Source organism: Lagenorhynchus albirostris, chromosome 15 (assembly GCF_949774975.1).
Source record: "Lagenorhynchus albirostris chromosome 15, mLagAlb1.1, whole genome shotgun sequence".
Lineage (NCBI taxonomy): Eukaryota > Metazoa > Chordata > Mammalia > Artiodactyla > Delphinidae > Lagenorhynchus > Lagenorhynchus albirostris.
In genome coordinates, this window is record NC_083109.1 from 4,514,602 (window position 1) to 4,585,048 (window position 70,447).

The 70,447-nt window shown below is 49.1% G+C and overlaps 2 protein-coding genes across 13 annotated transcripts in view; both read right to left on the reverse strand.

Moving 5' to 3' along the window:
• Positions 1–3,990: 3,990 nt before the first annotated feature.
• On the reverse strand, positions 3,991–58,205 carry GNAS (GNAS complex locus). 12 transcript variants are annotated; one of them, XM_060124407.1, is made up of 14 exons: positions 56,324–58,205; positions 18,559–18,631; positions 15,561–15,605; positions 12,418–12,420; positions 11,350–11,404; positions 11,144–11,263; positions 9,326–9,423; positions 6,024–6,078; positions 5,813–5,886; positions 5,612–5,670; positions 5,383–5,503; positions 5,086–5,216; positions 4,793–4,860; positions 3,991–4,515 (listed from the first exon to the last, which is right to left on the reverse strand). In XM_060124407.1, exons 1-14 carry the CDS (start codon positions 58,203–58,205, stop codon positions 4,369–4,371), a joined length of 2,931 nt encoding a protein of 976 aa, XP_059980390.1. In that variant the 3' UTR covers positions 3,991–4,368. The 12 variants fall into 12 exon arrangements, with proteins under 12 accessions (XP_059980390.1, XP_059980388.1, XP_059980389.1 ...); XM_060124405.1 differs by lacking the exon at positions 12,418–12,420 and adding an exon at positions 55,983–56,102; XM_060124406.1 differs by lacking the exon at positions 12,418–12,420.
• A 12,188-nt stretch (positions 58,206–70,393) lies between these two features.
• The window catches only part of LOC132505630 (neuroendocrine secretory protein 55-like), a 1,149-nt gene continuing 1,095 nt past the window's right edge, over positions 70,394–70,447 (reverse strand). Inside the window, exon 1 of the mRNA XM_060123791.1 lies at positions 70,394–70,447. This exon is cut by the window's right edge and continues 1,095 nt beyond it. Coding sequence (XP_059979774.1) covers positions 70,432–70,447 — 16 coding nt within the window. The 3' untranslated portion in view covers positions 70,394–70,431.

A 70,447-nucleotide genomic window follows, 5' to 3' on the forward strand; every position in this document is an offset into this window, starting at 1 on the left:
ATATCCTCCTAGGGTTTCAAAATGATTAAATGAGATAACCCATATAAAGGGCCTAGGACAGTGCCTGGCACATGGTAAAGTGCTCCATAAATGTTAATTATAATGTTTTAATAAGGAATATTGATTAAAGAATAGTGATGTTTGCTACTCATACTTAGATGACTAGCTCCTTGTCATCCTTTGCATTCCCATAAGATAAGTCACCTCCTCTGAGAGGCTCTCCCTGGCTATTCTATCTCAAGTGGAATCCCTCCCCAAATAGCTCCCATTCCCCATCACCACCATCCTGTTTATTAGCCCAGAGACCTTTTCATCATTTGTAATTCTTTTAGTTATTTATTTGGTAAATGCATGTCTCCCCTGATAGAACTTACCCATGAGAGCAGAACTCCCAGTGGCTGGCATAGGTTCTGTACTCTCTATATATTTGTTGAGTAAAAAGATCACCAAAAACGTCCAAGAAACCATTATCATAAGAGAATACCATTTGACATAGAAAGGCTGTTCTGAGGTGGTCATTTCTTTGGGGATAATTTTGCCTACATTTAAATAAAAGTGAAGGTGGGTAAAATTTCTGCCCAATTCTAGACCCTCCTCAAACTAAATAAGCCCTCAGGGGGCTTAGTGGTTTATTATTATTATTATTTTTAATCTCAAAAAGATCAGAGAATAGTTATTTTTAATATTTGGCCTCTACAGCTTTATAAAGTGGAGCACAAATTGTTACTTTTAGAAAAATATGTTGTTTTGCATTTGAGTAGGGATTAAGATTAAGTAAGATTCAGCTAACAATTAAAAAACTAATGGTTTATTGTCATCAAATATTTAGATGAAATTCTTCATGATGTTTTGGAATTCTGAAGATCCTAGAATTTAGATTTTAAAATAGCCCTATAAGAGTTACGGTTTGGTACCAAGTCAAAGGGAAAACGAAAATGAAATTGTTTTAGTAGAAGGGATAAATCCCAAGGAGGAGAAGGGACCCTGAAACACATCTGAGTGACTGGAGGTGGCCCCATGGCAAACCTCTGAACTGGGGGTAAGGCAGGAGTGTGTCCAGTGCCATTCTCTGAGGGATGAGGATGTCCCTCTCCCCTCCCCGACCTGCTCACGACCCCCCACCCCACCCCACCATCACCACTGGATATGGAATCAATGGAGACATGCAGGATTTCCCCTTGGGGTCATGGGTCCTGGGCTCCTGGCAGCTGGCATCCAGGAGAGAAGAGCAGCAGACCTTCTCTTTTTTTCTATATCTTTTAGAACTACAGGATATTGTAGTAGCCAATGGGCTTTGGCTACCTGAGTTGGAAGCCCATTTTCCCTGCTTAACTCTTGGGGCAAGTTACTTTGGCCTCTCTAGGCCTCGTAAAATGGCAGTAATAGCTGAACGGGTCTCATTGGGCAGTGATTTAATTGGCACATAGTAGGTGGTGGATAACCGTGACTTTTATTACCCTCTTTCTGGACGTCATCACAAAGTCTCTGCCAGTTTTGACCAGCAAGGGCTGGGGGTTCTGGGATATCGTTTTCTATGTATAAATGTTCTATAGCCTGAGAATTTGCTTCCTAAATGTGATGGCTATGTGGCTAGCACTATGACAATCTTACGTGAATTATTCAGAGAAGGCTCTAGAATTTCTGTGTGGGCGGGGCATACAGGCGGCCATATTGGAAGAGGGGCTTTGGGACTTTATTCTCCGCCAGCACTTTACTTGGATGGGTGTTTGTATGGTGGGCTGGTCTTGTACTTGTTGCCTAGGGTTTAGTTAATTGTGTTTATTTGGAGTACTTTGGACGATTATGGGAATTTGGGGACTGGTCTTCTGGCTATATTTGCATAGCAAGCACTCGTGTAGATTATATGTTAATTTGGGGGGGCGGTTTGAGGGTCATTTTGTAACGAAATCTACCTAGTAAGCCAACAATTTTTACGTGAATGAATGTTACATAGGAAGCTTTGGGAAGGTTTATGGACATGGGGTATTCGCTACTTTTTCTGCCCCCGTGGGGCATGCTTTGCTCACCTCTGGTATACTCTGCTTGAGGATTAATTGGCTGGGATTAATTTGACCTAGAAAATGGAACAGGAAGTAGGTTTTTGGCCTGAATTACAGAATCAACTTGATTAATGTCCCATTTGGCCAGTTTCAGAGGGTGCAATGATTGATGCTGGGGGCAAACTGGTCTCTCCCTCCCACCCCTCCAGGAAGCCACACCATGGGTGACCGTGAACTTAAGGGATGAGCCTGGGGGGGTGAAGGACTAGGGAGCCCAAGTGGACCTCAGGTCCAAGCCATAACCCACCAAGGATTCAGAGTTTGATGTGGGGCCATGAGTGCTGGCGGCCACCCCCTCCCCCAACAGTGGTGGAATATTGTTTTATTTGTATTTCACTTCATTATGAGTGAGGTTGCATGGTTTCCCCAATGTTAATTAGTTATTTGTACCTTTTTAAAAAAGTAAAATTGCTTGTTCATGTACCTTGCCCATTTTTGCGAGAGGTGCTTGCTTATTAATTCTTCAGAGCTCTTTGCTTATTAGGGAAACTAACCCTTTGTTACAGATTTTTACCCAGTCTCCACCCCCCACCCCATTCATATTTGATATTAAGTTTTGTATGGTCATCCCCCACCCCTTTATGTTTTTTTATAGCCTCAGGTCATGCTTAGAGATGCTTCTATAAACCAAGATTTTAATTATAAAAATTGCCATTTTTAAAGTAACTTTTTGTACTTAAACATATGTGTTTGACCCACGTTGAGTTCATTCGTGTATGGAACAAGGTAGGGATAATTAGTTATTTGTACCTTTTTAAAGAGTAAAATTGCTTGTTCATGTACCTTGCCCATTTTTGCGAGAGGTGCTTGCTTATTAATTCTTCAGAGCTCTTTGCGTATTAGGGAAATTAACCCTTTGTTACAGGTTTTTACCCAGTCTCCACTCCCACCCCCATTCATATTTGATTTTAATTTTCGTATGGTCCTCCCCCACCCCAGCGCCTTGTTTTTTAAATCTTAGGTCATGCTTAGAGAGGCCTTCTATAAACCAAGATTTTAATTGTAAAAATTGCCTTTTAAAAAAATTAATTATTATTACTATTTTTTTGCGGTACACGGGCCTCTCATTGTTGGGGCCCCTCCCGTTGTGGAGCACAGGCTCTGGACGCGCAGGCTCAGCGGCCATGGCTCACGGGCCCAGCCGCTCCACGGCATGTGGGATCCTCCCGGACCGGGGCACGAACCCGCGTCCCCTGCATCGGCAGGCGGACTCTCAACCACTGCGCCACCAGCGAAGCCCTAAAAATGACCTTTTTAAAAGTAACTTGTTGTATTTCAACATATGTGTTTGACCCACACTGAGTTCATTTGTGTATGGAATGAGGTAGGGATCGAGTTTTTTTCCCCAAGTCGCTATACCATTTCTTTCTCAACCCCCACCTCCCGCCTTTACTGAGATACAACTGACAAAATTTTAAGATATTTAAGGTGTAAAACGTGATGATTTAATATACGTTGTACACCATTCCTTGAATAACTCTTTTCCTGATTGTAAACTGCATTCCTAAATTCCTCCCACCCAGCTGAGTCGCTGTCTTAATGCAGGACAGACAGCTGAAATTCAAACACCTCTTTGGGGAGACCAGATAAGCAGGCACACTGTGAGACAATACGTAAGGGTATAAGTCGATAGACTCTTTGGATAGGGCAGCAGTGATCAAAGCATAGAACTTTTTTGATGGGGCTTAGTGGTTTTCTATGGGGCATGGGTTCGAGAGGAGGACAAAGTGGACATTTTGTATCGTCTGCAAATTGTTTTCAGAAACCCAAGGTTCGGTCAACAAAAACATAGAGTGGCGATATTTTATACCCACTTATAACCTTGGGGCCTTGTCACCTCACCACGGGGGCCTCCCAACTTCTGATGCGGTCAAAACCCTGGACAATGGGTGTCTGCTCGAAACCACAAATAATTCACGGGAGTCACATCCTTTGCTCACATTTAATTTTTATTTTGATTTTTTTAATGCTGCACAACACAATATTTATTTCATTTGTTTCATTTATGTCATTTATTCTTTTATTTCTTTATTTCTGTTTGCTGCTGTTATTTTACTTACTTAAAGAGAGAGGGAACGTTTGTGGCCTTTTTTTCTTTTATCTTTTTCTGTAGGCCGCCTTAAGCTTTCTAAATTTGGAATATTTAAGCAAGCTGAAGGGTAAAGGGGGTTTCGCAAAATCACTTGAGGGAAAGGAAAGGTTGCTTTGTTAATCATGCCCTATGGTGGGTGATCAACTGCGTGTACAATTACGTTTCACTTTTAATTAATTGTGCTTAAGGCCTTAATTAAATTTGGAAGTTCCCTTCTTAGAGCAGCTCATACTGACGGAGGTGCATGCGCTGGATGATGTCACGGCAGTCATTGAACACACGGCGAATGTTCTCTGTGTCCACAGCGCAGGTGAAGTGAGGGTAGCAGTAGTGGCGCCCGTCTCCACTAGCAGTGCTGATTCTCTGTGGGCAAAGAAGGAAACTCGGTCAGTGCCGCCTCTCCAGTAAGTCCCCCTGTCGGCAGTGGGGTCACCTACCAAGGACTGCCCACCAGTCATTGATGTTATGTTAAAACAAACCCAAGTTGAGGGGCACAAAGGCTAAATTCATACTGACGATTGGTGAAATAACACTGAGGAACTGGATGGTTTGATCCCCAAATTTAGAAGTAAGGAAATTTATGCCCCTAAGAAATAAGAGAACAAGCAGAGAGAGGGAACCAAAGACAGTCTCTACTCACCAGAAATTCATCTCGAATGAAGTACTTGGCCCGGGTCACGCGTGGGTCCTCTCCGGGCTCGGGAGTCGCTGCAAAGAATATAAATATTTTGTTACTTAAGTGATTAAAATAAGGTTCTTTGGCTCCCCCCTACAGATCCCTTATAGTGTGGTGGTGGTTGAGGGAGCGGGGGGGGGGGGGTTCCATTCTTAGAGGATGTTCATTTTAAAAATCCAGAACAGAAATTTTTAACATACGCAAGACACCCCGTAGGACCAAGGGGGCACTAATCAACTGCAGAAGGCCACACTTACCATCCTCAGGAGTCGTGTAGCGAGCAAATTCTGGAAAGTAGTCCTCAATCTTCGATTTTCCAGCAAGGACTTTCTCAGCGAGCAGATCTTGCTTGTTGAGGAACAGAATCACAGAGATGGTGCGCAGCCATCTAAGAAAGAGAGGCACAGGTCTAATGCTCAGGAAAAGAAAGGATTCTTTCTGCAAGGGGTTTGAGATGCTTGCCCAAGAACTCGCACAAGATTCTTTTCTACCAGCCATGCAAATACAGGGCCTTGAGATCAGTGGGGAGGAGACCAGGGGGTCACCGCCCAAACCTGTTGTTCCAGATGCTCTTGAAGAGGTTCAGCGCCTCCTGCAGGCGGTTGGTCTGGTTGTCCTCCCGGATGACCATGTTGTAGCTGCTGCTGGCAACCACGAAGATGATGGCAGTCACATCTTCGGCACAAGAAAGCAAAAGCAGTGCATGTTAGAAGAGAAAATGATCCTTGACGATGAAAAGACCAAAATGTCCTTAAAGAGCAGAGAAGCCCATGGCTTCCGTACCATTGAAGCACTGGATCCATTTGCGGCGTTCATCACGCTGGCCGCCCACGTCGAACATGCTGCAGGAGAGAAATGACACCTGGTCACCCCAAGGGCCAACACTGGTCCACCATTCTCCCTGCCAGAGGGAACGTCAAGAAATCTCTCTCTCTCTTTCTTTCTCTTTTTTTTTTTTTTTTTTAAAGGGAGCCATTTACTTACTGGAAGTTGACTTTATCCACCTGGAACTTGGTCTCAAAGATTCCAGAGGTCAGGACGCGGCAGCGCAGCAGGTCCTAAAACAAAATCTTAGGTCAAGGGATCTCACCCAAACCAACCAAAACATTATTAATAATTGACAGTCTGGAGCAAAAGTCTTGACTCGTTGGGAAAGAGGGCTCTGCGTCTTCTGCTTGTGAGACCGTGTGCATACCTGGTCGCTGGGCACATAGTCAGCCTGCTTGATGACGTCAATCTTGTCCAGGAAGCTGGGAGGGAAAGAAGAATGCACAGGGGTGAGCACACACTCACGCCACTTCGCCCACTATTCCTGCCTCTCTGCCAAGTCCAGCTAAATGGAAATGATCACCCCCCAGTTACCTGGCATTAAGTCAATGCGGAGTTTGCTTGTGTTCATTATGAGTCCAAGCTTATGCCTTAGAAAAGGTTAGAGCAAACAGAATTTAAGATAAATGTACCTGGCTGACCAGTAGGTCTAGGAACCAGGAACTAGGGGTGGGCTCTCAGGACCCCTGGCCTACAGGTACAGCACAGGCCAGTGCAGAGCTCTGGTCTTGCTTTAATTTTAAAAGGCTGGTTCTGTGCATGTCAATTAGCTGAAGGCCCAAAATCAGGTCTGATTTTGTGCCATTTGATAAAGACTGAGTAAAATATTCAGATTTTCAAATTGTTTGCCTTTGACTAAAATGGCGAGTAGTTTGAAAACTGTACCCTTCCACGTCACAATTTTTTTTTTTAAATGAAAAAGATGGCATACTTTAAAGAAACAAGGATTCCCCCCGCCCCCCCTCCCCAGCGAGGGACTAATGAAAATAAGATTGAGTTACTCAGAAAGGGTATCCCTTCCTTCTACTTTTAAGAAGGGGCCCTTTTGGCCCTTACCACAGTGAACAGGAAACAGACACAAAGTTCCCTTCCGTTCCACTTGGTCCATGAAATAGGACAGTCCAGATATTAAACTTTGAGTTTTCAAAAAACCTCACGGCCATCCAGGTTAGGGACCCTTATCTGGGCAGGGAGCAAGTACAGTGGAGGGGCGGGGGCGGTCTCAGGGGCCATCATTAGTGATGCAAAAGCTTTAGGGGGAAAAGCAGTGTTTTCTATCTCCCGCTCCACAGCCATAACTGTTCCCAAAGTAAAAAGTATCTTGCTTGTGTTGCCTGACTAGATAACACTGTTAGGAAAAATAACTTCTAAAAGACTGGACTAATTTAATTACTGTGAAAAGTTAATATTAAAACCAGCTTTTTGGGGGGCAGGGGTCTGGACTGTTGTAAAGTGGGCTAATCAGGAAAAAATCACAAAGAGAGAAAAGTCTATTTAAAGAAATTCTATAAGTCCCCCCCCCCCCCCCCCCCCCCCCCGCCCCTTCCTTTTTACCAGTTTAAAGTTAGTCTGGCTTAGAGGATATACCGACTTGCCCAATCAGTCTTACATTACAGCACCGGGCCAGAAATAGCTCCCCAGCCGCCCTGGCCTGCAGCACGTTGCCATGGCAACAGAACCACAGTTCTATAAATAGATCATCAGCACCAAATCTTGTGAGAGAGACATCTGGAGTAAGGCCAGCCAAACCCCAGCTCAACAAATAAAAATAGGCACCTTAAGGAACGGGCAAGGTACCAGGAGCTCAACTTTAACATAAAGGCCGTTAAACCAGAAACACGTTGGTCACTGCAAAGGCAGGGCTACTTTAATCATCGGGCTGGGGAAGACATTTTCTAAGATTCAAGCTATGTTCCCTTTTTCCCTGGAGTTCCCTTGAAACTTTCCATAAATTGTGCAAATGTTGCCATTTTCAGATAAAGTTGCAGGAGTAACTGAATTTTGCCTTAAAAAAACAACTTTCAAATGGTGTGAGATTCAAAAAAAAAAAAAACTGGCTAACTGTTCATCAATGAAGTTGTTACACCCTCCCCACTTCCAGAGCGCTCAAAACTGGGACGGTTAAACCCTCCTAATCTTGTACCTGTACTTCTGACTTGGATCCAAAATACAAAAGGCAAACAATTCCAGGATTTCCATTTGTTTTGCGTTACTATAATTAGCACTTCCAGCTTTAAGCTCAAACTTTTGAGAAAATCAGGGGCTTTGTTGAAGAACGGGTGGGGGTGGGAGGGCCACAGGGACCGGCCCAGATGGACTGTTTTTCTGCTCCTTGAAAAAATATACAGATTTGCTTGTATATTAAAAAAAAAAAAAAAAAAAAAAAAAATCACAAAATAGCTACAGGTGTGACAACTGAAAAGAATCAAATGCATTTTCGATGGGAAAGCAGGGCCAAGGAAAGCTAAATTGATAGGTTTCACAGCCCCTAACATCAGCTTGTGTGATGTGTCTCTAACAGGATTCTGGGGAGCTTGCTTTGCGTTTGCTGTTTGAGCGCTGTCACCTCTTCCTCCCTCCCGTTTATTCGAGTGGTTTTCACAATAAGGTCCTCCGGCGTGGGGCTCCTACGTCATGTATATGTTTTCACAATAAGGTCCTCCGGCGTGGGGCTCCTACGTCATGCGATTTTAGCTTGTTCTGAGCCAGCCGGGGTACCTTGGTCCTGGTTACTTAATATTTTCAATAGCAAAATTGTTTGTGAGTTTCAGTTACTTACATGAGAGAGGCTAAAACATCACAAATCTCTCTTGCCCTTCCCCCGGTCATAAAAGACAATCCAACTTGAGAAAATGATAACTGAGCCCACTTAGTACATTTGTGCAACGTCAGCAAACAAACGACACCTTTAAAATATTTTTGATGGCTCTGAACCTCACATATTTGCTATGTTATGTACAGGATAAGGAGGGTCATAAACTATTTAAAAGGCAACTTTCCAGCTGTGTTATCACATCCACTGGAAGGCAGCCCATGAAAGGACAGAGCAAGGACCCCATGGGGGGAGCATCCTTGAATTAAGGCCCAGTGTGAATGAATAAATAAGGATAGGAAATGGAATTCAACACAGTCCCCGACTCTAGATGAACCAGAAACATGGCACTCTGGCAGCTACTGTAGTCACCTACCTGATAGCAGAAATAGCAAAGCAACTTATCAGTCACCCAGGAGGAGGAGGCATATTTTTGTCCTCACTGTTCCTCTTTGTCAGGTTTTTACATTACAGCAATAAAATAGAATATTTCTACCTGATGCAAAGTGTGAGCGCTGCCCTATCTCCCTGAACGCTTGGAGGTCAATTCAATTAATTACTTCAAGCTCATTAATTATGAATGTCACTTTATTGCAGGTAATTATCATTTTGCTCTAACAGGCATTAATTGTTTGTATAAAAATAATGTCACCGCACTAAAAAGTGCAATTAAGGGCTTTAAAAACAAATGAATCAGACTAGAACTTTCTAACCGCAGGTGGGAATAACTGGCTGGCTTCTATGAAAAGAACTCATTTACAAGTAACTTGAAAAGTGGGAGTCGAGGTTTGTAAGGTTCTCTCCGTGCGCCCGTGTGTGCCTATCTCGCATGCGGATGTGGAGACGGGGTTACTCACTACTGGGCGCAGTCGATGAGCTGGTACTCGTTGGAGCGCTCGTAGCAGGCACGCACCCCCTCGTCCTCCCACAGAGCCTTGGCGTGCTCGTAGAATTCCTGAAAGTGAACACGAGAGGGAAGGTTTAGACGCGGGAGCTGCTCCAAGTCAATGAGACCGGAGTTCACTCTGCCACCAACCCTGGGCGTGATAATTCCCAATTTCGGGGCGAACGAAGGAATGGGCGTTCATAAAGACCTTCAGTGTGCTAAACGTATTCAGAAATTGAATCCAGCTGTCCTCTTATTGCGAATTACTGTTCTCGGGTAGTTTTCAGCCTATATTTTTTGGAGTGGGGGGCGGGGCCAGAGTAGACTACTGAATAAGTCTGTTCACCCAACGGCTCATCTAGGAGAACTAAAAACTCATTAGGAGGCGCCGCCAATGTATGATTCCATGTCGTGGAAACAAGACGTTTTCATTTGTGAAGATGTGGTGGGATCGAAATTTTCCTTCCAGGAAAATTTGAATTTTAGAAAAAAAATATTATGGTTGGGACTTGCTGGCAAATCCGACCTTGTCCATCAATGCCTGTCGATCAAACGAGCAAGTGACCTCGGCGTGGTTTTAAACTGCAGCAGGTCATGATTCACATTTCATTTGAACAGAATAACATTTTTAATTGTATCGGGGCAATTCGTCCCTTACAAGGAAAGAGGAGGTTCTTCTGCAATGTGAATGCAGCAAGAAAAGGGTCAAAAGTAGGCAGGAACGTGAAGTTCAGCTAACAGAAGACCCTCTTAGGAGGTCACCGTCCTGGTGTATTTTTAACGGGCTGCCTTTTTTCTCCTATTAGAAACACAGAATCACGTCTCATGAAAGAGTCTGTGTCTGGCATTATGTGTGCTGTGTTTACTGCTCGACTTCTTTTCCATTTAAAAGAATTTACCTAGCCGTACTTACTAATACTGCTTCCTTGCTAGGAGAAGTTTGCAGCCAAACCCATTTAAAATACACAAACACAAATTCCCACGAAAGCCTGACAAAAGGCAACAATAAGTCATTGTTTTTGCTGTAGACAAGTCTTTTCCTTCTGGGCCTTATAAACTTGCCCATCTTTCCATCTTGTTTCCTGTTCCCCTCTTATAAACTATTCTTCCCCCACAAAGGGGTCAAAACATATATGCTCGGGCCACAGGCAATCTTGTGTTCCCTAAAAATAGTTCTTTATGGAGCAGACAAATCTTTGTAAGCAGTGTCCACGCCAGCCAGGGTGCATAGAGGACAGTGCCTGGGTTATGATTTATCTAGGTGAAGGTCTTTTCTTTCCTTTTTCTGAATAATGAGAAAAGACTTCATTTGCCCCAAGACAAGGACTGACTTTAGAAAAACCTTAATAAAGGTTAAATGGCAAATTGTTTCAAATGAGAAGACCTTCCGTTCATAAAACTCAGAGCTGGCTCCTCATTTCTGCATTCCTTGTATCTTAGGATATCTTCGATTAGCCAGACAATTAGCATTTGTGTGTCATACGTAACAGTTTGTCACAAGATGTGTATAAGGGAATAATTAAGGCTGCCACAACTCAGGACTTTTTCTCGTAAAGATTTACAATCTAATACAGCGAGAGCTGTAGTACTGAACTGTGATGTTTACTTGTGGGGACGGGCGAGCCAAGACTCACGAGGGGCGACAGAAAGTCGCTCATCCATCTTGACCAAAGCTCTAACGATGATGTTTCCTGTCAATATCACAGAAATGGGTTTTGCTGGCAGCGTGTCTGTGCGGGGGACAGCCCAGGGGGTGTGCGGGGTGGGAAGGGGCACGGGCTCAGCTTACGGGAGGGAAGTCAAAGTCCGGCACGTTCATCACGCTCAGAATGTAGTCCACTCTGAACTGGTTCTCGGGGTTGGCCAGCTCCACAGGGGGCACCAGGTTGCTCATGGCGGCCACGATGGTCTGAAAATGACGGAGCAAAGCGGTCAGGGGAACAGCGCTGTGTGACAGGGAGGCTAAAAGAATGACAAAAAGGACCAGGCACGTACTTCAATGGCCTCTTTCAGGTTGTTTTTGATGTCCTGCACTTTGGTTGCCTTCTCACTACAGTGGGATTGAAAAGGAAAAAAAAAATCATATTGCATCACGCTGACTCACAGTGTCGCTTCAATCACGATTTTCCAACCAAAATAGTATTCTGTTCTTGAAGGAGTGGTGGTTTAGATCGGTGCAGAGGTTGGAGAATAAAGGTGGTTTTAAATGATAACCTCCCAGACTGTGTCCTGAGGACACGCCCAATTGGGGCAGATTACCAAGTCGGCATCTAGATAAGGATCAAGGCTACTGTACCAGAAGTGGGGGCTGGCTCCTCACTATTCAGGGGTGCTTCCATTTTCTTGAGGCCCACACCGCACACCAGCACTTCCGAAAAGGTTCCTACTGGCCCTTGCTAGCATCCCTGCTTTGGGGGTGGGGTTGGGAGGGGGAAAAGTTCAAGGTGTGCCTTGGGGCTTCCTCAGTCACTGGATTAGCACACGGGCAACCAGTGGATGAAATGCAGGTGGTGGTGTTAATTACAGATTTGAGGGCTTTGGGGCCCTATTTATTTTTGTTTATTTCAATAGTCACTGCAGCCAGCAGCAGTGGATGACATTCCTAGTTGATGATGTTAATATAGATCGATCCCTCGATGTGAATAAGGTAAAATAACATTCTGCCCCCGGAAGGCTTTATGATCTGGGGTTTATTGGGGGGAGGGGAGGGAGGCGGTGTGGCTCTTGTCCCTCCGTTAAGTAGAGGTTAGCGTTTGTTGCTTATTAACTTGGGCACCTGGGACGGCCTGTGTGTAGATGTGGAACCATCTACGTTCAGGGTCCCTGGGACCACAGATAAAGGCCACGCCCTTTGGCTCTGTGGTCCCCTGACGTTGTTTGTCCCCCTGTGTCTTTCAGACACTGTCCTTCATCACAGGCACAGCCAGGGAACATTCTCGGATTTGTGTTTTTAGGGGTTAAGGACCTCTTGCTCAGGGTGTAAATCTTGCCACTCTACTGCCCAGGCGTCACCTCTTGGTTTGGGGGGTGGGATGGGGTACTGAACCCACAGCCATGACACACCTACTGCGTATTGGGCCCTGGGACGTGACAGCACCGTCACGAGGACCTAAGGTGCTGTCCTCACAGAGGAGGGAACTGAGGCTGAGGGAGGGAGGGTCTGAGTGACAGAGGCAGGACGACAGAGGGGGAGACAGAGTTTACGTTCTTCTTGCCGGGATTTTTAAAGAAATGTCTTTAAAGAGAGTCCCCATTTTTGACGTATTCACGGGGTTAATTGCCCAAGAGTCGTGGGATGGAGGTAGAAATTAAACACGTAGCCCCTCAAGGCAGAACACGACAGGACATTAATGCGGAGGACACGCGGGGTGGGGGGGGGGCAGTGGGGGCGGGTAACAGCAAAGTGCAGCCCAGGGGGGAGGTCAGCATGTGACGTGGGGAGGCGGCTCTCGGGTCGGGGGACCACAGCGGTGGGGGATGGGGGATGTCACGTGCTCTCCTGCAAGAGCCCCGCCCCCTCGAGAACCTGGCCTTTCCTTGCATATTCGTTTGAGGGGTGGGCCCTCGTTTTCTGAATGATCTCATCGCATTTCATCCCTACCCCAGGGGCAAACTAGCCTTTGAGACCCCGCCCCTCTCACACCGGAATCAGGAGCTGGTTTAGAGGTGCTGTGCTCATCAGGGGCTGAGGGTGTGGGGCGACAGATGGTACCAGGAACCCCCTCATGGTCGGGAGAACTCCAGGCACGGATATGAAAGCTGTGCTGCCAACCAGGAGAGTGGGATCCGTGCCCCAAGCCCCCAGACTCTTAACGCAACGACCCTAGGCTTAAAGGGCGAGTGTCCCGACCCCTCTCTGTGGGGCTATTCTGCTTCGTACGTTTCTGAAAATTACTAATCGTGTCCAGACTTGGTGCTACAGTCTGAATCAGGTATTTAAGACGTTGGAGTTTTAAAAGGACACGTGTTTGTCCCTAACGTTCACCCAGGAATTCAAAGTCAAAACCCCATAGGACAAATCCATTCCCATTCATTAGATACAAGCTCCACTTTCATGGTACTGAGAGCCTTTAACCTGTTTTTATGGTCCCACCAGAGTTAAAATTAGATATGTCCGGGTATTTAATACCCAAATGAACAAAGAGCAAGAGCAAAGTTATTTCCAGAAACCTGATTCTTTCATTCAGTTTGATATTTTGGTCTAAGTAGTAGTATGATAATTGGAAAACTTCCAGTCTTAAATACGGATATTCTGAGAACGTGTTCAGTATTCATCTACGTATGTGAATAGGTGTGGGAGTATATCAAGTATAAAACAGCTAAAATAGAAATCTAAAATCTAATTCGGGCGTGTAATACTAAAACATAAAAATTCCTCCATTGAAGCAGTTACTCTGTAGATGGAGCTATGATTCTGGGGGCTGGTAGGTTTATCATAATTTTTACTATCGCTTAATGAACTTAATGTTGATTGTGACATTCGGAGAAAATTCCTCAGATGTCTCTAAGCTACTTAACAAAGCCAAATTGTATATCAATTGCTAGAATTCTGATGGACTGAAAAATGGGGGCTGGAAGTACTTATAGGATATTGTAGCTTCTCCCCGCCGCCCCCCCCCCACGTATAAAGCAGATCAGGGCTGCTTTCTATGCTAGGTTTGAATTCTAAGAGCTGCCCACCCCGCTCCCCCCTTCAGCTAAGTATTAGGGGAAGGCTATGTCGTACTAAGTTCTATACCATTTTTATCTTTATGCCTTTCTTTTTTCCCTTTGGTGGGAAAAGACAGAAGACAGACGCAAGATACAGGGATTGCTGAGACATGCAGATAATTTTTATTTATCACATATGTTAATACTTATTTCTACTTGTAGAACAGAGTCACAGATAGACGAGCAGGCTGTTAGTAGGTATTAGAAGGGTTCAGGGGTCTAGCATAGCATCTAGTACACAGTAGGTGGCTCAGTAAAGATGTGTCGTAGCTCTCAAATGCCAACTTTTGGTACAGTAAACTGTCAATCACTTTTTATGTAGATGCCTTGGATAGTTGATACACTACATTTTTGTCAATTAGGGATTCTTTTTTTTTTTTTTGGTTTTTTTTTTGTTGTTATCTTTAGAGGTTAGGTGGTAGGGCCCCCTCCCCCCTCCCCAACAGAATAGTATTCTTATTAGAAGTTCCTAAGACGGGCAATTCCAGCATGCAAAGTGTGATAGGACATAGCCGGGAAGATGAGACACTGAAGCCATCATCTAGGGGTAATGTTGTCTAAAAAAAACAGATGAACAAACATGTGTCAGTTACTTGGTCCCGACCCCCCCCCCCCCCCCGTATCCTTTGCCCCTCCCCTCCCAGGCCACAGAAGTTATTTCTTTGAGATGCCCTAGGCTAGGTCAGTCGGCTCTGCATGTTCTCAGGAGAAATAGCTGCTCCCCCACTGCAAGCTGAATAAGCAAAGCAGTGCTCAGAGGGTTACCTGGCATGCGTGTGTGTGCGCGGGCGCACGGGCGTGATGGGCATTGCGGATGCAGGAAGTGAAGAAAAAAAATAATTTGATAATGAATGGAAAAAGATGGAGGCCATCATTAATTTCCTGTCCACTAGCTAGCATAAAGTGCCTTGGGTTAAAATAAAGTTGACAATTTTAAAAAGACCAGAGGCTTTTCGAGATCATTCTCAACAATGACCTCCCCTCCTCCTCGGCATTTTGTTTTCCCAAAATTAAGGACAGTGTGGCACCACGTATTTTAATAGAGGTTAAACCCCCCCCCAGAGGTCTGAAATTTTAAAATCAGACCAACCACTGGGCAGATGGAATTTAGTAGTTTTAAAAACAAGTAGCCAGTTTTAAAAGCAAGTAGCCAATTCAAATGGTGAGCTGGGGGTTTGGGGGGAGGATAGAAACCATATGGAAAAACATCAATTGCAGAGAAACCCTAAACTGGTCGTCTAAAGTTGAAATCTATAGCCTCCCCCCAGCTGGATCTAATTATACTTTAAGGTTGGCCAAAAAAAATTGTTTTGCACTTCACTTGCTCTGAAATGTTAAGAAATGATGCTGTTTGCAGACATACACCAAGATGGCTGATGGCCCTTAAATGATTTTGGTTTTCTTCCCGGGTCTCTGTGCCCTCAGTTTCCCAGTATGACCCTCGTGTGCGTCAAATGTGCGTGTGAAGAAGTTTCTCTGGTTTTGAATGTGCCTACCCATCGCTGTTGCTCCTTGCGGCCTGCGGGTCCTCTTCGCCGCCCCTTTTAAAGAGAGATTGAAAGCTCACCTAATCTGCAAGGCACCGCAATTTCACAAAAACCCCACACAGCCTCTCTACATTCCTAAACAAATGGCCACCATCCTCCCGTTAATTCTTAGGTCGCCTTTCTGGCTAAATTGGAATGTCTACTGAGACTGCAGGCCGTAGAGGGAAGAATTCCACACCTTCGCTGCAGTATTAGCAGAGTCCTCTGGGGACTCCCGTCGGGTACAGAAGAGACGGATAATTATTTTCTTGTGCTTTCACTAAACGTACGTGCATCAGGGAGCTAAAGCAGTGATTTATCTCACAATTCTTTGGAGAATACAGCAGCGCATACGGCCCCTGATTGTCCCAGACCTCAATCTTCACCATGTTGCATCTGAACACAGACATGGGTGCTTTTGGCCCATGATTTCCTGGTGCCAATATTAATTTCCTCCCTTTTTGTAGTCGGGAAACTACCTATGTGATTTCTATATAATTGCTCCCCATAAACTGTCATCAATTAAAAGTGTGTCTGGACCATAAGGCAACGAAAAATAAAAAGAATAAAACCCACCCGCTACCACCAACCCTCCCCACCCCCCAAAACCCAATCTTCATGAATGGTAGGAAATCCTCCTCGAAGGTGGGACGGGCAAGATGGCTTAAGCTGTCTACGTAGGTTTGTACTTGATTAGCTTATTAGCTCAACCAGTGTTAACGGCACTTTTTTTTTTTAATGTAAGATAGAGAGTTAGCGTTGAGTTAGGAAAATCCGCATTTGACCTCTGTATTTCTGAAGGTCAGATTAATGACATGTTACTCTGCAGATGTACTTGGCACAGCAGTCTGCGGACAGTTAAGGCAAATGTAATAGCTCAGCCCAGCCCTGACAAAGCGCACATTTATGGAGGAAGGAGGGAGAGACCCTGCACCACACAAAACACCCTTTCGTGGACGGATGTCCCCACTTCACAGGGAACTCCTAGTGGAGAAGGAAACCGCTTTTGTTGCAATACCACAGCGAGGAAAAAGAAAAAAGGAGGCTCAGTTGGACAAGATAAAAATAAGGTTTCTAAACTCACGTAAAGAATTCCCCTGTATGTCACTTTCACGGGCTAAATTTACCATCCTCGGAGATTACCTATGGCTTCCTCTACAAAGCAGGCAAACTGGGAATGGCGCTTCCTCTTTTGAAAAAATAGAAAAGAGAAGTTCTGGTTTAAATGCCTCGTCTGCATTACAAACGGGCTCACTTAGGGAGGAGAATCCTTTCCCTAAAAATTAAAAAATTTTAGGGCAACCTGCAGAGTAATAAAACTTTAAGTGAATTATGTCAAGGATGTCCTATCTTCTATTGGACTCGAGCTAAGGTAAACAGTGGCTGCTGCCTTTTAAAAAATTCGAGCCATGTCCAGTTTTAATCAAAATATTTATCTAGAGGGTACATGGTCAAATTATTTTTGCTTAACTAGCCTCATGAAGAAGCTCTCCCCAGCAAGTTGCAGGGGGGAAAATTATGCAAGATTTTTCTTTAGATTACAAACTCATAGCAAGGAGCCTATTTCAGGTTTTTTGTTTTAATTGATGGATGGCAACTCTGGTGGCAAGGCTTTAGAAATTAAGAATTTCAGAACTGGTTTGTGACAAGTCAACTGACTAATTAACAGCATGTATGTGCGTATCGGTAACTCATCAGGAGCCATTCATAAAATTAATAGTCCATCCCTCTGAATTTTAAAGCTTAAAGCATCCTAAACTAAAATGTCCATTTGTATGGGTGATGTCATCCTTTTCTCCACCCCCCCTTATTTGGTCTAAGAAATTCTAGAATTTTCCATAAAGAGCCTGTTTTCCATAAACTGCCTTCAGCTCAGCTCTTTTACCTCTGAAAGGTGATAAAATTCATCTTTGTCATGTCCCCCCCCCCCCCCGCCCCGCCCTTAGTAGGCGACAGTAACTTTTTTTTTAAACTGGTTTGTTCTGGATGCACAACTGAATTAAACTATGCCCCTTTGACTCAATCTTCCCTTTTGAAACCAAGGGGGAAGGCAACTTTCAACTGAATCCAGGTTTAAGAAAGGGAATAGGATTGCTAACCAACTACTAACTGCAGACTAGTGGCTTCAGGTGTTTGTAATCTAGTGAGGTTAACTGCTCTCACCCCCGTGAAAACAGAGGCTGGGTCTGGGGAGACTTGTGCCCCTTATTTGCATCCTTCCTGGCAAGTAGAACGCCATGCCCGTCTTTTACATCCCTGATATAGGCACTCTCTCGTTTCATCTTTATTCTCACTGCGGTATTGTCACATTGTCCTATAGCAAAATGCCCTGAAGGACTTTTCAAAGGCAAAAGTACCTCTTGGTCTGGCCGGAAGTGCCCAACTCCCAGCCTTTCCATCATTTAAACGTCTCCTTTTTCTTTTCTTTAGGCAAGACCATCGATTTTTAAAAAGGGAAACAATGATCTACCCATGATAATTCCAAAGGGGGTGAGGGGTGGGGAATGAGGAATTATGAACAAGGGCTGACTCTTCCAACTTAGTTCTATGTGAGAATATTATTGAAACCATGTTTCCCTAGTAGTTTACAACATCCTGCACTGGTGCATTGCGCTGAAATGTGCCTGGGGGCGGGGGGCGTCTCTGCAGTGGTCAGCGTCACCAGGCAAAAGGGTGGCCACGGCCAGAGTCAGCTATGTCTGAGACCCACTGCACCAAAATCTGCCGCAGACCCGTCACAGGGCCAACACTGGGGCTTTATTATTATTACTGTCTCGTTGCTGCACCAAAGAGTAAAAGGAGGGAGAGGAGAACAACCCCTAAAGAGCTCTTCCCTGGATTTTCTAACATGTAGGCTGAAAAAATTCAAGCGGACGTTGCCCAGCCCCCAAAAGCTACCTGAAGTTCCTAAAGGTTAGCATCCAATGTGCTACTCTGCCTGTGCCCTTGCCACAGATTTGACACTTACTCTCCATTAAACCCATTAACATGCAGGATCCTCATTTGCTTCACGATGGTGCTTTTACCAGATTCTCCAGCACCTAGAAAATGAAAGTAAGTCTCAGGTTAAGAGGGAGGCATTTTACACACTTTGGGCAGGGAGGAGAGAGAAAGAGGACTGCCGTTTTCTCCATAGAAGCAACACACAAAAAACAAACAAGAGACTTGCAATTTTCCTTGACATTTCGACGCAGAGAAAATGAAATAAACATCCAACTTTGTGTGTACCTGCAGTATTCCACCGTCAGAACAACAAACAAGAATGAAAGGTTTTGGTTTGTTTAGGTGTTTTGTTTTCTTCTTTTTATTTTTCCTTTTGGTTGCCTTAAAATTTGTGGGGTGGGCAAAGGGGCAAAGAAAGAATGACGCAATTCTGTCATGGGAGGGGGGGGGTCAAGAAAATTGCTGTTAAAGCCATGAAACTGGATGTTTGAACTATGAGTGTTCACTGGTAAAAATGTACACATTAATGTATACGGCCACATAGTTCACGGCTCGTCAGATGTTTCATGGTTAAAATACCCCAGTATTCACAAAACAATGCCCCGGCCCTGCAGGCGCCCCCAGATCACGTACTGACGCAGCGACTGCCTCTTCAACATTTTCTCAAGGCTGCTGCCTTCTCTGCAGGGTTCTCGCCCCCCGGGCTACTTAAAAATCAACCCCTAAGCCCCATACTATTACATTTTATCCACTTCTCCACACCCCTCCCCCTTTTCCTGCTAACTTTGTTTTTCTAAAGATAAACTCTGGATACAACAACCATGGTGGGGGGGACACCATTGATTTGCTGTCACCTTCTCGAAAAACACATTTAAATATTAAATACAGGGCTTGAGAACTACCCTATTAGCATGTTAAAAGGGCAGGACTTTAATCAGAAGGGAAAATATTCCTGGGAACCACTGAGTTTTCAAAGATTCCAAGCCCTTCCCAACGAACAGAGCTTAGAAGGGGCACATGCCCCCATTTTAAACCACCTTTCATTTGTAAAAACATATATTTTATGGAAAAAACACAGTTCCACCAAGCTAGAAGGAGGATTGCTAGTTTCTCATTTTCTGTTTTTGCAAATGGATACTCTCTCCAGCAACTAACCCTGAGGGGACAATTTCTGTCCTCCTCAAGCACAAACCTGTTTGGTTTTTTAGTCCTCTTTTTCACTTTTAATTTTATTAATTGTTTTGTTTTACTGCCCAGAGAGCAAAGCATTCCTCCTTCTCTTGCCTTCTCACAAGGCTGTAATCAATATCTGTAAAAAGTTAAAATCAGTTTCCATAGAAACATTGATTTCAAAGCAAACATTCTATCTTAATGAGCCTAACTCTCATAAATTAAAATATTAAAGGTACGATTAAGAGATTCCATGAAGAGAATACATAGTCTTAATCAGAATCTCCAACACTCTCGTGTTAAAGTGTGTATCACCTCTCTTTAGGGCACAAACAGGTCCGTGCCTCAGTTTCCACATTTAGGAAATTAGAGAATCGGACTGAAAAATTACTGCCAGATCTTTTGTGATACTGTAATTCACTCAGATTTCATATCATTAAATTAAAAAAGAGGATTCTGGGCATCACTACTTTTCCTCTTTTGCGTGGGGGGGCATCATTTGGTGAGAATCACGATTTAAAGATGCAAAATGTGTGGCACTGCCTTGGGCTGCAGACCCCCATATGCCAGAGCCTTCAATAAGTTATGGTAATAGGGCTAAGACACCTGGGAAAGGTTAGCCTAGTGATGCCAGGTGTGTTCAGAGCAACAGTCTCAAGTGAAGACTTTGTGATGTCCGTGCAAGGCTGTTAGAAATTTAAGGTACCATTAACATCACACTTGTTTTAAATTAGTATTCAGATAGCAGGAGTGTTCCTAGGAAAGATTCTAGACTTTTCTAGGCTTATACTTTGAAATCAAATTACATGGCACATTAATATTCACATAGCATAGTTCCACCTTTGTAAGTTTTTGACGACACCTCAACATACGTACCATTTAATTACTGTAATTGCAAATGCATAAACACACACCAAAGGGACTTATTTTCACTTAATAATTTTCTGCTTTACCATAAATCTGGACCCAGGAGAACAAAGACGTGACCCATCCAAAAAAAAAAAGCAAAGCAGACGCCACCACAAAGAAAAAACAGCCCTTTACATTTTATTCTTCATAATCAAGCTGTTCTGTTGATATGTGACCATGAACTAGGTCTTAACCTAGCAAATTCACAAATTAACTCAGATAGCCAAATTACTAAGGAAGTGGAAAACTTCCATACTAATTAATGCTTGTGTAATTCTTCTGGTTATTTCAACAATTTCTTTTATGCTTTTGTTTATTTTCCCAAAGCAGCACCTTTAAGACAAAAGGGGAAAAGGCCATCTCCTTAGAGTTCACACACACCCCCACCCGCGTTTTTTTTTTTTTTGGCCAAAGAGGAAAAACCGCAATCAAAAGAGAAAACCCCAAACCAAACAACCAAATGTCACTTGACAAACAACTAACGTAGTCTCATCTCCTTCCACCTGGAAAAAAAGTGTTTTCCTTAAAGCATTCTCAAACCCCCTCCCACCTTGAAAAGGACAAAAAAAACCACGCCATTTCCAGACCAAGAAGCCATTTACAGACAAATGTCATTTTCCAGTTCTGATCTGTGCATGTCTTTTTTTTTTTTTTTCCATTTTTTTCACAAAGCACTCTCAATGTGGCCGACTAACAGGAAAGTGTGTGTGTGTGTGTTAATGGTTTGGGGGGGCGGCAGCTGCTACAGTTAATTCTCTTCTTTGCTTTTCAAAGAGCCTGCATATCTGGAAGGGGAAAAAAGGTCATACTGTAAAATGACGTGTCATTTGGCTTCACTGGGCACTTAGAGTACTAACTCCATTTTTTTTTTTCCGGCCTTATTTTATTCGATTCTCCTTCTCTTCCTTCCACGGCCCGGCCCGGCCCGGGACACGTCTGCTCCGCGCACACAGTGTGTCCTGCCCGCAACGCACCAAGTCGCGCCCAGCGGCCGCCGCGCTCCCTCCTCCGCCCGCCCCCCCACTCCGGCGCCACGACTCGCCCGCGCCCCCTCCCCCTCGCTGCACCACCTTTACCACTCCGAGCCCTTCCGAGGGGCTGATGTCACCCGCCCCCACTCTCCTCAGCCACTTCTCCCGCCGAACCTCTCCCCTCGACGAGGCCCCCTCCGCCACCGCGGCGCCCCCCCCCGCGTCACCCCCTTCTCCGCCGGCCCCTCTCGCTTTCTCCCCTTCCCTCTCCCAACAAATCACACACCCAACGGAGGCGGGTCCCCCTCCCTCGGCCCGCCACCCCATTTCCTGTCCCCGAAACCCTCTTTTTGTCGCAGTCTCCCGAGCCCTGTGGGACTCCCCCTCCCCCTCCCCAACACGCACCCGAACCCCTGGCGTCGTGTAGGCCTCGCGGAAAAAGAGAGAAAGAAGAGCGAGGGGGAGGGCGAGAGAGAGCGGCCAGGGGAGGGGGACCCGCGCCCGCGTCGCCACGGCCCCCGGACCCATTTTGGGCCCCCGCCCGGCCGAATGGCGCCCCGGGGTCCCCCTTCCGGCCTCGCCCCCGAGAGACTGAGCCCGCGGGCGGGCGGCGGGCTCGGGAGCGCGCGCCCGGGGCGGGGGGCGGGCTCGGCGCGCGCGGCCTGCGGGGCGCCCCGAGGGGCCCCCGGGCCGGGCCGGGGCCGGCGCCCCCCGCCCCGCCCTTACCCAGCAGCAGCAGGCGGTGCGTGGCCCGGTAGACCTGCTTGTCCTTCTGCAGCTGCTTCTCGATCTTTTTGTTGGCCTCGCGCTGCGCCTTCTCCTCGTTGCGCTGGTCCTCGGTCTTACTGTTTCCGAGGCAGCCCATGGCGGCGGCGGCGGCGGGGCGCGGGGCGCGGCCGGGCTGCGGCGGCGGCGGCGGCGGCGGGGCCGGGCGCGGGCGGCCTCACGCGGGCGGAGAGGGCCGGGGCAGCCGGGCGGGCGGGCCGGGCGCGGGCTCGGCTCCTCGGGGAGGAGCGCGCGGGGCGGACTGCGGACCGCGCGGGGAGGGTGGTGTCGGTCTGACCGAGCCGAGCGCGCGGCTCCCGGCCCCTCGAGCCGAAGCCGAGGGGTCTGATGGCCGCCGCGGACCGAGGCGGACCAGAGCAGGAGCTGCGGGAGCTGCTGCCGCCGCTGCCGCCGCCGCCGCTCTTATTGCCTCGGCCGGGGCCCCGCCGCCGCCCCGACCCAAAGCTCCGCGGCGGGCGGGGGGAGGCGGGGGGAGGAGGAGGCGGCGGCGGCGAGGGGGGTGGAAGGAGGAGGAGGAGGAGGAGGGATGAGGAGCGGCCGCGGCGGCGGGGAGGGCGGGAGCTGGTGGAGGGAGGCGCCCCCCCCACGGGTACCCGGGGAGGGGGTCCCTCTGCCCGCGCCCGGGACGGGACGGGCCTGGGAGACGCCCCCTCGCCCCCCTGGCTCGGGCCCCAAGCGGGGCCGGCCACGGGGGGAGAGGGGGCGTCTCCGAGCCGGTGACGACCCCTCGCACGACGCCAACGCTCCACCCCCCGGGCCGCGTCGCCCAGCGGCCCCCGAGGCCGAGCCCCCTCCCCCCTCCCGCGGGCGCCGCCGAGGGGCCGGGGTGGGCGGAAGGGGAGGGAGCGCGAGCCAGAGCCCGGACTTAGGAAATTTTTCGAAAAGAAGAGAGAGACAGAGCGAGCTAGAGAGCAGGGAGTGTGGAAGAAGCGAGGCGAGCACGAACCAAAGGACAGAGCAACCGAAAAGGAAAATGTGTCCAAACACACACACACAAATACTCAATAAAACTCCACACTACACAACGATGGTGGTGTCTGGTGGCGGGGAGGGGGCGGGGGTCTGACTAGATGAGCCGCTCCTCGCGCCCCTGGCGCTGGGCGCCATGGCCCGAGCCGAAGGCACCCGAGGTCCCGGGGCGCCCATGGCCTCTGCGCTTGGCCCGGCCGCCCACGAAGGAGAAGAAGGCGCAGCCCAGGAACATTCGGAAGCAGCAGATCGCCCCGAAAAAGAAGCCGCAGCCGCGGCCCTGCTCCGGGCGCTTCTGCAGCAGGAAATCGAGCACCCACGCGGGGCTGCGCACGGAGAGAACCGGGAAGGTCAGGAGCGGCAGGTGGGCGCTCAGCGCGCTGATCTTCAGCAGCCCGGACCCCCACACGGCGCCCCTGAAGCCCCGCAAGGCGTCGAACAGGTCGTCCTCGTCGCTCGAGTCCGTGTCCCACTCGATCCAGATCCTACTCGTGGCCCCGGCGCCGGCGCCCACGCCGCCCCCGTCGGCGCCCTCCGCGGCGCCCTCGTCTGCGCCGCCGGCGGCGGTAGCGGCGGCGACCTCCAGGCCTCGGGCCTCCTCCTGGGCTTCTGGCACCTTCTTCTTCTTCTTCTTCTTCTCCTTCTTCTTCTTCTTCTTCTGCATCTTCTCCAACTTCTTCCTCTCCTTCTCCTTCTTCTTCTCCTCGTCTCTTCTCTGCTCCAGTAGCTTCCTCTCGATCTTCCGCCGCTCCTTTTCGGTCAGCAACTTCTCGGAGGACGCCTCTTGCTCTGGCTTCTTGGGGGGCTTCTCGGTGTCCCCTTTCTTCCGCGGTGCGCGCGGCTCGGCCAGCGCTGCAGCCACCGCCGCAGCTTCGGCAGCCACCTCGGCCGCAGCCAACGCTGTCTTCCTCTCGCTCTCCACCGCCCAAGCTTTGATCTTCATGGCCATCTTCAGCATGGTGGCTCGGCCACCTCGGGGTGCCTGGCTCTCGCCTGGCCCGGGCGCCCTGCTTGCCCCCGGCCTCGGGCTGGCCGGACCCCGTGCGCCCCGTGTCGGGGGAATCGGCTGCGATCCCCGCTGCGCTGCCCCGGGGCCGCGGAGCGCGGCTGCCGGGCTTCGTTCGGGCTGCTGGGCTGGCTGCCTAAGAGTTAGCGCCAAAAAAGGGTGAGCAAACGAAAAAGGGGCGAGAACAAACCAAAAAGCACCCAACAACACGAGAAATCAAAAAGCAACAAGAAACGTCAAACAACTCAAAAAAGAAAAGTGCAGAGGCGCGATGGCACGAGGTTGCTGTTACCCTCAGGCGCTCCTTGGTTAGGCTCTTGGGTACGCCAATGGAGAAGAGAAAAGAGAAGAGAGAGAGAATTGGAGGGTGCCCGGGAGGCGCGGGCAGGGCGGCAGTGCTGGGGCGCCCCTGCCCCGTCCCGGCCCCGGTGGCTATTTCCCCGCGCCGGGCGACTCGCACTTCCGCGGGAGGCCACGGTGCCCCCGGACTTACATGTGAGTGAGGTGCACTCACACGCAAGGCAGTGCCTGCCTGCCTGCCTGCCGGCCGCCCGCCGCCGCCCCGCGCTGGGACAGGAGTTCGCTCCAGCCGCGGCGCCGCAGCCCGGAGCCAGAGAGCCTGCGAGCCAGCGAGCGAGCCGCGCCGGGCCGGCCACCTGACGCAGCCCGCTCCGCGGTGCCGACGCAACTGAGTGTCCCCGCCGGAGAGCAGCGCTCCTAAGCAGCCCGATGACGCCCCAGCCTCTTCAGAGGACGGACCCACCGTGGCGGCCCCTATAAACCGAAGGGGAAGCCGAAAAATCGGCCCGCCGGGGACGCGCCCAAACGGGCCGCCGCGCACCCCGGAGGTGCAGGCCGGTGCGGGGGCCACGCGGGAGTGGGCGCGGGGCGCGGGGGACGCGGTGGCGGGGGCCGAGGGGGCGCCCAAGGCGGTGGGCGCCGGACCCCGCCTCCCAGACCTGCCTCCCAATTTTCGGTGAGTGGTGTAGCCCTGGGCGGCGTGCAAAGTGTGCGACGGCGGCGCTTACCCCTGCTGCGCGCCTCCTTACCTCCAGCTTCCCGGTTAGCGCGCGCGGAGACCGCCACCCACCCCTCCCTCCCGGCGGCGCGTGCCCGGCGGCGGGTCGTCCGATGAGAGGTGTTATGTGAGCGCGAAAAACGAGCATCGCAAGAGCAAGCAGGCGCCGGCGACTCGAGAGCCGAGCGGTGGTGGCCGGGGCCGCGAGGTCTGCGCCCCCGGAGTCCTCCTGGGCGGGACAGGTGGCGGGCCAGGGCGTCCCAGTTATACGAGGCCGGGCCGGGGTGCCGCGGGGGGATGCTCTGGAACAGACGGAAAAGTAGTTTATTGAACACGAATTTGTTTGAGAATTGTTTAAAGACTTTCAAGTGTCCCACCCCAGCCCTGTCCCATATGAGGATGCGGTACAGCGTGGTGGGTGAAGAGCAGTCACACCAAGTTCTCAACGACTCGGCCGCGGCTCACTTTTCCTGGGACCTTGGTTGAGTCTCCTGGTTGAGCCCTGCGCGTGTCTGCTTGGGTACAATTCATTCATTCAGTCAATAAAAGTTTGGTCCGTGCGGCCCACCTTGGGCCCGGTGAGTCAAGAGTAGCCCAGCCGTCAGTCTAAGACTTGGCAACTGCCTTTGGTGGGTCGCGGCTGCCTGCCGGTCAACCCCAATCCATAAAGTAGTCGTGAACTCTCTCCCGCCTTTAACTTTCTTTCACTTCGAAACAGTAAAACTTTGGATGTTTGGGGGGATAGAAAGAAAGGAAGAGGCAGCCTACTTGTAAATGGAAACACAGCTAACATACCTAGGGGGTGGGGTGATTGTTCGGTTTGGTCAGAGGCCTTGAGTAAACTGTCCAAAGAGTGTTGTTTTCTTTGAAAATAGACACTGTTAACCATTCAACGGGACTGCTGCAATCCCCCGCTTCTCCTCAGTTTGCTCAACTCCAAGTAAGAAAAGTTGTGTCAGATGAAGATGTCCGCTATTACTGTTCTTGGCCCCATCCAGTACACCTCTACCCCCCTTCTACAAGGCCTCACTTTATGGACCTGAAAGACAGCGGAGGGCAATTCAAAGCCAGCAGAGAACACTTGGAATTAAGAACAGGAAGCGAAATCTTCACGCCAGACCCTCATGATCTACATCTGCTACCTCGCCTGACTGCGGGTCTCAGACTCTCTCGAACTCTGCAGAAAAGTTGCTGTGCTTGCCCTTTCCTCCTCACATCCAAGTAAGTGAGGTCTTGATCACACTCTGGATATGGTCTCTCCTTCTTACACAAAAATACACCTTCTTTCGACAAAAACTCAAAGGAACTACCGTTCGTCTAAACAAAAGCCGATAAAAATATTTACCCTATAGACGGGAATGTTCTCCTAAGCAAATTCGACAGTAAGGCTGTTTGCAAAGATCATGACACAATCATTCACCAACTAGATTAGAAACTACCTAAAGACGGGGCCCAAGTTTTATACCTTTATATCTTAAATAAAAACCTGTTGGTTGAATTTGATTCATCAACTGATTGTCATTTTTAAAAATTGGTGAAGACTTATAAGGAGGAGGAATAGGCCAGACATTTTCTGCTCCATTTGTTCCAAAGCATCTTTCCTTCCTGCTTCTAATGTGGCAAAGCGCAAATACATCGTATTTAAGAGCAAGAAGGAAAATAGTAACCAATACAACCTCGATACTTATGCCAGTCGCTACACGTTACTACAATGAATATAATGAAGGCTCCTTATTTGGAAATCCCTGAGTTGGGTTACCATCTCCCCCCTTTTAGATAAATATCACACCTGAACTTTGAAAGGAGTGAAGCTGTCCCATGTCATATACTGACATATATTCCAGGCAAGGCACAATCGGGACTACTGTCCTAGAATGAATAAAGCAAGGTCTGGCTTCAGTCATTTCAACTTCTAACCTGGCAGGCCATCCTTGAAAAAAAAAAATTGTGTTAAGTGTAGGTTTCAGCTATATTTTATTATGACCAACCACTGATGGACAAATAAAGCATTTACTTTGTAAATAAATGACAGCAGGTGGAATCAAGGGTTTACAGGTAAGCAAAGGCCACTGAGAGCTCTGAAACACAAGCTCGTTTGTGGTCTGTTCAGCTTTCTGTTTTCACCCGACACAAAGTGAAAGATGAGATTTTTACTTAATTGGCGTGGTGAGCTGATACCGTCTACAGTTTTCAGTCTAGCATTTGACCTACCTGGGCCTTAAACATTTTAATAAAAATTAAAAAAAAAAAGGCTTTCAGGTTTGGAGGCCACCATGCGTGACCTTTTCATATGAATTAGTAATTTATTTTAATAGGTTGTTACCATTTTAAGCGCCTGGTTTATGCTTTGCGAGTGAGCAATCCATTAGCATAATTCTTGGAACAGTCCAGACTCTAGAGTTTTCCAGTGGAAGGGGCCTCTTTTTTGGCTCAGGGAGAGATGGAAGTTGTGGAAATTTTAAGCTCCAGAGAGGGGCAAAGGGCCAGAATGTCCTGGGTGTAAAATGCCTGGTTCAGGTGACTTGCTTCATGCCAAAGCCGGCAAGTTGGGATAATAACACAACCGTAACCTAAAGCACTAGGTCACCTCACGATACAACTTGGTAAAACAGATGGGCGTCCCACCGCTATACACAGGGCCGGCCTAGCAAAAGCTCTTTCCAGCAATGCAGACTTTACAACAATGGATGGATTCGCATGTCATGCCGGGGTTTGAATTTTGTGGTCTTGTAAGCTTTGTATTTATGGGTGGATGTGTTCCCTGGCTCTTTTGCACCTTCCTGTCTGAGAAAGAATGCCTCGTCTGCTCTTAAAAGAAACAGACTCGCTATAGCTTAGTATCTTGAAAACATTTTTACACTTAATGATGTAATTCAGTTTTTGGACAAGGGTGTTCTTTTTGGCCTTTCATTAGATGGGGTCACTGTAAGATCCCAGAGAAAACAGAATTATAATATTATTTTAATAGCCTAGGGAACAATAAATAGGTTTCCACTGAAACAGAAACCTTAGCTGTAAGGTTTTAATAATAGCGCTTAGCACTTCAATGGTGCTTTCTGTCTTTAAAGCACATTTCGCACTTTAACTAGAATTACTGAAATTGTTGCAAATGAATGTGACTTGAAGCCTGCACGATACCGATGAGGAAGCAGGTATTGTAAAAAGCGTTTTCCTAGTTCCAGTTAATCCCCCGTAAGAAGGTTCTATTACTTAGGACCATAAAGTTCTTAAAAATCTAATGTCGTGATTACCTAGGGCATTTTTTTTCCCTTGTCATATTCACTAGTTAATAATGGCAACCACAAAGTAATCCAAAACTGGCATTCAGAACTAAACATGGTGCTCAAGTTAGTAAAACTTCATTTCAAAAGCCCTGACATTAAGGGACTAACTAACTATAAGGCCATATGAAATCTCCCGATTTAATTTCTATCAACTAATTTTAAAAATAATTTGTTTTTAATTTAGAACATACTCGAATCCAAACAAAATATAGGGGCACATTGGCCAATGTGTTTGGACCCAATGGCTTTGAGATACCAATCAAACGTCTACTTAAAACCACAGTTCACAAAACGAGGGCAGTTGGGACTTCTGTGCCTTTATGGATCTTCCTTGACTTTGATGTGTGGACACCATCGAAGAGAGAAACTTCCTGGTCTCCATGGATGCCCAGTTCCCAGGACGATTAGTGCCCTTCTCACAACATCCCCAGGAGCCCCAGAGTAAGTGGGAGTGGACTTTTACCAAAGCCAGCATCTACTTTAAAAGGGGGAAACAATAAAGTAGAGACTACGTGCATTACAATGTTCCTTTTAAAAACTTAAACCTAAATAATATGATACATACGGTAGCCTTGAAAAGATTCTAGATGGATAACTCGGATTAGGGGCTTACTGATATCAACCACAGACCGATGGACCCGCTTACTGGAGATCTTGGGGCGGGGACAAAAAGATGTAAATTTGTTACCACTCTATAGCAGGAAAGTTAATTTTCCTAAACTAAAATACCTTTAGCCTCCCTTGGGGGCGGGATTTCACGAGGACTAAGGTGATGGGAAAGCCTGTTGCTTAGAACTTTTAATTTGGCCTTGAGGATGGGAACTCATCCAGGATGGGGAATAATGCAGGGAGGACTAGTTAAAAACAGGTGCAGGTCAGCTAACTTTTGTTTTTATTTACAAGATGCCTTATTTAAATGACATTTTGATCCAACATCTTACTTAACAAGTACCAACAGGAAAAAATAAAACAAAAAGCAAGTTGGCGCGATCAAGAGAGTCTCAAAGTCCTAAGAAGATCTCTGTAGATAAAAGAAGCTCTTTAATTGCTCTGATTTTAAAGATTTTCCTGTTTTTTTTTCCTTTTCTTTTCATTGCATTCAATTCTTCAAACTTAGCCCCATATGATTAAGAGTTCAGAGCGTTAAACACTCTGGATGAATCAGGTAATACATTTCCTTTCATTAAATGCTGCTTTGTGTATACATATATACGTAGGAAACAACTGCTAAATACAACTTTTACATCTTGGGGTTTTACTTTATTTACCTACCAACCAAGCATGGGTGGCCGTTTTCAAACAGGCTTGCACTTAGTTACTAGCCTCAGTTTGGGACAAGTGAGATTCTGACAGGGCTGTAGGTGTCACCTGCCCTCGTAGCTGAACCCTCCTCTCTAAACCCACTTCCGCCTGCTGTTGGTAAACCCGGAATTAAGCAATTAATGGGACATAATTAGTCACACGTTTAATTTATCTAAAAATGTAGGTACCTTTTCATCTGTGTTTACCCACACACGTTGAAATTGAAAAACGTGTAATTATAGTTTAGCTCCTCCTCTTTCCCCGGGTCTTTATTTTGAGGGGGCACAAATGCTTGGCTCCCAGAGGATGAAGGGCAGCCTCCTCCTTTGCACGTGGCTACACGTAAGTCCCAGCCAGAGGCTGTGCCCGCCACTCCCTCCCTCACTCAGCACTTTATGGAGGGCTTCGCAGCCCTCACGGCCCCCTCCCCGACAAGTCAGGAGCCCACTCGACTCAGCGGAGCCCAGAGGGCACTGTGGCTTCCTAAGGTCTTTGCCGACCTCTGGAAGTTAGGAGGAGGAGAAGACTATCCAGCCAAAGCATCAGGCATTTGCAATCAGTCTGGGGATCAGATGAAAAGGAGATGTTTTTATGAGCTACAGACCTCAGCTTTACCCACACCCACGTCCCGGGGTCTCTGCCCGCCGCCCAGAAAGGGGAAAGAGGCCTCTGCCCGCTTTCTCCAACATTCCTGTCTCTCGGTCGCTTAAGTCTCTACTACCTTCTCAGATTACGGCTCCTTTTGTGCTAATTACACTGAAAAAATTGAAAGAATGTCGCTGACTTTACAAAGAACACAAAGCAAGGCTTGCTTTAAAAACTAAATATAGCCAATTTCTTTCAGAAGGCAGACAACTCAGCTTTCAAATGATTTGTACTATGTGGATGAACTGCAGATGGACAGTTACGAAGACCCAGGTAACAGAAGGGAGGATACGTCTAACATGTGTGTTGCTCCGGGGGGGCCATTTACATCAAATCCCAAATCTGGTTAATGATCAACTTTCCCCATCCCACCCACCAGCACTTCATTGTAAATTAAGACTTGCCACAGGGACTTCCCTGGTGGCCCAGTGGTTAGGGTTCAGCGCTTCCACTGCAGGGGGCGAGGGTTCGATCCCTGGTTGGGGAACTAAGATCCCACATGCTGTTCAGTGTGGCCAAAACTTAAAAAAGGAAAAGATTTGTCAATGATGGCAGACTAATATAAGCTACCATGAAAAAGGAAAGGGATGGAATGCCAATGTGTAGAAAGCTATGTATTACGCAGGTAAAAATATAAATGAAAGGAAAAGAAAGTCTAACTTCTCACTCTGGTAGGCTGTGGCTGCCAGAGAATGAGAGGATGCTGTTTCTGCAGCTCCTGTTCGCCATCATATAAGAAATGGTCTTTTAAAAGGAGAACTGGGAAGTGTCTGTTACTGGCCAAGAAAACTATGGATGACACCCCCGCCCTCCCTCTATGAAATCCTCTAAGGGTTAATAGGTGAACAGTAGCAGCTTGGAATGATTTATTTTTCTAAGGAACATTAAATACTGAATTGCTCATGCTGAAATAATGCCACAGCTGTGACCCTTAGGGCTGAATTTTGGACATGGGCACAAGTGACAGGTGTGCTCGATGTATGCCCAGCTTGGCTGAAGCGATGCCTAACTCAAGTCACCCCCCCGCTCACCCCACCCCCCCGATTAATTGGTGGGGACTCTGGAGCCAGCCAGGAAAGGGCCTTTTGCCACGGAAGACCATGTGTGCTCAGCCGTCAACAAAAATGCCAGCCTTTGAGGGGGATGGAGGCCCTGCTCCCTGAATAGAAAACAAGAAAATCAAGACAGACCTCAGAAGACAGGGGAAAGAGGAAGTGGGAGCCGAGAGGTCTGATCAAGATCAGACCCTTCTAGGTTTTAAAGCAAACAGATCTGTCCTATAATTGGCTCTTGAAGGATTTTAGCAAACGAAGCAAGCCCAGGATTCTAGGAAATGTGTCACCAAAATTGGTATTATTAGAGGAAGTGGCACAAAGCTAGAAATACAGAGTCTAATCTGTAACATACTAATTACACCTATTTTTATCCCAGGGTTGCAGTGACCTAACACCAAGAAATGAAAACTCTAGAAAACTAGCCCTTCACGTATACAAGACATGAACACCCTGAGGGCAGGGGCCACAGGGCAAAGGTTTCACTGAGTCCTTTAATCTGACCTGAGGTTAGAAATCAGCAGTCACGAAGGTAGCCAACTTTCGAGGGAACTTGGCAACAGTGGAGGAGGGCCCGTGAGGCTCCAGCCCAAACCTTGGGAGCTCCGGCATGAAGTCAGCATGCTGGTAAGAGGACAACTCTGGAATGTCAAAGTCCGGCCTGAGCAAAATGCCTACGGGGTGTCCTGGTCTGCAGAGGGCAGAAAGAAAGCTCTGCTGAGCCGAAAAGGAGCCTAGAGGAAAAAGCTTTCGTTGGTCCATCTCACCAGCCACACAAAGGCCCTGGGTCCCTATCCTCCAGCAAGATGATGCCAGATGGCTGACGGACAGAGAACCACCTCCAAAAGTTGACAAATCTCCCACTTTGGGGACTGGTTCCAATAAGGATGCTTCTCACTGTGATGGTTGAAGGCATCAACCAGCTTAAAGCAGCATTAGGTTTTTTGCCTCCTTATCCTGAAAAGACAAATCTCTACCTTCTGAGTACCAGGATATTTTCATAATTGTACTCTCCGCTTCAAAAAGCCTAGCTGTGAAAGAATCCTTCAAAGGAAGTTGATATAAAACTTAGTTGGGACCCAGAGACATCTAGTCTGCAAGTTAAATGGATATTCCATGCATTCATAACCATTCAAAGCATCCTAATGTCTAGAGAAACCTAACTGACCCCATCCTATCATGATGTTATTATTAACCCGGGCCTCAGGGGGGCGCCCTAGAGCAGGGGAACTTAAAGTCATTCTCAGCCTTAAAAGTGAATTTCTTAAACGGTTTTCTATTAGTTAAATCAGTAATTAGTCTAAATACATCATTTCAGTAATCTGCCATGAGTCAGTTGAATGCAAAATGGGGGGAAAAACTGTGGGCTAACTAGGGTGATCCCCAAGGACACAATGTTTTAATCTTAGATATAAAATAACTTTATATTTCATTTGCCTTGCACATTCTTAAATGTGTTAAATAGATGTGTATTCCTCAACCTGGCATAACTACATATCCTCTAGATTTACTGAGCGTACAGAAGGCAGACAGGGCAACTTTGTGGAAAAAAAAAAAAAAGAAGAAAGAAGAAAACTAAAGAATAGAACTCTACAACAAAAATGTAGTTTCTAAAATGGATGCCAAAGTAGAAAAGATATTGAGAGAAAAATATATGTGTATTTCAGCAAAACTACAAACACACCAAAACAGGTACCAGCAGCATGAAAACCCCAGGGGAACAAACCCAAAAAATCACTCTAATTTATAGTAACTGAACCCTTGGCTTTACCTTCCTCCCAACACCTGATAATTCTGTGAAATCACCCAGCTGTCACTCTTTTCCTTTTAGAAACATGACACTGATTTGTCTTTATTAGAATTCAGAGGTCTGCTTGATGGGGCCCCTAATAAATGTAAGTCATCATCACTTCTTGACCTTTTTTCCCCTGAAATTCTCGGTACGCGGTTAAACTGCTGAAAACATATTTGCAAGGTTCTGTGACTGTAACATAAAAATAAAGGATCAAGGCTGGGTGGCTTTGGAGGTCTGAGCACATCTGGGCTCCGCCCTGCCTGCACCCCAGAGGGAAAATAAAGCAGATCGATTAGAAACAGCATCTGGGGGTAATAGCAACGCTCTGCTTTGGGCTGAGCTGTCTGCAAATAGGAATGCTCTGCACAAGACTGAAGTACAGGAGGGGGTGTGCCAAGGAGCCCTTGCCCCTTCCTCTGCCCCTCCTAGCATCCCCTTCCTCCCCCACCTGCCTGGCTACTGAGTGCCTTGAAAGAGCAGGAAAAAACCCTGTAGCCCAGAGAGCCTCAATTAGCTATCCACGTGAGAAAGAAAGAAAAAGATTGATGATGGAGTCCTAGTTATGGTGACTTTGAGATAAAAGGATGGGGGGCGGCTTTTTCAAGAAACTGAATCATGACGCTTTTTTTTTTTTCTTTTTCTATAAAAGCAACACTTGTCGTCCTTATTTGTTCACTGGCTGCACTGGACTGGTGGTACCCTAAAACAAAATGAGGGCAGGTGGTCTCAGCCTTCACCACATCCTAAGATGGCCTCAGGCACCAGACAAATCTTGACCCTGACCGTGATGTTGCCAAGAGCCTAGTCATAAAGACTCCCCCCCTCTGCACGCCTGCCTGTGAAGACTGGGGTCCCCCCTCCCCTCTACTGCAGACTTCAGATGGCCACTGCAGAGAAAGCGAGAGGGTCTATGACATCTTATTCGTGTCCCCTCTACTTCCTCATTCCTCAGAGAGCAGAGGAACGGCTTCTAAGGTCTGTTCCCTCCAATTCCTAAAAATAAGTTTCCCTGCAGCATTGGGTTGGGGGGATGTCAGGGTAGGTGGTCAGATAAGCTGTTTCTCAAATATTTGACAAACCGGCTGTCTGTGGACAAAACAACCAGTTGCTTTTCCACGATTGAACTTTCGACCAAATTGATTGGATGCTTTGGTGTCAAGAAGACAAAAACTCAAGTCAAAAAGATCACCAGAATAGGAAATTGTGGGTGACAAAAAACAAAACAAAAACCAAACAAACAAAAACCATACTACAGTAGGAAGCATTACTTTTTCTAGCAACAAAAATCTGAGTTTTCAGGTTGTGCTAAATGACTCAAAATTCGCCAGTGAAGAGACGGCAGAGAGAATGGATTTTTAAAAAGGTTATATCGTTCCTATTTATTTGGCTTCGCTGCTGCCGGAAAGTGGCTCGGAGCCCTCTTTTTTAGCACTCTATAAGATGTAAATGGTCTAAATTAAGAAGCCATCTAATCTCCACCAATATTAATTCTGACATGAAAAATGAGACCAATTCTTCAAACAGGATTATGATCCCCACCACCCGACATTAACCGATCACCTCACCCTGTTTCTCAAAGAACGGGATATTTTCCTTTTCCAAAGTGCCTATTTATTTCTAAGAGTGGATCAGAATCCTCCCACACTTCCCTTATTCCGACATTGAAAAGGTACAGCCTCCTAACGTGGGCTGCTTTGACACCCCCCTCACCCCCAACTCAGCAAGCTTTTTTGTCTTATTTGTCTTTTTTTGTGTTTTTTTTCCTCCAAACTAAAATCCCTCTAAAATATCTAAACACCCCAACGGTCGTAAGTTGGGATGCTGCCCCTTCCTCCTTGCAGACTGAACTGCCGGATCCTAAAATTGTTTTCCAAGCAGAAAAGGGAAAACTGAGAAAAATAAAGATTTTTTTCCTCATGTTTTCTCCTCGACTGGTCCATTGAAATCAGCAGGATCACGGTTCCTCCGTCTATGCAGCAGGCAGAATCACTGTGCGTCCAGATAAAGAATTTGCCTTTTGGCTGGGCTCAGATGGGGACACTGCAGTTGTTCTAGAAAAAGGAGGCATCTCTGTATCCCTGCAGTACCGCCTCAGCAGCCCAAGACCCCCACCCCCTCCCATAAGATCTCGCAGATGCTGCATTTGGCTTGTGAGTCCTCTTGGTACGTGCAAGAAATAAAGTGGCTTTACTCGGAAATGTCCATCATTCACCTACCACACAAAGCCCTAAGTCCCTGCTGTTTCATTATCCTCTGCCCGGTAATAATCATCAAAATCAGAAGGGTGTCCAGCAGCACGATGCTTCAGTCAGGGGCATAAGGGATCCCGGGAAAATCACGGATTGTTTGGGAGAACTTGCCACATAGAGAGCCTCCCTGGGGAGAGGGGAATAAGACCCCTCGGTGTTTATCGCAAGGCTGCGGGGTGCTCTCTCTGGGCGACATCACTTTTAACAGAGACATCGGGTAATTTAGTTACACAAGAGCAGCGGAGGTGAGCAGGGTCAGATCATCTCTCCTGTTCTGTGTAGTTCTGTCCTAGAGGCTCTCCAGCAGCCTGCACTTGGTGTTTGCAAGGCATGAAAGGGTCCTAAAACAGAGGAGGGGGCTGAAATAATGTACCTTCTATGCCTTTTTGTCCCCCCCCTCTGCTCCCTCCATCCCCGGGGACCCGCGGGCAATGTGGATGCATGTGGGTGCTATCTTCCTCACATTGCCAAGCCCAGGAGCTAAGGCTCTTTTCAGCTGAGAGACACTGCCAGCACGAATCCCAGGGCCACCTTCAGGGGCTGTTAGCAACCCAGTTGGGGGCGGGGGTGGGTGGGGGTTCCTGAGGGCTCAATGTCTAAGGTCAACGCAGGGTGGGTGGAAGGGGAAATGGGCCCTTTCCCTGATTCTCGCTTGAGCTGAAAGAAACTGATTAACATCTGCTTTCCACCTCTTTTCCCATCGCTAAAACGCCGCCTCTGCCCTCAGAGCAGCAGCCCCAGGCCTGCAGGGCTCTCTCTGGCCTCCTCTGCAGCTCCAAGGCCCTGGAATGGCCATTTGAACCAAGCACCTGACTTAACAAAAAAAAACCCATAAAAAAACAACCCACCATTTTCAAGAATGAGACGTACGGCCACTGAAAACCCCTCGGCTGCTTTCAAAGCCGATGGAGCAGAACACAAGCTAGACCCCCCCCCACCCCGCCCTCCAAGGCTCGGGGTTAAAGTCACAGCTCACCCCACAGAGGGGAAGGGGGAAGCCGGCACCCAGCAGCTGGCTAAGTTCTGCCCTACCGGCCCTTCCTATGCCCGGCTCACCCCTGCCTGCAAACAGCGGGCCTGACCGGCGCAACGGGGGCCGGGACCCAGGACCGTGCGGGGGCCGCTTCCCTCCCTCCTTCAGTGTATACATCAGCCCGCGGTGACAGCCCGCTTTGCACTCCACTCGCATCTCTTTCAGAGCCCCCTCCCCTTCCCCCCACCACAAGCCTCCTCGGTAAAAAACCAAAAACCATCTTGTTCTTTCATCATAATTAAAGTGCTGTCAGGGAAAATGGCATGGCTGATTTTTGCCGCAGCTGAAATGACCCTCTGCTTTCCTCTCCTCTCATTTGCTAAAGTGGTCCTTTCTCTGCCTGAAATCAGGCCCTTTGGTGATGGAAATTTTAGCAGGAAGCAGAGAGTTCTAAGCAGAATCCTAACCTTGGGAGGGTGGGGAGAGAAATCGATGTTTTTGGAGCTGGCCCCTCTGCGGCAGCAGCCTAGGTGCTGCAGGGCTATCCTCCCGGCTGCCGCAGCCCTCAGCTCCATCCACGCCCGGCTCCCTAATTACCAGACATTGTCAGGGGTCGCAATTTAGCCACATTTGGAGGTCGATTCTCCCCGTTGACTTATCTAAAGGGCAGGAGGAAGCTGCTTGGAAGGAAGTAAACAGGTTCTGGATCTGGGAAGATAAAATCCAAGCGCCTTCCTCGCTCGGAGGGAAAGCGTGACTGCATATTTAATATCCTCGCCAGCCTGCGTGTTTGTGTTTGAAATAAAGCTATAACTTAGACGCATAATGAAATGCCCTCCTCCTCCCCGCCGAGTGCTACCGAGCCCCTGGGTGACGCTCCTGTCACGGCCACTGCAGTGCCCAGGGCTCTCTCTGGCAATGGCATCTCATCTCATTTTGTGAAAACGTCACTCTGTCCTGTTAGCTATCAGAGAACTTTCTAAAAAGGACATTTCAGGTGAGCAATGCAGTAATGTTTAAGGGTGAAAAAAAAAGAAAAAAAAATTAAAAAGAACGAAAAGGAACCCAGGGCCCTGAGTACTTTTCAGCTGTGCCTTTGGAATCCATGACATATTATTCAAACTCGTATCATGTGAGGAATTCATAATATTCATCCCAGCCTTCAACTACTTCGATTTTAAGGAAACATTTCAAAATTAGCTTAATTTCCTTTTCCTAAATATCGTGCATCTTGGAAAGGCCCCTTCTCAGTTTCACTGGGGAGCTTAATTGGCAGGCTTCCGGGTTTCTAGAAGGGTATGCTAATATCTGGCAAGTCAAAATGGCAATCCAGGCCTCCCTCAATTGAATCATTAGTTGTTAATGCACCTCTGAGTAACTCCAAGCTCAGGTGTGAAACCAACCCAAGTGTCACTAAAGCACCACTTTTTCCTCGGGCTGCAGCGCGGGGTGGTGGGGCTGTTTATGTAACACGCCAGCAGCAACCTTGTTCGTGCCGCTTCGTTATTTGCTGGCCTGGGCTCCTGCCTCCTTGCTCCTTTCTCCCCCCAACCCCCGACTTTTTTTTTCCCCCCTTTTTAGAGAAAGCAAAGCAGCTGTACAGTACTCAAATCTTTTATTTCCTGACTATTCTGTGTGTCAGAGCAGTGGACGCTGGAGAAAAACATGGGGCTTGTTATTACCGGCCTGAGCCGGAATGAGTCAGGCACCCGAAGCTTCCATCTGGACCTGACTCTGCCATTCGGATGGGGGCCCCCTCCTACCACCCACTAAGCTGTACCTGGAGAGCTGGGGTGGGGGAGAAAGTCCTGGGGTCACGGGGGCAGGGGAGAGGGAGCCAATTCACTGCACTGGGGGTGCACAGAGCTGGGCTGGGGAGAATGGGGCTCAGGTGTCAACTGCCCTAACGCCCCCTCCCCTGTCTTCCTCCACCGCCTCCTGTTAGAATTCTATTCCACTATTAAAAATGTGACTCTCTCAGCTTCCTGGCCTCGGAGAGCTCTTTATTAAAATGCAAACGTCCCTTAAGGGTAGCTCCGTAAGCCTCTGCCGGCTAATGGGATTAAGTGAACAGAACACAGCCACCTGCAGGGAGGTAAGGAGGCCTGGGGGCCAACCCCACCTTCTCAAATTTGCCAAAAGCTCATCCCTGAACAGGCAGAAAGCAAAATTCAGCCTTCCCCGTCTCAGATGTCTTTGAAAGGGGACTCTGTAGCCAGAGCCTGAGTCCCAGCAGTGGGATCGTTTGCTCACTGTAATTCTTGGCGCCCTGGTGGCCCCATCTCTTTCCAATCATTTCTCTTAGGATGGACATCGTTTTCAAGGTATCCTAGCAGAGTGGTCCGGATTCAAGAGAGGAGCATCAGGCCAGCGGTGGGGAAGTAATTGCACATAACTAATTCATTTACAGAGGCAGCCACTTGTAATAAAGGACGTTTTCAAAGTGACTTGGCAAACTGATTTTTTTCCCTGAGCTGGTAAACAAGCTTCGCTTTATGCCCTGAAAATGGGTTTTCACTCACATTGATTTCTTAGTGTGCCTCTCAGGTGAAGGGCATGAAAATGTCACAAACAAGGAGAAGCCCAAACTTAATAATTCTGTAAACCTGAATTTTACTCATGGAATCAAACCAGTCCCTGTCGTCTGGGAGTTCCTTCAGTTCAGTAGGCCTCACAAAAGCACTTCCCTCATCGTATAGCTAAAATAAAAATTCTCCATCTACCTATCTGTACACACACACATATTTTATAAAAATCACATACCATGTGCTGAGCATTACAGGAGACCTTTAGATAAAACGACTCTTCCAAGGCTACTGAAGAGATGACTGAAAAGTTTGTGAAAGAAAAACTGGAAATTAAATTCTGGAATTAAGGCATTTTTCTTCCCACAATGACCGGGAATTAATTATACTACTGAATATTGCGGATCTCTATTTGCATTAGGAAACAGGAAAAAGAGGCCCAGAGCTCAGGATCTAAGATGGAGGACGGAAGCTAAGATGGAGGACAGGCCAGGACCTAAGATGGAGGACGGAAGCTAAGATGGAGGACAGGCCAGGACCTAAGATGGAGGACTGGAGCCAAAATGGAGGGCAGCCCAGAAGCTAAGATGGAGGGCCCAAGCTAAGGTGAAAACACTCCACGGCACCTCAGGACTTCTGGCTGCAAACTACAAACACTCCCTCACCCCACCCCTCAGAATACAAACCCTAGACACAGAAGATTCTAAGGTTCGGTGGAAGAATGTGGGGCTACCCCAAAGAGAATTCTCAGTCCTTGAAGATCCTGGAAGGCATAGTTAGGCTCCAGACAGATCAGAAAATGAAGAGAGATGGGGCTAAAGGCAGTTCTCTCACCAGCCCAGGGCCAGGCCTCTGGAGTCCCTTCTGAAAGCAAGCCCACGCCTCAGCTCTCCCAGGGAGCCCCAGGGCAACACCTCCCGGAGAAAGGCATCCTTCCGTAGCATCTCTGAGGCCCACACTGCACCTGCAGAAGGCCCGTCCCCGCTGTTGGCATATAACTGTTCAGCCCCAGACTGGCATGGAAATCTGAACTGTATGCCCGTCCAATATCTACACACAGGTGTTAGTTTTGAGCCAAGCAGATCCTTCGGGGTTTTCTGCAATCTCATTATCAGGACTCAACAATAATTTCATGTAACCACTGATCTGCTTTGCTTAACTAGGTTGGAGTCGTGTCAGAAGGCCGCTAAAGTCTGTTTTTTGACAACCTTTCCATCTTTTCTTAGCTGCCATGTCTATTCCCTTTTTAATCACCGGGTAGCGACGGTCCACGCTTAACTTCCTGGGGCTGTTTTGCTCAAAGGGAGCAGCAATGTCTTATACCTTTATCTTCCCCACGCGGAAGGGCACATATCAGGTGTATATTGAGTGAATGAATGAATAAATGAAAATGCCTCAGCGAAGGCCAACTCACCGACCCGGCAAGGATTTCATCCTTCTGGGAGGCTTGGCAGACACGTGAGCAGCTACTGCAAGTTAAGAGATGCTACTAGAAAGGCAAAAAGGAAACAGCCATTTCGACATCCCACTTAACCCCCAAATTAGGAAAGAACTTATCGGTGAGGGAAAATGGGAGCATTTGCACCGAGAACTGGGCAGTATTCCATGCTCTTTGCCAAGCTGGACACAGCCTACTTATGAGGTAAACCTCAGATCTGCCAATAGTCAGAAACTTGAAAAATTAATTCGTGACAACTGTTTTCATTTGGAACCATGATTTCCCTCAATTAGGCGTGTCACTTGATGCTAAATTCCCATCAAACACTTCCCAACAACTTTTTCTTTATTTTTTCTGAAGAACAGCCATGACCCCCTTTCCCCAACGATTCTTAAAGGTCACAGAAGGTCCATTTGATAAGCATATTGGTGGCAAATCCCCTTTCCTGACTCTTAGGACAGTAATTGTTTTTCCCCCTACTGGCCCCTAATGGGCAATTTTGCTGGGTTTCAAAGCAATGCAAATTTAGCTCCAATCAATTAGTAACACATTTCTAACTTCTGGGGGCTTGGGAAAAGTGTGAACTTTTCCTGGTGGAGGGAAGTTATCCTTGAGAACAAACCAAATCCTGGTCAACCTAGCAAACCTCTTCTGCCTCAGTGGGCTGTGTTTTTTTTTTTTTTTTCCAAGTCCCAAACTTGGGAGAATGGAGCCCTCTACAACAAATGAGGACAAGACTTTGTTGGGTTTTTTTTTTTCACTTGAGCTAATGAATAAGGCACAGGACACAGAGGCAGCTGACGGAATATTTTCCCCACTAATGCCAGGAAGCTGAAATCTGCTCTCCTGTTGTGCTTTTTTTTTTTTTTATAGCCTGAGAGATTTGCATCTGGGTGTGATGTGCACTTGGGGCCCCCCAGCACAAAGCAATCAATCTTGTCTCCTGCTGCAGAATCCCCCTCCCCCTTCCTCACTGAATAGAGCTGTCTCCCCTCTCTAATGAACATACCCAGGAGAATAAAACTTGTTTTTCAAAAGTGTGGGGAAGGAAGAAAGGAAGGAAGGGAGGAAGGAAGGAAAAAAAAAGCACACAATGCCTATACTGGGTCTGGCCGGAGCCAAGTTCTCGAGGACGCTAACCTATAAACTTCTAAGGATTTCCTCAACGTCTGAGATGTATACGTAATATACAGGGTGTTTGCTTTCAGCCTTCAGGTTTGCTTCGCTTTGTTTTGAGTAATTATCAAAGAACTCATAAAGATTGACCTTTTTTTTTTTTTTTGAGGTCAAAAAGGTCCAAGGGTGCCGGATTTCTTAAAATCAAACCACTCAGCGGGGTTAGGCTGGTGGAGACACTCGGAAAGGCAGCTCATGCTAGAAGGGGGCTTATTACTAATTTAAAAAAAAAACTGAGCTATCATTTTAGGGTCAGGAGAGGAACATTCGGGAAACTGAAAAAGGGCCGACTGTGGGAGAGAGGGCAGTAGTCAGAGCTCAGGGCACGGTGGGGAAGGGAGGTGGGGGCCTTGGTCCTGGCGCTCTCCACCAGCCCTCCAGTCCCTGTACTACTCGGTGCGCTCCTGGGACCCACATGGGCCCATGGGGCAGAGGGACGGGGAGGGGGCGATGCCCCCCGCCGCCAGACTCCTGGGCCTGCCTCCCCAGTCCTCCGGTTGAGGGCAGCCTGGCTCCTCAGCTGTGCCGGCACTGGCAGCGCTCCATCCTCTGCCTGGGGCAACTTGCATTCCTTGCACCCCACACCTCTGCCTCGTCCCTTCCAGATTCTAAGTTCCTAGAGGGCAGGGACCATGTCTAGTGTCTAGAGCTAAGTGTAGCAAAGGCACTTTTTCTTTCCTTCTCTTTCTCTCTCTCCCCCTTCTTCTCTCCTCCTTCTCTCCCTTTCAAACTTTTCATTTCATCTCTGTGTTTCTGTAGCTCTTTCCTTCCTTTTGTACCTTCTTTCTCTGTCTTTCAACAATAAAGAACTGGCTTGGGGGGAGCTGGTTTTTAACTTTGGAGTAGTTCACAAAAGTTCGGGGGAGGAAACACAAAAAAAGGAATTCAGATTCCTTCCCCCCTCCCCCCATCCCACCCCAGGGAAAGCGCTGAGCAAGTAAAAGAACCCTGAAAAGACACAATGGAGAATGTGGGAAAGGCGCTCAGGAAGTCAGTGTGTGTTGGCTGGGGGGTGAGCTAAAGGTGAAGTTGTTTGCACACCGCGATTAGTACCCTCTTTAGAAACATCCATACGTCTGGGTAAAGAACAGGAGGAGATAAGGAGATATAAAATCCTGACAGGATAAGGGCGGGACGGGGGGGATTTCCTGTAATATTATAATGTCATTTTAACAATAAGTAAGACTTCTGGAAGAAAAAGGGAAAGGGGTCAGGGAAAGTATGGGGTGTGGATTCCCAGTCCTGTGGGCAGTGAAAGTGGGCGGTTTGGCCCTGTGTGGGAGACCCTGAGTTCTAAGAGGGCATGGCCCCCTAGAAGGTAAAGATGTGCGTGCTGTCCGGGGAGGGGGGAGTGGAGGGTGGGGGGTGCGGGGAGAAACTGGCAAAGAAACCCATCAAATGAACAGACCAAAGCCCCCTGTTCCCCCAAAGCACAGAATGGCAGGATTGGTGTTAAAACTAAACTCCCAGGGACCCAGCACAGGATGAGACCGCAACCTGAGATATCCCCTGAAACCTGGGGCTTTTTTCCATAGGGCTTTCCTACATTTCATCTAGAAAATTCTAAGTGATCCCACTTCCTGCGAGCATCCCAGCCATTCTGAGCTCTCTGCTGACCTCTGGTGGGGGAGGAGCTCTACTGGCCCAGAAAAGGTGTTAGAAACTGGGCAGCGCACCTGCCCTGCTTTCCCAGGGACCCCAGCACCCAGAGGAACCCCCTTCCCCGGGGGGGGGAGCTTTGTTAACCTGCCTCGTCCAAGGTTCAGGGCTATAGGTTGGAAGGTGTGAGGAGGAAAAAGGTCAGAAAAGCTTTAAAGGAGCCCCAGGTGATTAGGAGCTTAAGAGAAGCATGTTGGAATAAAGTTTGTTGACTTAAAGAAGAGGATTTTTTACTAGCAGGGCGGGGGAAGCTTTTGCCCGAAGTTAATATATTTTATTCAGTCCCTTTGATTTTGTTCAACTATAAAAGAGGGAGGGAAGAGAACGTATCTAAGAACAGTATATGGAGGGTAAGTTTCGTTGGAAAGGAATAAACTCCCATGACGGGACTTGGTAGGTCCTGGCATAGTAAGTTCACGTGGCCCTTCTCAAATAGATGACCTCATGATTTTACGGCTGCTGCAGGGAGGGGAGGGGAGGTGGGGGGAAGAAATGGCAAGGATGCCTGTTCTCTTCGGAACCAAGGAACTTGGCACCAGACACCATCAGATCTCCCCTCCCCTCCACTGGAACTTGGCCTAAACAAGACAGAAGTGACCTTCCCCCAAGTCCAGGGTTGGGCCTGAGATGGAGGGTGCGGGTCCCATCCTCAGATGGAGAAGACTCTTCTTAGTAAGAATGCCCCTGAGTGCTCAGCGGGTTTGCAGCCCTGAGAGGTAGAGAAGGGTTGTAAAGGGGAGAAAATTAAAACTAGCTCTGAAATCTGAGACCCTCAAAAACCCAATGATGCTCCCATGAATGAAAAAACCATAAGGATTTACTCTCAGCCAGTATCTTCTCTATAAGACAGCACCGAGCATTCACCCCAAAGTCTACTCTCTCATTTCCCTGCATCTTCCCATATTGTCTCAAATGCTAACTCCTCCAGGAAGGCTCCCTGGGTTTCCCTGATGGAAAAAAGGACCTCAATCCACCTCTGAATTTCTTTTCTAGCCCTTGATTGGGGTGAGAAAGAATGTCCCACTCTCCTCTGCATCCTGCAGAGATTCTCCCAGGGATGGGTTCTCAGAAATTATTAATTATGTGCCAAAGGGCAAAAGATAGGCCTAAAATTGCCTGTACAAGCTGCCATTTTGAAAAGGATACTTTTAAGAAAGAGAGAGAGAGTGTGTGGCGGGGCAGGGGGGTGGTTTGGCATACCAGTTCTACTACAACTTTTAATAAGAGAATTAAAGAACTTTTAAAGTGAGAAGGACATCTCTCTCATTTTTCAGATGAGAGAAACTGGGACCCAGAAGATAAAGCAATTTGCCCAAAGGTCTCAGAAACTGGTTCCCAGAAGACCTAGGGCACACACACGGCCTAGGAAGTTAGAGGTCATTGTGATAGTGTGGGTTCCTGCACTGGCTAGGGTCTAATAGAGCCACTAGTTAAAAGGGACAGGATTGGGACTTCCCTGGTGGCGCAGTGGATAAGACTGCGTTTCCAATGCCGGGAGCCTGGGTTCGATCCTTGGTCAGGGAACTAGATCCCACATGCATGCTGCAACTAAGAGTTCTTGTGCCACAACTAAGGAGCTGGCGAGCCGCAACTAAGGAGCCCATCTGCTGCAACTAAGACCTGGTGCAACCAAATAAATAAATAAGTAAATAAATAAATATTTAAAAGATAAATAAAAGGGACAGGGTTTGACCTCAGATATCAATTGTTCCACTGGAACACCTTTAAAACTATCCCTGGGCCTTGGGGGCGGGAGCTGTGTCCCTGGAAAAGAGGATTAGGGGAGGGGCCGTGGAATTCTGCCTTAGGCACCAGCACATGGTGAATTTTGAAAAGCCAGGCTCTCAATAGTAAAAGCCGAGCGCCATCTGCCAGCCAGTTCTGAGCAGCCTTGCTTTATTTTATTGTCTCTGCTTCTCAGCCCTAAGTCCTTGGTGTTCTCGTCTCTTTCCCTTTAAAAAAAAAAAAAAAAAAGGTATTTCTTGCTCAGAAACCCCCTTAAAATAAGAATCTTATTTAAAAAAAAATCGCAAGAGAGAGAGAGAGAGAGAAAAAAAGGGAAAGCAAGGAAAAAATGAGGGAATCTCTTAAGAGGCTGATTTCTCCCCCATTTCTGAGCTGTGCGGACCTCTGGGGAGAATGGGACAGAGCACCCCGCTTTCTCCATCAAAGGCAGCCTTGGTGGTCTGTCTCCTGACCCTTTCTTCCTGGCAGGATGAAAGATCAGTGCCCAGCTTGGAGCCTGCCTTAATATCAGAAGTCAGACCCTATCTCTGGGGAGTCAAGGTTCTAGGGCCAGAAAGAAAGAGAGAAGTGAGGCCTCTGCTGTCTGGCAACTTAAGTCTCAGGATAAGATGTCTGCAAGGGTTTTGGATTTGTCCCTTGGGTCATTACCTCTTTCTACATAAAGGTGAACACAGAGAGATCCCCCCGGCTTTCTGTTGGATGGCCCACCAAACTTAAGCCTCTATCTTGACCATGGCAGAACCATCATAACATGGAGTTTTGTCGGTACTTTTAAGAGTCAAATTTTGGGGCTTCCCCGGTGGCGCAGTGGTTGAGAGTCTGCCTGCCGATGCAGGGGACACGGGTTTGTGCCCCGGTCCGGGAAAATCCCACATGCCGCAGAGCGGCTGGGCCCGTGAGCCATGGCCGCTGAGCCTGCGCGTCCGGAGCCTGTGCTCCGCAGCGGGAGAGGTCCCAACAGTGAGAGGCCCGCGTACCGCAGAAAAAAAAAAAAAAAAAAAAAAAAAAAAGAGTCAAACTTTGGCCTTTTCTGGATGTCACCTGGCAAATTCATGGAATCCCTGAATAAAGCAGTGCAATCAACCAAGGTTCCGGAAATGAGAGCCGGCTAACATTTACCCAGTGTGCTCTTTCCGCCATCCTGGGCCCCTCTGCCCGCCCCCTCTACAATCAAGGCAACGTGGAGAGACAGCGAAGGATGATAACAAGCTCACCCCATCCCAACCGCCCAAGGATAAAGATTCCTGAGAGCGCTCCAGAGTGACCAGATCCCATCGGGAAAAGGCCCAAAGACTTGCATTTGGAAAGGGCAACCCTCCCTCAAGTGTCCATCTTAAAATCAGCCCTGGCCGTTTGTTTGCAAAACAAAAGGATCTAATACGCTTCCCTTTTAGCAGCTAAAAAGGAAGAAATGAAATCACCTAAGTGTTGAATTATAAATAGCTATTATTTTCTGGCAATCCAACTTTTAAAAATTTTCCCCTAACGTCTGGCATTTGTTTTTGGGTTCTGCCTGGAGCCTTCTAAGCATTTCCTTGGAAAGATGCTGCACTTGGTCCCAGGCAAAAAGTCAAAATCAACATTCAAAAAACATGCCTTGGGTTAGTTCTGAGGATTCTGCAATAAGAAGATCTTAGTTAGGGGCGCTTCACTTAACTAAACTTGAAACCTATAAAAAAATGATATTTTAAATTTAACATGTCCAATGTATCATTGATCAAACTACTGATCAGTTTCCACCCTTTAACCTAAAATAATCTTAACAGTAAAAGCAAAAGTCCAAGTTCATATAGGTGTCTGGAGTGGAGAGTGGGCTTTTTCTTTTCTGTTTTTCCTTCTAGACTTTGCAATTAACTTAAAGGCCACAAATTCCAAATTCTCTAAGGAAAAAGAAAAAAAAACTTTTTTTAAAAAAAGTTAAATCTCTGATGAATCTGTAATAACCGTATTGGAAGATCAGAAGGGGGCAAAAATATAAGTGTTTTAGGCTCAAAATATAATAAAGAAGCGATAAAGTCTCCTTCCATAAGGGATACTTGGGGGAGAGACTCATTAGGTGCAAGCTGGGGGCCCAGACCACTATTTAAAAGCAAAATGATTTATTCAACTATACTTCCGTAAAAAATTTATGTAAAAAATAAAATTAAAAAATGATGTATTCCTGTTGTGATTATTCCAAGATATTGGTTATAGAATCTGCCCTAGGATGAGGGGGCGGGCAGGGTGCATCGACCATCTTACCAAAAACCAAGTGCAACTCTCTTGATCAGGAAATGTCCCTGGGTTCTTATTCCTGTTGGCACAGGTATGTTTTATTCCTAAAAGATCTCATTTGACCTTCCTCAGTACAGTCATTCAGAGGCATTCCTTCCACTGCCCCCTATCCCACCCCTACAGCTTCCTGCCTTGAAATATCAGCTGCTATAGGTTAGGGGGCACCTCCGTTCAGTGGGCTGGTTCCCTGTGGTCGTGGGGCTCAGGTGACCCAGTTAACAGGGCCCACGCCCATGGCAGGCGTGTACGCACTGCCAATCCCAGGCTCCATTTGCGTTTTGTGGGACACACGCAAGGTGGGTCCCCAGCCATCCCAGAGCTGATATATGACCAGCAGCCATCGGAGTATCAGTGCTGATTATCTCGGCCACCCTCCTCCACGACGCACAGTGAATTAACGTACGCACACCAGACGGGGAGAATTCCCTGCCTGCTGCAGACAAAGGCCCCTAAAGAACCCCTAAGTGGTAGATGTGATCATTTAAGGGTTAAAGTCTATGTAAGCCCCGATGTATCCTGGCCCATTGATTAGCTATGGGACTGACTTGGTTAATCAGAGTCTTAGACCGATTCATTATTTCCACCCTTTTCTATTCTATTTAGGGTCAGCTGGTGACTTTTTAGGTCACCTTCTTTTCAGAGATTTTTGGAAATTAGTTCTACCCTGGAATGTAGGCTCACCAACACTGGCATAAACCTTTCTGACTGGTTATTAGTAACTGAAGTCAACAGCCTTTTCTCCGAAGATAATTTTTTATTTTAAGGTGTTCAAGTTCTGACCTGTATGATCTCTACCTTCCCCAGGATTTGATGTTGATAATGTTAGGGCAGTGGTTCTCAACTGGGGATGATTTCTGCCCCCGCCACCCTCCACCCCAGGGGATACTTGGCAATGACTACAGGAAGTTTTGGTTGTCACACTGCGTATGTGGTGGTGCTTGGTGGGGTAGGCTGTGTGTGTGTGTGTGTGTTGTGTGTTACTGGCGTCAAGTGGGTAGAGGTCAGAGAGGCTGCTAACACCCTACATTGCACAGGACGGTCCCCATGGCAACAGAACGCCTATGGAAGACCCCTTTGTTAGAGCACCCTGAAAATGCTAATATCCCAGCACAGAGCCAGCAGGGAGAAGTCAGAGCTTAAACATAAAAGGCTAGGTCTGAGTAAAGCTCTGGGGCCTGTTAAATCCAGGCTTTGTCCTGGGGTGGGGTGGGAGGGTGCAGTTGGAGTGGGACCCTCCTCTGTCTCTGCTGGCTCTTCCCTTCCCCTCTCATTTTCACTATAGATGTGACACCTTTCTTCTGCCTGTGCCGTCTCACCATCTAGTGGCCACCTGAAATATCAACTCACCTTCACCATCTCTGCGCCATTCTAGATTCAGTCATTAAAAAATTCACATTGGGGGGAGGCAGTGGGTGGAAGGACCCCGAACGACGTATATGATTTTATGAATAAGTTAATTAAGCATCTTGTAGGCCTAACAGACCTATATAGAGAACAGCTATAAGGAATTAAGATGAACACTTTCTATGATTTCAGCAGCCCACAAAGGCCCAAAACCTTAGGAGTTACCTTATATAACCACAGAGAAGCAAGCGGCATCTACTTAAAAGGGGGTGTCCAAGTGGCCTCAGCAGTTTAAGTAGCTATATACTTCCTAAGTAACACTGCCTATTCTCCACAGATTAGTTTTTCTTTGTCAAAGGTAACCATCAGCTACTTTTACAGCTAAAGAAACAGGCCTAGGCACGTGGTCCCCAAGACCAGCAGGGTGCTGGGATGGACACTAGCTGAGATGTAGGACCTTGTTCCTATTTCCCTGGGTTGAGGGAAGCAGCCCTTCTTGGCCCTGGACTCTATCACAATGCCTGATTTTAGTCTGTGTGCCTCATCTTACGAATCATTCTTTCTTTGCAAAAAATCCCACAGCTGCAAACTTACCTGAATGGAGGTTCCCTATAAAAAAAGTCTCCAAGGTCACTTGCAAATTAGCAATCAGTTTGAGGCAAGGCAAAACTGTTCAAATAGGAAAGAGGAGAGAGGTACTCTGGTCTTTGGATGGAGGGGGAGAACCAAGAGCTGGACACATCGAGTTCTTTTTCCCTTAGAAGAATCGATGCTCCGTGTTGACACGGAGCTCGTGAAAGCTTGACTGTGCCACTCCTTCAGAAGTGGGTACGAGAGATTTTCCTTCCCATTATCGACTCATTAAAGGAAGTTTCAGGTACGTACTCTGTCCCACACACCAAGTATGTGTGACAACTTCAGAAACATTGACTGACTCATAATAAATTCGGGATCCGGTAACAATTTCTACCTTTATACCTCTCTCCTCACCCCAAATTGAATCATTAAGAAACATTTAGTAAGATCTAATGTTCAAGTTCTGTGGGCAGAACTCCAGGAGTCGAAATGCTCGGGAATTCTCCTGAGGTTTAACAAATTACTCTGCAGTGCAACGTGGGATTTTCCTTCTAAGTAAGGACAGCAGAGGCGCACGCCCTTGATTTTCGTTGCTCTGTCACAGATCAGTTACCTAACATCCTTCTCTATTAAGGCCCCCAGTTGCTGTCTGGGTAAAACTACTCCAGTAATTCTGATTGGAGGGGGCTACACCTCTCAAGTGTTTGCTGTCTGAGAACAGAGCATCCCATATCTCAACTGAGCGTGTGATGATCAACAGGAAAATTCAAACATGGGTTTTTTTTGTGTGTATGCTGTTCCCTACCTCGTTCTTGGAGGTCTCCTCATCTTCCATTCCCAGTGGCTGGCCTTCATCACCATCTGGCTGTTGGGAAGGAAAACTAGAGACAATCTTTTTTTTTTTTTTTGCATGTGTAATAAGTACAGAGCAATCCGTGCTCAGGACCCCGGGCTCAACCATAGTATCCGGTTGGTTTATAGACAGGAGCTAATAAAAAGAGGGGGAGTGGCAGAGGGGGCTGTGGGCTCCGAGAGGGGGGTAGGCGGCACTTTCTCAGGACAGGTAAAAAGTAAGTTCCCGCCTCATCCTGTTGCACACCTAACAGTGACTCCACACGATCATAAATTTGGCAAAGAGTCGTCAGTCTACGCCTTGGGTTGACCCTTATTTATAAAACGTGTACAAAGAGTGTACTCTGAAACGTCGAGACAGAAAGGCAGGATGGGTGCCTGGGACTTTTAGAACTTTAGGTCTCATGGGGAATACAGAAAACAAAAAAAACCAACCAGGGACTTCCCTGGTGGTCCAGTGGTTAAGACTCCACGCTTCCAATGCAAGGGGCATGGGTTCGATCCCTGGTCGGGGAACTAAGATCCCATATACCACATGGTATGGCCAAGAAAATATTAAACAAACAAACAGAAAACATCAAAAACAAAAAAACAAACCCTCACTTGGACCAGGGAGACAGAAGTCCAGGAAGAAAAGTAAATTTCTAAACATAATGGCTACCATTTATCAGACACTTACATGTGCCAGGCCCTGGGTTCAAGGCTTCTCTCAATTTCTAGTATCTGGCCCCCATTTTAGAGGAATCAAGGAAAAGGACACATCTTCCTCTGATTCTTCTGCAAACACCCCTCCCCTCCCTTGGCCTACTCCAATGGCCGGTTTTTATCTGGGGCTTCCCACTAGCCTTCCTCAGTTTCATAAAGGCCACTTTGACTTGCTGACTCTTTAGCAGAATCCCAAAGAGAGAGCCTCAGGCCCATCTTTCTCTCACTCCCTGAAGAGATGAGGATCTTATGCCCAGGGTGACCACAGGCCACAACAGGAATCTGATGGGACAAAGACCCTTTCAGTCTAATTCAATGAAATCTGTTGAGGTTGGTGTTAACAGGGCCCGAGTCTGAGTTCCTCTTACTGGGGGGGCCACCAGAGCTGGAGACGGTTAATTAGAATGACCTGACTAACTGTTTTAATTGCTGGTGGGAACCCTGTCACAGCAACTGGCCCTGCCCTTTTCTGTTTTGAAAATTGCTACACTTGCAGAGGAATCCGATTTTGAAATGGACAACTGGCATGTTAATTTCACATTCCATTAGAAACCCTAGGAGGCACAAGGTGGGTTGGGAAGAACCCTGCCTTTGCCACAGGTTAGAGAAACAAGAAGTATAGAGACCAGTTTTCATTTGCTATTTACATGCCTCCTAAAAGTCACTTAATGGAGAGGGATTTGGAGGGCCACGGTTTTGCTGGGGTGAGGGGTATGTTTTATTTGGTGGAAAAATTAACTCTATAAAGAAGACACACGGTTGGGATGGAGAATTTCAAATCTAGTCAATTAGGTTACCGTCTCTAAAAAAGTTTTTTTTTTTTTTTTGCTTAATACCAACCTTCCCCCATAAAAGTCAAAGGTGATTTCCAAGATTATGTACTGACACTCACTAAGGAGGAATTAGCCCCGACTGAAAGGAAGGAATACTTTTAAGAAATAATCACTATGAAGAATATTGAGTAAGAGTTATTTTAATAGGGTCATTAGATCCAGGCCAGGAGATTCTAAACAGTCTATTACACTCTAACACTAATAATGGAGGGGCTGTGCATAAAAGCAACTGTACTTTTAAATGATGATGATAATGATGTTTTAGTGGAAACCTGAGTAAAGAAAAAAGCTTTAGACCTTGCTCAAGAACACTTCTGGGGGATTTTTTAAAGACTTTAAAGAAAACCTGCATTTAAAAAAAGAAGTCCAACAAACAAACAAAGACTGCAGTGTTGGCAGATGAATGACAGCAAATGTGGAAACAAAATATCACCACAGCAGTGACAGGTATCCCAGCAATGAGGAGGCTCACGTTTCACGTACACTCAATGGACATTTATAACCAAGGGTCTGTCTGGTTCTGGTTATTATTCAGGAGGCAGAAGACTGCGGGACACCTGTCATCTGACAAGGGATTTTAAGAGCACATAGCGCACTTAACAGTAATCATGCCTCGCACTGAAATGACGCTTTATAACTTATTACCACATGTTGGGGGTAAGCACTGAATTAGAAACTTCTGATTCCTTCACTTACCTTGCAGTCTTTGAGCAAAAGTCCCTGACATTTAATCTCTGAGCTTTTGGTTTACTTGCCTATGAAATGGGGTCCCATCACATTTTTACTGCCCAAGGCTGTTGCAAAGGAGAAATGTGACTGGATGAAAGGCTTTTAAAAATACGGTTAAAAAGTGCTATCATTATGTGTAATCATTACTCTTACAGGTTACTAACAATTCTGAAGGCAGTGAGGCTATCCCTCTCAAGCTGGGGGTGGGGAGAGTAAGGGGGTGGGAGGAATGTACAAAAAGGTGACAAACCCCACTTTTTTTTTGCTTAATACCAGTTTTCCATGGTATATGTAACGTAGGCAAATGATAAAAATTAACATAGCTGTATAGAAAGGCATTTTTTTTTTTGAGAAAAATCTATGGAAATTGGATTTTAAAAGGCAAGGAAGAGATTTTTGGCCTGGTAAGCCATGCCCTTCCCACTGCACCAAACAGCTCAGTGGAGGCATTTTGAATACGGAAAAATGGCTGAATTAAAAGTAAATAAAAAAGCAAAGCAAAGGGCACTCCAGCAGGATGAGATGGATGCCTCGCTGTTGTACCTGGTGGCATAAATAAATTATCATACAATTAATTGAGATTCACTGTATAAACAAAGTGTCATGGCAGAATAGCCATTATTATATATAGCATTTGCCTGCACAATTTTAACACATTCAGCAGCTACTAAGAAATTCTAGCCTAGCAGTCCCTTCAATTCTCAACAAAAATGAGGGAATCAGCCAAATTAGGTTTCCAAAACATGTTTAAGCCACCAAAATTATTCAGAAAGGTAACAGAAACATGGAAATAAGTCTATTATTGGCTAGTGTTGAGTAAGAAAAAGGCTTCAACTTTTTAGCTATTCTAGAATTTCAGTCATGTTACTGATTGTCTATCTATTTCTAACTATTTATCTACCATTTTCCTTTTTAAGAGTCCCTGTAATGTGGTTAAGCTGTTTGGGCAATAAAAATGGAGAGGGTATATACACAGAAACACATACAGGTTTAAAGCAACAGATGAATCTGTATGTCACCAATTATCAAAGGATGGTCATTTGATCTTCCCTTTTCAGTGCTCAGCGTATACGGATGTCTTGTTTTATATGTTAGGATTTAAATGTTAGTGAAAAGGCTTGTCCTAAATGGAAGTGGGTCTTCATCCTGTCTCCTCTCCCCCTCTGCAAACATGGAAATAATTCAGACCCAGCGGGGTGCCTCTCTTGTCACTTTGGCAAAATGAAACCTTGTCAGATTGCAGCCTGGCTCCACAAGCCACACTGCCACAGCAGGCAATCTGGCTTTCTGAATTCAGGTTCATGCTAGACAGGGCCCACGTTTCACTGGACTACACTGCATGCAAACGGGTTTGACCTGGGTGCAGGGCCAGGATGATGGCAGGGTGACCCCAGCTAATTTCCTTTACTTAAGGTGAATTTTTCCCCCTGCATATAAAACATGGGTAAGCAAGGGAAACTTCTAACATTCTTAAGGCTCAGCCCCAGACACGGGCTGTTTGCTACAGAGTTGATGCGTGCATAACCTATGGTTTAAGGCTCCAGTCCTGATTTAAGTGGATGGTGCTCCCCAACCCCCAGAATAGGGGATTCAGGCCATGGAGCAAAGCAGAATTTAGTGAAGATCTGCTTGAAAGTTTCATTTCACAAATGAGGCAACTGAGGCCCCGGCATATGAGGGGCACTGGCCAATTAGGGCTCAAGTGCACGCCGTCACTTGGCTCTCCTGTCTGCCCCCAATTATGGCCGCCTCCCCCATCACAGGTTTGCTACCCAGAGCTATGCTTGGGATATTGAAATGGGGCTCTTGTGGCAAAATCAGTTGTCTGCAGGAAAACAGCACGTTGTCATTTGAGGCGCTGTGCCTTCCACGCAGCTGAGGCATCTGAAATGTAAAACTGTCTCCCTCCTGTATGTTTCTGGGGAAATGATGTTGTCTGTGTTTCCCTGGGTGGGCATAAACAGAATGACCATCACATGTAAAACTGTGATGCGTGAGAGGCACATATCACAACAGCAAACAGTGATGCCCATAGGTCATTAATAGACACCATCACACATTATAAAATATTTAGCAAACAAACATAGCACCGCCTGAAAAGTTGTGATCTTGAAATCCCTTGAGAGGTCTTAGAGAATAAATAAAGAAATTAAGGATTGTGGAGTTTCACATCTGAAATTTTCACTTAAGCCCCACATTCAGACCTTTGCTAATTGCTGCTTTGATTAGCTGTGGCACGAGTCAAGCTGTTGGGGGGGAGGAGGGAGGTCCTGGAGAGGGGAGAGGACCCTGAAAGCTGGCATAGGTGAAGGGAGGAGGAGGGGGAAGGCCGGGGCCACCAAAGGTACCCTTCCAATGGGATTATTAACATCTTTTTAATGTTTCTGTATCCCAAGCCCATATGCAGAGGATCTTACCTTTGAGCCTCTTTGCCCCCAGCTAAAGCTGCTTGAAAGAATTCACATGCAAACATTTACATGTCTCACAGTTTTATCACATTTTGTCCACACACTTAAAATACACTGGAAGCATTTTTTAAAAAGTTTTATTTTAATTGCATTTCAAACACAAGATGGGCATTCCACTCCCAACGCATAAACCCTCTCTCTTTACACCAAGCCCCTCCTACTGTATTCTGTAAAAGGGTAAATGATTGGCTTACCTCAGGCTCTTCCCTAGGAAGAAAAATGATTTCATATTTTTTAAACATGGCCACGCCCCCTCCCACCTCCCCAGCCCCTCCCCCCCGGAACCAGCCCCGTGTGGTTTGGGATACGGGACTCGCCTACAGCGGGTTAAGTGTGTGGGGGGGTTTCTCCCCCTCCTCCCTCCGTCCCCCGCCAGGTGAGCAGAGTGTGTGCAGAATACCGAATTTCTGCGCGCAGCCCCGGACGCCCCAGATACCTGAGTGTCTGGTTTTTCAACCGTAAAGGCGGGAGGGTTGGGCGAACGAATGAGAAGTGAGGAAACGCTTAGCGCAAAGGGAGAAAAGAGAGAAAGACAGACAGAAAACAGGTTACGGAGGCCGGCCGGAGGCGGCCCCCTCCCCCCGCCCCGCCAGCGGCCCGACATCCTGCCCAGCGTCTCCCGCTACCTTCTCGGGCGTTTTCGCGCCGCCCACTGCACAGCGCCAGCGCACAGGTACCACCCGAGTGTGCGAACACGGAAAGTTTTTGCCCGCGCAATGGCGCAAAACACAAGACAGCCCGTTCCCCGGTACAAGTACACAGTCGGCGGGTAATTTGGGGGTGCCAGGGGCGGGAATGGAAGAACGCTTGAGCATATCATGCACAGGCGGACACAATATGGACACCAACACACACCAACAACAAGCCGTCTTACTCCAAGCAGCCGTGCCAGGCGAGGCGGGGACGCACCTTCTCCAATGACCCCAACCCACCAACGGCCCCAGCCAGCCCAGCCTGAGCGACCCCGGAGCCCTCCCCTGCAGTTCCTGGCTCACCTGAAGCCCCCGCCTTTCTTGCCGTCCCCCACCCCACGACTCGGCGACGTCTTACGGTCGCTGGCGCTGGTTTGTCCAGCTGGAAACGACCCTCAGTGTTGCACGGCACCACTTTTCTCCCTAAAGGGCACACACTTCGCCACCCAAGCCCACCCGAGGCCCCCCCCGCTCCCGGGGCAAAGTTAGGGCCCCCAGCTGGAACTTTCTGGCAGGTTCTTCCCGCCTTTGCCCAGACCCCGTCCTCCCGCCGCCGGGCCCCAAGCCCCACCGGGCAGCCCTGCCACCCACTCCCGGGGCCCCCGGGCGGCCCTGCTCCCCACGGGCAGAGTCCGCCGCATTACCTAGAAGCAGCAGGCGGTGCGTACACATGTAGCCCATCTTCTCGTTCTGGAGCTGCTTGTCGATGAGTTTGCTGCGTTTCTTCTCTGTGCGCTTCTGGGTGCGCATCTCCACGCTTTCCTTGCGGGTCTGTCTGCGCTTCTCCTCCAGGGCAACCTTCTTGACCTTGGGGCTGAGGGAGCCTCTGGACTGGGGGCTCTCGGATCTGCAGAAGCAGCCTCCGAAGGCCTGAACGAGGAAGTTGCGGAGCAAGTTGCGCCGGGTCTTTCGGCGGCGGCGGTTTCGCCTGGACTGAAACCAGCGGTGGCATCCGAAGGTCCCATCGTCGGATTCGTCTCCGCTGTCGCTGCTGACCGATATGTCGTCGTTGTCGCCGCCGCGGTAGCAGCTGCGCTCAGACCTGCCCCGCCAGGCATATGCGCGAGGAGGCTGCGGAGTAGGCGGATCGGCAGCCTGGATCTCGGGGCTGGGGGGTCTAAGGAAACTGATCTTGGGTCGGGCTCCAGAGGCTGGGGTTGCCCAGGCGGTGGGAGCGGCCCGGGGGACAGGGGTGGCCCGGGCGACAGGGGCGGCCCGGGCGACAGGAGCTGCCCGGGCGGCAGGGGCTGCCCGGGCGGCAGGGGCTGCCCCGGCGGCTGGCGTGTCAGGGCCGGCAGGGGCTGCCCCGGCGGCAGGAGCATCGGGGGCTGCCCCGGCGGCTGGCGCGTCAGGGGCTGCTCCGGCGGCAGGGGCTCCGTCTCCGGGATCAGGGACTTTGCCTCTCTCCGCGGCAGCGTCGGCTGAGCCTCCTTCCATCTCGGCTGCTTCTCCCTCAACTGGGGGTCTCTCTCCCTCTGCTTGCTCTCTCTTAACTGGGGCTCGGGAGACCTCGATGGGCGGGCCGTCAGGCGCGACTCGGGGGCTGTCCACGTTGACGGGAGCGTCGTCGACCCCAACGGGGGCGCTGCCAATCTCGCGCGGGGGTCCGGAGATCTCCATCGGGGGGCTGTTGCCCGCGAAGTGTGGAGGAGGTCTGACAGCCTCTCGAGATGGGCTGCCGATGATGCCTGGGACCCAGAGGGGGGGCTCGTTCGCGGCGGGAGCGAGGAGGACCGCACTCGGGGCCGCGACTGCCGCGATCTCGTTGCCGCCAAGGCCGTCGATTTGTGGGATAGCTCGGGGGAGCCCAGGGGGTGGGCTGTCGTCCCCAAAGCCTGCTCCATCAAACTCAAATGGCACATCCTCCTCACGGGGAGGGCTGCATCCTCCTCTGAAGCGTGCGCTTGCAGGTCTGAGATCTTGGGGCTCCTCGGGAGGAGCCCTAAAGACCCCCGCACCTGGGCCTCCTGGAGCGAGGTCTGAGACCTGCAAGAGAGGTTGGTTGCAGCTTCCCTGCGCAGGCTGCTCAAACTCAAAGGGCATAGCTTCTTCGGGGGGAGGGCTGTAGCTTCCCAGGCTTGGCCTGGCCTCACCGAAGGCTCTGGGCTCCACGATCGGTGGGCTGAAGGCTTCAAGGCCTGCATGGGCCCCAGTGGTGTCTCCAGGGTGCTCCAGGGTAGGCCAGAAGTGTCCCAAGCTGGACTGCTCGACCTCGAAGGGCATGGCTTCTTCAGGAGGTGGGCTGTAGCCTCCATGGGCTCCGGCTTCCTTGATGGCCTGGCTGAGGTCCTGGAACTTGGGCCTGGAGACTTCTGGGGGTCCACAGGCCTCGCCTTCAATCTCGACGGGGACGGGCTCGCTGTGAGGCGGTGGGGTCTCCATCTCTTCGGCTGCGCCAGACCCAGCACCGGGGGCAGCTGCCCCTGGGGCCTCCAAAGGTGGTTGCTCGGGCTGTTCGCCGAGTTCAAGGGGGATATTGCGTTGTCCTGACATATTATTGCCGTCGAGGCAGTTGCGCACGCCCATAACACGGTGGCGGTTTCTTAAAATAAACTTGGGGCCCCGTAAGACGGAGCACCCGACCGAACTAGGGTGAAAAAAATATTTTCAAAAAAAAAAAAAAATTGAAGTACCAGCTGGAAAGTTCTCCAACCACACTTTCTAACCCCAGTGAGGTCTAGGGGTTCAGGACCTCAAACCCCAGACCATGGCAGAAGCAAGTCTATTGTTGCTGGTTGAGTCTTGGCTCCTTTCTGGCCACTTTTTATCCCCTCAGGCGGCCCCTGGCCCCCCCTTAGGCCTGCTTCGTCCCCTCCTCTCTCCTTCTCTCAGCTCCAGGCCAGCCCCGCCTGCTTGGATCAGAGGAGCGTGCCGATTCGGTCCGAAAATCGCTCGTAGTGCTCTTTCTCTGCCACCAGGGGACACCAGCCCCGGCCGAGGTGGCTCTGGGAGCCGGCTCCGGGAGCCGGGAGCCCCGGACTTTGGGTAAGGGGGCTGATGAGCGCAGGCCTCGCAGGGACGTTTTGGTTCCTTCCAGTCCTCTCCCTGACTGATTTGGAGTCTTTCTCCTCTCTTCTCCCCTGGCCAGAGAGAGAGCTCTCCTGCGTTGCGGGACACGTGATGCAAGACGTGGGCCCCGGGCTGCTTGAGCGCAGGAGCTGAAACCCTCCCTCCCAGACCCAACAGACTCTCCTCGAGGGGAGGGGGACTGCAGGAGTGTTTCATAACCCCAAATTACCCCTGAACCCCTGAGCCCCAGCCCCCAGCCCTGGGCAGCCTCGAATCCTGCCCAGGTCTGGAGCGCAAGGCTTTGGGCGGGTGGGAAGGGGGTGCAGGCGCGCGCGGGGATGCGACAGGTGGTCGTGAGCCCACCGGCGGAGCAGGCAGGAGGCGAGGGGCAAGGGGTGCCGAGTGTGAGCACGCAATTTGTTTTTAAAATGTGTTGGGGTACTTTCCATCGCTTCTGCGTTTTTGTTTGCCGGTTGCCGAGGCTGGCTCCTGTAAAGCACCTCTATGTCCCCCATCCCCACCACACTCTGGGGTCTCAGCAGTGGCCTGCGGTGGCGCAGGCAGGGTTCCTCCCCGTTTATGGGGACTATGATAAATACAGGGGAATAAAAGGGTCTCGGGCATCTACCACCGAGACTCTCTAAGCGGTAGCTGCCGCGGCACGGAACGCGGGGGCGTGGGACGCACACAGGGACCCCACAGACTGTAGGCCCCGGAGTTCCGGGGGTCCTACTGTGCGGGGGGAAGGGCTAAATGGAATTTCAGTTGAAATTTACGGCCGGTTTAGGGTGGTCTCAGAGACTGAGAAACCCCATGCGCACCAAATCCAAAAATACACACCGTGCCGCGCGGGCAGCTGCGGCCGCTGTGCGCTGCTCCCCGCCTCGGGCACCGGCTGCGGGGGTGGTCAGTCTGCTCCTCTAGCCCCGCTCCAGCCCTCCTCCAGCCCCCTTCCAGTCCTTCTGCTCTCGCTGTGGGTCTCCCAGAGCAGCAGCTTTACTTTTCCAGCGCTTGAGCCCGCTGAGGAGGCACACAAGTCTTGCCACAAACCCGGCAGTCGCCCGGCTGCATTCCCGTCGCCGTAGCGCGCGGTGGGCTCCGAGCCGGCGGGGATCAATGCCTACACCACTTGGGTGGGCTCGTGCGTGCATGCACACTGATCTGGGTTTGGGGTCGGCGAAATCTGGCTTTGAGCCCCAGGAAAGATTTGCTGTTTGCGGTTCGCGTAAGACCCGGGACTCGGGCATGGCATCGTATCTGACTCGCCAGTGGGTGACAGGGACCTGTGAGCCACTTTTAGGTGGAAGGCAGCTGGGCAAGAGTCAGGTGGGCGCCTGGCCTTAGGGCGGGGGGAGGGGCGGCGGGATGCGGCAAGCGGGGCGCATCGCCGGGATCGCACTGCCTGGATCGCTGTATCTGCCAGCCGCAGTCGAGCGAACCACGTACGCACGTATGCTCCAACCTCGTGAAACCTAACGCAACCCTCTTCAAACGAGGGGGTCACAGCCAGAGCGCCTCACTGCCCCCGCACGTGGCCGCGCTGCGAGGAGGAAGCTGACCAAGTTGGACCCCGGGTAGCGTGTGGAGCCTCCCCAAGGGCGTCTCCTCTCATCTCTTCGGGTCTACACACTTCCAAGTGCCAACACTGAACTTTGGTTCAAACTTTGGACAACTATCCCCACGCGTAACGGCTCAACCTTTTGGGCATCCACTGAATGGTCCAACTGGGTCGCAACAGTCAACTCGCTCCCCTCCGACCCCAGCGCTGGGTCGGCCATTGGGCTGGGGTCACGCCAATCAAGGCTGCCTGGCGAATGAGCGGGGGGCGTCGGACCGGAAACCGGATATGAGTGGGAGGTCCAATAGGGGGCGCCGCGTTGGAACGCCCTAAGAGGTTATGCGGCCGGGGTGGTTAGAAGCGGATTGGTGGGCGGGCGTATGGCGACCAGGCCTGGACCGCCACGAGGCTGGGTGGCGCCGTGGGGTCGCTCTTCCTGGCGCCCCAAGTCACCAAGGCTGAAAGGGGAGGTGAGGGCTCTCAGGGACCAACCCTTGTTCTCGCTGATGGCGGTGGGCGAGCCCACCTAACAGGGATCCGCCGCCGGGGTGAGGCGAGGAGCAGGCTTTCCAGGGCCTGGAGGTAGAGGGCCCAGACCCTGAGGAGAGGGGCTCACTGCCCCGCTGCAGAGGAGCGGCCCCAGATGGATAAGGAGTTGAGGTCGCGGGGGTGCTGAGCCCTGCCGAAGTGGAAGGTTAGTAGACGTCGCGGTTTGGAGCTTCAGGGAGGCCACGGTGGGGGCCCCAGAGGGACGGTTTGCTCTCGCCAGGCCTCGCGTGCCGCCCACGTCACCAAGGAATGGGCACAGGGTCTCTGTTTTACGTCCTCAGGAGCCGGTAGCATCCTGGTGGTTTGCCAGGAGAGCACAGGCATTGGCGGGATACAGATTGGGCAGAGAGCAGCCCTCCCTCGCAGAGGCTAAGCAACATAAAAACGAAAGAAAAGACCTGCAACTGGGGGGACCTTGTTGGAGAAAATAGAGTTTCACGTGGGCCTCTGTGGAGGGATAGATGTCTAGGCTGTGAACAGAAGGGGGGGGATGGGAGACATTGGCCTACCACGAACAAAGATCCAACAGTGGGAAACGTGGCACATGGCTGGGTAAAGAGAACAGGCCACATTGCCGGGTCTGGGAGGACCAGTGGGGGAGAGAGGCAGGAAAAATTGGGTAGGATTTCTCAGGGCAGGCAGTTTTGAGGCTCTTTTGGTAGGAAATGGAAGAGATACTGAATTTTTTGTCCTGCAAGTGAGGATTTGAGCCTAGTTTTAGGACAGGTTTGAGGCAGTGCGGAGGATGGTCCTGTTGAAGAGAACAAAGGAGGCTGTGTCTGGTCATGACCTTTACGGGAGCGAGAACCACGCACAGGGAAGGAAGCAGGAGGGCTGGAGGGAGGGACTCAAGAGGGATCCCAGAGGACCCTCCAGCGACTTCTGTGCAACGCACAAAGGGTGGCGGAGTCAAGTCTGGTGCCTGGATGATGGGACACCTGTGGGATAGGGACGTTGTGGAGGATCTGGAGAGAAGCTGGCATGGTGGTGGAGCCAGTCTGGTTTTAGACATGGCAGAGGGGAAGGAAGGATGTACAGTCTGGGTGGAGATTTTCTTCAGCTTATTATTTAGGAGGAAGGGACCAAAGTTTAGAAGGAAGGTAAAGACCCCGAATTCAAAGGGACAGTTATCCTTCTTAGGATATGAAATCACTAGATCAGATAAAACCTTCAAGGGGAGAAATATGTTTGGTGATAGAAGCTCAAACACCTGGAGCACTGGAGAAGAAAAGGGGGGACATTACAGGAGAGAGCAGCGGGCCTAGGACGGGATGGGCGGGAGTACGCCGGAGTGAAGAAGTTAAGAATTGGTCAACAGATCTCATCTCGATGGTGGTTTCTTAGCCTCTGCACTGGTGACATCGGGGGCCAGGTAATTCTTTGCTGTGGTGACTGTCCCGGGCACTGAAGGACGCCTAGCAGCGTCCCTGGCCTCTACGCACTAGATGCCAGTAGCATCCCCTTAGGTGTAGCCACCAAAAATGTCTCTAAATTTTGTCAAGCGTCCCCCGAGAGGCAAAATCACCCCCAGTTGAAACTGCCCCACTGCTGTGGGCTGAGAAAGGACCCTTAGACTTGAGTAGGAACTGCCTTTAACGGTTACAGATAAGTTGGACCAAGGAGAAAAAATGCCAGCATTTAACTCCAGTGTTCCCCTTTTTGTCCACTCTTATTTTTCTCTAGTTACTGGCTACCAGAACCTGAAAACCCCAAATCACTTGGATGAGTGAGGATCAGAGCTGAAACTCCACCACAGATCAGCAGTGGGTCCTGAGAGGTGGCAGCAATGTGGCCGATGTTTGAAAGGCAGCTGGGTAGCCTGACCACAGGGACCCGAGGAACGGGTATGGTAAGAGCTGGGGGTGGTCAGCTGGTGGGCTGACTGGGGGCCACCCTGGTTGGTGGGACTGTCTGGCGAGCCCATTCGGGGCTGGCGATCTTGGCTGAGACGGAAATGTGGCCTTCACCTGCATGGAGATGGCCAGAGGGCACAGTTTTTAGGATCTGCCATTGTAATTTTATAATCGCAGAGTATCTGGGGCATAGATTTCCAATTCTGGATGGATTTCGATCGGGGAAGAGGTGTATCTTTTCTAGGAATGAGCAGGAAGGAGGAAGAAAGTTAGTTAATGGGTTCACGCAGCCCAGGAAGAAGGCGGCAAGATAGGCTAGTCAGGGTGCCTGAAGGAAGGCTGAGCTGGGGTGAAGCTGCGGGCCAGGGTCTGGACCCTACCTGACCGGGAGTGTGCGAGGGGCTGCAGTGAGATGAGGTGTCCGTGACAGGAGGAGAGGATTGGCTCTCAGTATCCAGGTGAAGGGTTCTTGAAAATTATAATATATTCTTAGCTACTTGGAAAGGATAACTTTTCTCTACTTGATGCATTAAGAAAGGATGGGAAAATTACTCGTTTCAGTTAAATGCTGCACTTCTAAGGAAAGTCAATCTGTTCAGACCAGACGGCCCAGGTGCCACACAGGTAGCAATCAGCTGGCTTTTTGTAAAGAGGTAACCCCAAACGGAAGGACGGTGTTTCTTCACTGTTGACTCTGAACGGCACCAGTGCCACCTGCAGGGATGTGGCCCCCTTCCTTGGTGGCTCCACACGACTCCCTGGGCCTCCCCAACTCCATCTTGCGCTATATCGACGCCTCCACGGCAGCACACGTCATAATCAGTGAACGATCTCAGGGTACTTATGTTCGGGGACTCTTACTCATTGCCCAAGGCACAAGCCCCATCCAGATTTTAAGTAGCTGCCTGTCAGCTTTCTTTTTTAGTTCATCCCTTTATTCAAGAAAGAGAAAGCGAAGTGGAAGAGGGTCCCTTGAGGGGGGGGGTAGGCAAGAGAGAAGGGAGCAGAAACCAGGAAAACGTGATCTTGGGCGGCGGCGTTTCCCCCTAGCAGGGCGTCGGGTGGGGGGCAGTTTGCGGAAGAGCCTTCTCTGCAGCCCCCTCGAGTCATTAGCTGCCAGTGGGTTACTTTCAAATGAGGAGGAGAATCTTTCCACTGGTTGTGAGGAAAAGGCAAAAGCAGAAAGGGGAGGACAAAGGGAAGCGAATTCAGGCTGCGATTATGTTTCTCAGCCTCCCGGTGACAAATGTTTTCTGAGTGCTGACTGAGTAGCAATAAGACTTTGAAGCTGTTCAATTAATTACTGTTCAATTAGGACTCGCTGCGCCCATCCTTCTCCCTTTCAGCATCTCCTCGGCCAGCCATGGCCGGTGGAGGTGGCAGCAGCCTACCGCTGTCTGCAGAAGGGTCTGCGTGACCGGGCTGTTTCAGGCAAATGCTAAGTGCAAGGAAAATGCCTCAAGTGGATGAGGCTTAGGGGCAGATGCAGGGCTCATGGTGCCAGACAGTGGCAGCCAGATGTATGAGAAGACTTGACCTGCTCAGAGTAAAAAGCCCCAGGCTGGAGCCCCAGAGGCCAAGGGTTCCCACTATGAATTCAGACCCCCTCGTTCAGCTCACTAGCTGTACTCAGCAGCCCTCGTCTTGGACCGGCCCCCCGGGTCTGGCTGCAGACCCGCAGGCATCTCACCCCCTGCGCTTGTAGGGTGGGTCCAGACATTCTCCAGTCACCTGGATGAAGCTGTGGTCTCCACGCTGGCTGGTGGTGCAGCAGAGTATTTCAGGGGGAGAAGTGGTGGTTCCAGTGCCACCCCAGGAAGGGGACTGAGAGGGGGCAAAAGTGGGGGGCTGGGATGGCGGGAGGGAATCCCGGAAGAGAAATTTGGCTTTAGAGGCACCCCGGGTGATTCTTGGCATAGTGATTTGAATTTAAGGGGAATGGTATATTTCACCTTCGCGCACAACCTCAATTACCCAGAGTGCAGTTTCCTAATGAAATCTAACTGAGACAGCAACATAAGCCAGGACACTCAGAAGCCGGCTCTCGCGTCGGGGAGGAGAAACTTGTCTTCTTCAGCGGGGGCGGGGTGGGGGAGTCTTTGGCCCTGCACCCCCTAACACCGCTCAGGTTTGAGATTCGGGGACTCTCCCTGAACCAGAATGCAGGCCTTAGGATCTGAGCCACATGAAGCAAGGTTTCCTAGGCTGCGAATCTTTCCATTTAGTTGAAGCAGCTGAGGTCATACGTATGACAACTCTACCGCACTAGAAACTGAAATTTCTGGGCCAGGCCTGTAAGAGACTCTCAGAGGGACGGTGAGGTTAAGGGTGACTAATCTGAGACCCCCATTAGCGGCCATCCCTTGTCATCCTTGTCTGTGAAAAATGCTCTTCCTAATGCTAAGCTGACGTTGCCCCTGCTGCCACCACGTATTTGAAGACTGCCATGGAGTCTCCCCTAAACCTTTTTCTCCCCAATCTCGTGCTTCAACCTGTTCTCTCTAGCCCTAACATTTATAGGCTTTGTGATCCCCATCTCCAAACCTCATCTTTTCCTTGTCAGGTGTCTTGTCTCCCTCTTTTTCCTGTGATCCCCCCAAACCTTCTTTTCCTTTTGTCGTCCTCACGTCTACCCCCCATTACAGCCACCACCTGCCCTCTGTCCATGAAGCCTCCTCTAGCTGTGGCCTGATATCTGTGCCCCCCCCCCCAGCTAATTGGCCACGTGCTCAGCCTAAAATAAGCCCAAAAAACAGGCCGTGTCCACACGTGAAGCTGGGGGAGGCTGCCTTCCCAGTTCTACCCTGGAATAGGGAGTTGGGGGGTGGGTTCCGTGGCGTCAGCTCATCTCAGGTGTCCCGCCTCAACTGGCTGAGTGCTGTCAGCAGGTGATGGTGGCCCTGCACTGCAGACTCTTGGGCTTGGGAGAACTGAGTCACTAGGCTGTTTACTCTGGCTTCTCTGCCGTGTGAATTAAGTAGGCACTAGCACCAGTATCGGCACCAGGGGGCTTGGGGAAAAAACATGAGATGTAAGAAAGAGAAACCAAACATCAGTAAAATCCACCTTATATATAGCCTTTTAATACGTAGCCCCCCAAAAGTTTAAAATACAAAACAAAAACAGAATGTTAAATCACTTAATTTGACATAAACCAGTTCTTTTAAACATTTGCTTTCTTTATCTCATGCATTTGCAACAGAGACAAGATTGGTTTGGGGGGAGTGCAAAAAAACCCTTAGCTATTACCAGATCCCGCAGTACAGAAACATAGACGATATATCTCTAACATTTCATGGGCGAGGACTAATTAAGAAAAAGATGTCTGAAGAAGCTCCTGGGAGGGAGTGATAAGAGAAAAAAAATACAAAGGTTGAGAAAACTGGTTTATCCTAACTAGCTGCAGCCTCTGGGCTATTTTTTCAGGTCTCACCTAATCAGGGCACTTGAACATGTTACCAAAGAATATATTCAACACTTGTGGTCAGTTAAGCAGCGGGGCTGTTAAGTTTGCTCTCTCCCAAAGCGGCCAGCATCTCCCGGCTGCAGTGCTCAGGGCCAGGCTGGCTCCAGGGCTCCCTGCCCCGACCCTGAGATCAGGGAGGGCAGGTGGGAAAACCAGCACACCTAAGACAAACACTAAGTATCTGCTCTTGAGGAGGCCACCCCCACCCCCCCGTTAGTAATAGAACACAGTGGAATTCTGAATTCTCTAACCTGCCTGCCTGCTTACTTACTTACTTATCTATCGTTTATTTATTTCTAACTGGCCTCGAAACCATTTTTGCCCCCAATTCAAAACCAGATTTGGGAAAATCAAATTAGATCAACACAAAACGGATTTCTTCCCAACTGGCTTGTATTCTATCAAGCTTTAACGTTCGGGGCGGCGGGGGGGCGGGGGGCTCCTTTAGCATTAAAATCATTGGTATGAGTCAAATTGGGCAACTCCAGGCTTCTTAATCAACCTCCAAGTGTTAGGAGCAGAAAGGGATGCTAGGACCATCTCTTCAGCTACTTCATTTTCCACGTGAAGAAACTGAGGCAGAGGCCACCGGGTCTGACCCGAGGCTGCTGGGCAGGGCCAGGGTGAGAAGAGCCTGAGGTCTTAGATCCTGCTGCCCACTTCTGGGGCATCAGGATTTAGAAAATAGCGTCATTAATGTCAAACCCGCAGAGCAGGACGAGGAATTCCATCCCTCATTCTGGAACATGGGGATTAAAGATGTAATATGAGAATCTCATTCCCCCTTTGCTGGACAATTTTTAAGAGAAGGGTAGCACTCGAGCTGGCATATGACATCACTCTGGACGCTTAATTTGATTCTAGCGATTTGCTGTTACAGGTCACCTTTCTGTTAAAGAGACATACTTTCCCCAAACACCAATGTTTCTGCTCAGTTTCCTCTCCATAGCCTCCCTTTACATGAAGAGCAGTAACAATACAGACAAATTAAGTAAAATCCATGCAGGTTATTTAAAACAAACAAAAAAACAAACCTCCTTACCTACACTGAAGTTGCAGCTTTCTTTCTCATTAAACCCTCCATCACAGCTGCTAAAAACGAGGGCTGAAGTGTAAAGGGCTGATAGCAATTCCAAGGGGAAAAAGTTTCTAGCGCGTTAAAGAAACATTATCTTAAAACAATTCCAAACTTTAAAATTCCCAATTCCTGAATTCTGATAAACAGATTAGAAGTCTTGCTTGCCAAACCTCAGAAGTAAACCTACACCAGATTGTTGACACCACACAGTATTTGAACACTGCTGCATGACTTTCCAACTCAAAAAGTTCAGTTAAAAGAGCACCTTTGTCCAAGAAAAAGCACATTTCTATTAAGCAAATGATTAATGTCGCAAAATTAAAAATCCTGAATATCAGAGCTTACAATTTAAGTAGCTTTACCCTCCTTCCCCTCCTCTTCCCCTTTCTCTCCAATCGAAACCTTATAACTGGCTGGTAATTCACCCCAGTGGTCAACTCTTAAGGTCTGCTTTTTCTAAGACAATTTCCTAAGTTGCAAGGGCAAGTTAAGCCCATTCAAATGCTAACACCCCAGTTGAGCAGGGCGAGACAAAGGGCTAGTTGGGAGACTAGTGAGTTGGGAATGCTTGGAAAACTTGCCAGAAATGCCTCTAGAAAAGAGAGGCAGCTAAACACCAGTGCCTTAGGTAGAAAGAGTATTTTTTGAAGCGTCTCTGTAGCAAAACTCCCTCTCCATGGGGTGAGTCCTGGTCATAGGGGTTTGGTATGCTCCTCAGTTGTTGTGTATGTGCCTAATGACTCTTCCACCCCGGAATCAGGATGGAAGGAGAGGGGGTGGGGGAGGGGAACTGAGTGGGGGAGGGCTGTGGGGGTGGGTAACAGGTTTTCACAATCATGTAGCTTATGGAGGAGCGTCTGAAAGATGGCAAACTGTGTGTTCCTACATGGGCCCCCCCACCCCCGCCCCGCAACAACTAACCTGGTATATTGGTTACTGTTAAGAAAGACAGCCTCTCCTTATGCAGGCTTCAGGTTAAAAAAGAGCCCAAGACTGGGGTGACAGGTGTGGGCTAGGCACTGACGACTTAAAAAAAAAACTTGTATATTCATCCTGCAACAAGGCGATATGCTAATTTCTCCAATGAAAAACCCAGCTCTGCAGGAAAACGGGTCCCCCCAAACTCCCCAGCCTGTGAGGGCAGCCCTCACACAGAAAAGCACACCAAAAAAGCCAACCGCACCCCTGGCTGATTTTGCCTATTCACCAGAGACATTTTGCTGGGTGAACTCAGGCTGCTAAGACGTTAACAGAGAAAAAACAGAACACTTAATGCCACGGAAAGGAACACAGAACCGCTGTTTTTACACTAAGTAGAAATGTCAGCTTTGGGGAGCCCCATTTCACTTAGGCAGTTTTCACGCTTTCAAGCCAAAGCCAGGGCGCACCGGACCCTTCTACAAGTCCTCGGCAGTCTCCAGACTTCTGGACATTTCCCCGCTGCCCAGGGAAGCCCCCTTCCCGGTATTTACTAGTGAAGACCAGAACAGCATCCAACAGCCATTAGTCAGCGAGCGCCGCAGCCCAGAAGAAGTTCTGGGGCTCCGCGACGCCTTGCCCAGGGAAGAGACCTGGAAGGAAGACCCTTTAACGTGTGTTCCTTCTGGCCGCAACCTTATCTTAGGAGTCTAAGAACCTGACCCGTCGTCTTTTCAAGTCTCAAAACGTTTCACTTTCCCCCCCTCCAAATCATTCTCATCAGAATAGCTCAAACCAACGCCAAACGAGACGCGCGCGCACCAAGATAAAGCCAACTTCCAAATCGGGTGAGGTTTTGTAAATACATTTCACTAACCAGTCTTTTCCCCCAGGACTGGTGAGAAAGGCACACTTTCCGTACCGAAGATGCGTTACCGGATTCAGGCCGTTTTTGTGCTCCGACACCAGGGCCGCTTCGCCTCCAGGTTACAGATTCCAAACTTAGCTCCACCGGAGTTGAAAATGGCCGGTGCGCGCAGCCTCCCCTCCCCTCCCCTCCCCTCCCCTCCTCGAGGCTGCCGTAGCCGCCGGCTCCTGCCCCCTCTCGACCGATCGCCCAAGGACTTGCGTCGGATCCAACACCTTTCCCCAGCTCGGCGGGTGCCGCGCTCTTTGGGGACGCGTTGTAGGGTTCCCTGGTGATAGGCGCGACTCCCTCTCCAGCTTGTTCCTTGTTCCGCTTTACCTTTCCGCTCGTGACCACCTCGCTGACCTCTTGGCCCCTCTCTTACATCCCCAGGCCCTTGCGCAAACAGCCCGGGACCTCTCCAGCCAAGCTGCACCCCGCCCCGCCACCAGACTAGCTGCGCCAAAAGGCTGGCGATGCCCCGACGTGACCAAGCCCACGCCACCAACCCTGGTAGCCCGTTGGGCACCTCCCAAGACTCCCGTACCTCCTCTGCCTGCCTTCCAAGCACCGGTGACTCGTGGGGAACCGCCGGCCGGCTCTTAGAGGTCGGCTCTGGGGCGTGCGGGCAGGTGCGCACGCTCTTTGCTGCGGTCTCCGGCCCCGCAAGCGCCCGGAGACGGGCGTTGGCGGCCAGGACCGGCGCGCAGCCGCGGGGGGCACTGGCGCCGAGGTCCGGCGGCTCCAAATTGACAGCGACGGGACCTGGGCTCTAGGCTCCGAGTGTCTTAAGCGGCGCGCGCGTGCGCGCACAACTTTCCCCGGGAGCCGGCAGTCTCCGGAGTTGTCGCCCAATCCCAGCCTGGTTAGTATTCGCACATTGCAACAGTGTCGCTACCGCCGGGCGGCTCTGCTTTCTGAAAGTTGGCGCGAGCACCTCCGAACCACGTTTCGGGCACCCGCCAAGGCCAACTGGTTTGAGACTACTTACTCTAGGAGGGAAAAAAGCACGTAAAACAAAGTACTTACCCGTGCCTTCTGGGTGTGCAGCTCGAAACCTGGGGTGCTCCCGGAATTCAGTCGTGCATCCTGGACACCAGCTCGGAGACCTCAGGCTGTCTCCAGAGGGGCGCGAGGAGCGCCCCGCCGCCCCTCTGGCCAACAGGCCTTTGGCCACCCGGGCGCCTGCCAGCGCCCCGGGGGAGATTCGCGGAGCTCTTCCTAGCTCGCCCTGCGCTCCCGCCTCCAGGGCTAACTAGCTGAGCCCGCTCTCTTCCCGCCTTCCTTCTAACCTGCCTTTGCTTCTCCCTCCCTTCCTCCCACCGCTCCAGCACCGACCCCAGACTCCCCAGTTTAGCGGTTGGTCACCAACCTGGGTCAAAGAAAACAAGGAGAATCTGGGGCGCGTCCTCCATTAGTGACGCCGGATG

Coding starts and splice junctions, on each gene's coding strand:
- GNAS (XM_060124405.1), bottom strand. CDS start 58,205: ATGGGCGTGCGCAACTGCCTCGACGGCAATAATATGTCAGGACAACGC. Junction 15,606..18,558: donor GTTAATGGGTTTAATGGAGA/GTAAGTGTCAAA, acceptor TCTCTTTAAAAG/GGGCGGCGAAGAGGACCCGC. Junction 4,516..4,792: donor TCATTCGAGATGAATTTCTG/GTGAGTAGAGAC, acceptor CTTTGCCCACAG/AGAATCAGCACTGCTAGTGG.